The following is a 72,089-nucleotide window of genomic DNA, read 5'->3' on the forward strand; positions in this document are numbered from 1 at the left end:
AAGGTAATGGAAAGTGGATTAATCCGTTCCAGACAGGTCCGCAGAGTACTTAAATTGAAAGTACTCAACCTGAAGCGTACTTAACCCAAGGTATGACTGTATTTCTGAAATTTCCTGGCAACACTCAGACAAAAACTCCTGAAAGGAAGCTATAAGTCTGATGTTTAATGCACCGTTCACGAGCATGGTGCATTGGAGGGGTTTGGGGTAAAACTCCCACCAGGAGCTGGCCATACATACAGCATTTTAGCTAAATCAAAGTCACCCTGTGGCCTTCTAAACACCCTAGCTAAGATAGCAGTCATGGCAGCTCAAGGATCTAGGCCCCTTCAGGAGCCGCGCAATGGCATAGTATTTCCATCAGTCAGAAATCGAATGGTTTTACTCCAAAACACTTACACATTCCAAGGCATTACAGCACCAGCCTATAGTTCCTCTCTCTCTTTTGCTCACCCTCATTTTTTCTCATCCGCTTTAGCCAGCAGGACTGTACTTTTGTCCCACATTAATTATTGCATTTGTAGCCCACTTTTTCTCTCTCCAAGGACCTCAGGTTTGGACATATGGCCTTCTTCATTTAATCCTCCCCAAAACCAAGGTCACCCAATGAGCTTTGAGACAGAGTAGGGATTCGTACCATGGCCTCCCAGGGCCTAGACTTGACACCCTAACCCCTACACCACACTGCCTATCACCAGGCAGAGGAAGAGGATTAATGAAAAGATTGGTGGATGAAGAGGCTGTGCCAAGGAATGTGGGCTTCCTCTTCAGTGCCTAAGCCAGGAATGGTAAACTCCTCACCCTCCAGATGCTTCTGGATTGCAACATCACCCTTAATCCTTGGGCATCCCATCAGCTGGGGCTGATGGGAGTTGGAACCCAACAACATCTGGAGGGCAATTGGGCAGTTCAGGAGTACTTTGTGTATTGACTGGATATCCTTTAGCTTCAAGTAAGATGGTAGTTATCTAACAGAGTTTGGGGTCCTGGAAACAGGTTTCTTTTCACAAACTTGTGCATCAAAGCCTAGATTTGTCCAGCTTACTCCTGAGTGCATGCAGGTGGGTACGCAGAGGTGGGAAATCATATGCTGCTATTTCTAACATGACAGAATGTGGATAGATTCTGGTCCCCTTAACACCAAGCAGTAGCAGGGGTGCTTACTTGTGCCCCCTGCAGCCTTGGAACCTGACTTCCGGTGGCACCAATCTCTTCTTCCCAGAGGAAGACGGCTCGAAGCCAGGGAAGTGGTGGTGGGATGACGACAAGTGGTCAAAGGGAGAAGGACTAGACTGGGAGGAGGAGATGTCAGAAGCAGTAGTAGTGAACAGGAAGATGCTATGGCAGAGCACTGTTCAGACTCCAAGGCAGAAGTGGGGGCTGGGGAGGAGGGGGGCAAAGAGGCAGAGGCGCTGGCTGCAGAAGAAGCCAGGGGTCTCCCCTTCCTTCTGTGACTGGCTCCCCTCCCCCCGGTCTCCTAGAACATGCTGAGAAATAAGGAGGACAGAGAAGAGGGAGGTTGTGCACAGATGCAGTCTGAGTCTGCGTGGGAAAGACCCTGGAGATGAGGAATCCTAGTGGACACTGGGAAAGTTTCATCTTTATGTCACTGGGAAGGACACTAGGAGACCTTCAGTCCTCGCAACTGTTTCATTGGGGCAAGATCTCATTTAAAGAGTTGCTGAGGCCACTAGGCCAGTGCGGTAGATTGTTTCCTTGAATAAAGAGTTAACTGATTCGAGTGATTCATTGTGTTGTGCCAGCCTATTGCCTGACTCTAGCCCTGACACTCTGGTGTGACCCCCAGATCTCAGGGAAACCTACATGAAGGAGCCTTAAGATGCTTTTCACTTCAACTCTGCTAAGTAGTTGCACCGTTCTGGCATGAAACCACCTAGTATCATCAACGATAAAAGTTATATTCTGGCCAACAAAGGCACATTTCTGTTTACCAAAGGCAGAAAGCTATAAGATTAACTAATGCGATTATATGGATTAATTCTTTAAATGCAGATTACAAATGTGGATTTTTAATCAATGATGCTCACTAGGGAAGCATGTTTGCTGAAGGCACCGCTGTAAATATTCTAGTCACATCTCCAGAGGGTGGCCATGCATTTAAGAACCCAGTCTCGCCACTAAATCATCCTTCTGTTTATTTCACTTCTCACTTACCCTCAACTTTTTTGGGGGGGGAGGGGGTTCACCGATATTGACACAGCACTTCATAGCCTGTTTATTGCGGCGCTTTTCGGTTGATGATCAGTGAACAGAGAGAGAAAACCAGCAGACTGAAACTATTTTCAAAGCAAGATAGGCATTTAAAAAATATATATCTGTTCGGTAGGCAGTTCCTGTATGTTATGCTCATGGACCTAGGGCAGATCTCTACATGCCTGGGTCCTGCTCACATAGAACCATAGAGTTGGAGGTGACTGTACAGGCCATATTCTCCACTCCCAGCCAATGCAGAAATGCTATCATGACAGCATCCCAAATAGGCAGCCATGCTGCTACAGCTTAAAAACCTTTCATGACAGAGAACCACTGCCTTCCAAGCAGGGGTGTATGTTGAAGGTCCCAGATTCAAACCCATGCATCTCCAGGTAGACCTGGTAACAACTCCATGAAGGTGGAGAAAGTACATTCAGATCTCCCAGCATAGTATTACAAAATCGGTTCATGCAGAAACACTGCTGCTTATATCAGTCCTGTTTTAATTTAGTTTAAAAAAACAAAAAAAAACACAACCCAACAACTTATCTTTCCAAAGAGCATTCAAGGCCGTTTCAGTATAAACCGACTAATAAAATAATACAATCAATTCTACCTTGTTCTTATATCTTAAAGCTGCACACAGCCAAACCTTTCCTTTAGATACCGCTTAACAAAAGTAGCATTTTAATTTAGTTGTAGTGGAGCCGGAAAAGTATATCTTGCTGACGTGAAACGTCAAACTGCAAAAAGGAAGCGATTATTTGTCACATTTTTGTTTAAATGTTCCAAAACTGGTACGGCTTGCTCAAACCGTGTGTTGGAAAAGTGTGCCTTCCTGGTGTATGTTAATGGAAAGTACTGCAAACAAATGAGAGACTTTGTTTAATTAGCACTGAAATTGAGTGTGCATGGCTGGCGACTGTTAAAAGTCCATCTGGCCAAAGACAAATGAGGACCAGAATGTACAGAAGTCTCCCAAACCTGGCTTGGCAGAACACGCCAACCGCAGCCTTGGAAAAGGGCAGGGTTTCAAAGAAGAAAATGATGTCTCTTTAGAAGTCCCAAGTAAATAAGGTATTACTCCGCAGGTCACTGTGGATACAGGCAGACAGACATAATAAGGGGTGAAGGCAAGACGGGACATGAAAAGCTCTTTTTGCACTTCCTACAGCTGCCGCTTCACTGTGGCAGGGAGCGAGTGAAGGGAAAGTGAAGTCCCTGGGGTGAGTTTTCATAACCATTTCTGACAGGCAGGAATAATTACACAGTGATTTTCTCCTCTGAGGTTTAAACTTTCTTGTGCAGGCAGTCCCATGTAGACAGGTTTAAAATCCCACTCTGCTTTGAACTACTTCCACAAACTATTCGGATATATAATGCAGCAGAGCAAAGATGGGCACAGGGTTGAGGTGTATGTGCCGGTGGCTTCAGGAGAGAATGCCACTGGCCACGTCCTCTTCCCCGCCAAGCCCTTCCTTTGCTCTTCACCTGTCAGCAAGGCTATCAAGTGCCTTATTATAAAGCTAGTTTGCCTTCACAGGGCCCTCAAGTGCTTTTGTGATCCATGACACAGGAAACGTATACTCTCTGAACCCACAACTAAGACTGCATGTACACTGTACATTTAAAACACCTTTAGAATCATAGAGTTGGAAGAGACCACCTTTAAAGCAACTGATCCCCCTTCCCCCCGATTCCTGGTAGTTTTCCCCTCACAGAACAACTATTCCTGGCAACCTTAAACTACAGTTCCCAGGAGTCTTCAGGGAAAGTCATGTGGTTTAAATGTATGGTATCTATGCAGCCAGAGGGTTGTGTGTCCATATTATAGCCAGCAGGGGATAAAAGTACATATATCCAGAGCTTTTTTTCATCCAGAGCTCACTAGAGCTCAGCTCAGGCACCTCTCAGGTAGGCGCCATTGCCATTCTAAGAGAACCAGGGAGAAGCTCATGGTGAGCTCTGGCACCTCTTTTTTAAATAGAAATGTAGCACTGCTTATATCTTGAGAAGTTGAGTACCATCATAAAAAAGCACTGACTATAGCAGAGAAAGGATCTTAATCATCATGTCTGTTGCCTATGCTTTGTAAGAACTACGGTGAGCAAAAAAATCTGATCAATTTCAGATCTCCGCATGTATCCATTCACATGAACTTATGTCTTAGATAAGAATCCACAGAATTATCATCAGGGGGATGTTTACTGGAGACAATTGTGTGCCACAGACATCAATACAACAGACACAATTACTCTATAAATACATACATTGCCTTGCTTATTTGGGGGAATTAGCAAGCACCAGACAGCAAGTGAAATTACTTCTCCAGATTGCAGCCTGTGCACAAATAGAAACTAGCAAGATGCTGCATTGTTACAAGTTGCAAAGGCAACCCTAACCCAAATGTACTTATCCATAAGCATAACCAGTTTACAAATAATACATAATACAAATATAGAAATGGGCAGCTTCTGCCTGGGATAGAGCTCTACTTTGAATTTCTCTCCACACTGAAGAGAAATACCATTTAGAAGCCCCATCGTAGTAGGGCTAGATTAAATCAGTCTCAGCCCATTACTTTAAATAATCAATACCCATAAGTACCAGGCGTCTGTCTCTCACTCCATCATGAAAGCTGGAAAGCTAAAGGAGGAGACATGTAATTATAGACATTTTCAAGGTTCATTTTTAGGAAAATTAAACACCTAACATTATGACACTTGACAGGCTGCTTCTTTCAATAGCTCTGGCACATCCTACACAAATACAAGACGGAGCCAGAGATCAGAGGCAGAGAAAAGGCAATTTCGCTTAATCTTCTAACTGCTACCTTCACTTTTTCAACAAACCTAACAATGCCGTGTGCATCCTATTGAAGACAGGGAGTAAAACTCCCATTAATTTTTATGGATCAGGATTGTATCAAGAGAACTTGACTGTCTACCTGGGAAAGGTTTACTTTATGGTTTTGTTTCTCCAGGCAACGTCTTTGTCATGGCTTGTGCAGGGGAGTTAACCTATGAGGATCATCTGCTAGAAAACACACTCTTGTGCAGTAGGCAGCAACAAAGAGGGGGGGGGGAATCCTACTGCTCTGTTACAGTGGTTTTAGGACACTGGTTTTTAAAATCTCTATGACAGGGGCTGGCCGACTTCAGACTTTTGGGATCCACCAAGTGGAGCCATGTGTGATAAGACACACACTTAGGCTTCACCATTACTACTAGTCTATGTAAAAGGTGGATAACCTGTAGCCCTCAAAATGCTTCTTGTGTTCCAGTTCCCATCAGCCCTGGCAGTTGTAGTCAGCAATATATGTAAGGCCAGTTTTCCCACCCCTGGACAGTATCCAAAGCTGTTCCGTTCAGAATGCACAGGGGGAAATACTGTGAAAAGGAAATGTGTGGCTAGGCACATACACAAATCACTATATTTTACACCACTAGAGCACAATGTAATAACCCCTTTTAGGGATGCAGTGTTTGCAATTTGCATACAGCCATACTCTTCCTCCTCCTACAAACCTAGTATCCTCCAAGAAGCTTAGCCTTTTGTTTACAGTGCAGTATATATGGCAAAATTCTAGAAAGGATTATCTAGAATATCCCCAAGCAGACAAGAATTGGTATTCTTTCACCAATACCAAAACTGCTGCCTTCAGTTTTTTGACACTTATACCAGACTTTTGACTTGTACTTCCTTAACCTTTGTACAGATCAGTTATGTTCAGTTTCCAATTATGCAGTGATTTGGCATGATGGCACGCAATGGAACAGATGATACGGTTGCCTGCCAAGGTCATGCCATCTCATGAACCACTTGCACACTCAAAAGTAAGCCATGCTTTTTTCAACAGTATTTCTTCTCTTGCTTAGCGGTGCAGCCAAAGAGCTCTTTTTATGCTATTTTGAATACAAATGCTTGAGAAATACGATTTCTATGAATTTTGATGCCAATGGACCTGATCCACACCATATGAACTCAAGTCATAGAATCATAGAGTTGGAAGAGACCACAAGGGCCATCCAGTCCAACCCCCTGCCAAGCAGGAAACACCACCAAAGCATTCCTGACAGATGGCTGTCAAGCCTCTGCTTAAAGACATCCAAAGAAGGAGACTCCACCACACTCCTTGGCAGCAAATTCCAGTCGAACAGCTCTTATGTAACTAACATTCAGATTTTGCCTTTCTCCAAATTTTGTAATATGCTTATTGTAGCTTAATGTCCAAATTAATAAAACATTAATAATAATAATAATAATAATAATAATAATATTTACACCCTGCGCATCTGGCTGAGTTTCCCCAGCCACTCTGGGCAGCTCCCAATCTAGAGTTAAAAATAATACAGCATTAAATATATTAAAAGCTTCCCTAAACTATCAAGAAGAAGGGGGGGCAGTTCTTTGCAGGAGGATTTTTAATTATGAAACAAACAACTGGGAATAATACGATTTGGGCTAATAACTTTTGGCATGTTTAGTTGAACACCTAAATTTGTCTAGGCATGCATGCAAAGCTACAAATATGGAACATTTACTTTTTCTCCAATTAGCCATGGCACCTAAACTAGAACTCCCATATTCAGATGCAGCGCAGCTTTTGGCTCACAGATCGACTTGAGGGTAAACAGTAGGAGACTTCTCTCTCCACCACACGTTGCTTGAGAGTTTCCGAGGCACATCTTACTGGAGCTGCTGGAGAAAGAACGCTGAACTAGAAGGATCTTCCATGGCATTTCTTACATTCATAGCTGGCAAAGCACTTAAGCCAATGAAGATCAGGAGGCATGCATTCCCCCCCCCCCCGATCATTTTGGGATTCCCTTCCATTTTTCATGATTCCAGGTGTTCAGCACATCTCCAATTCAAACAAGAGCATGACAGAATGGAAGCATTTTCCTCCAGCAAGGAATAAAATACCATCGATAATAGGTAATATATATCATAAAGTGAATTGGGGAGAAGAGGATGCTAATGAGACAGTCAGACCCTCCAGGGTTCTCCTTTGAATTCACTCCTTGATGTGATCAAATTGAACCTCTCTGTAAAATTATTCCTTTTCAAACCATTTTATAAAATCCTGTACTTGTATGGAATTCTCCCAATGGATCTATATCTGAGTAGTCTTGAACTGATGGAATGTGCATTCATCATCTCTGGAAAGGAATCGTCATGGCACTGTTTTCCATCTTGCATTTCTTTTAATTTTTTCATTTTAAAAAACTGATTTAATAAATATTCATCCTCTTTCAGAAGAGCCTAGGTCAGTGCAAATACCACCTTCATTGCCCCAGAGTAATAAATCTAAAGCAAAGATATAAATGTTTCACACAGACTACAACACAAATAAAAGGATGCAAATTGAATGCAATGTACAGAGCTGCCTTAATCTGATGCATGGTTCTTCCCTGGAACCTCTATTTTAAAGTGCTAGAACTATCAACTCATATTTTTTATTTTATTTTTTAAAAAATGGAATTCCCCCAAATCCACACTGCCAACATGGGTTGCCATGGATTTTCCCAGACATTTCAGCGATTTCTACCCGTACACTATTTCCGATGGCCAAATTCTGGCTATGTCTGGGAAATTTCGGACGTATGGGAACCCTACATAAGCATCTCATTGGCCACCAAAAGAACAGGATCCTGGACAAGATGGGCCACTGGTCAGTCTAGCAGGCCTATTCTTATGTTCTTAAGAAAACGGTTCACTTTTACACAATCAATTTCATTTTCAAGTTCTTGATGCTGAAATGCTTGGGTTTCCAACATAAAATAATAGGATATGATAAAAACGTGGAATTTGGTGTCACACTATGATTGTTCTACTTGTGCAAATGTGCAGCTTTCCAGATGGAATGATCACTCTCTATCCCTGTGCACTGCTTGGTGTGCGTGTGTGAGAGAGAGAGAGTGTGTGTGTGTGTGCTCTTCCCAACCCTCCAAGACAATTTTGTGGGGCACTGGGAGGGAAGAGGGAGGATGCCCTGTTGCGCAAGCAGAAGTGCTTGTGGGGCTCCCTAAGTGAATCCTGCCCTATGTATGGTTTTTAAAAAAATCATTTTAATACAATTTTAGTGGAGGTTATGATTTTATGAAGATTTGTTTTTGTTTGTGACTTTCATTTGTTTTTACTTTACTCCCTTCACATTTGGCCTATAAAGCCTTGCTTGTAAAAGTTACCGATGTTCACTCACTTCTGAGAAATGGAAGATAGAGGGGGGGAAAGACAGTGCAGATGGGCAACAGATTGCTAGAGAGCCCAGGGCATGAAAATGTTGGTAGCCCTGGGAGACAATGCAAGCACATATTTCGTACCCTGAAGTGGCACACCATGTATAAATACATTTTGTATGTTGATAGACATCAACATGAGTGTTGATGAGTGTGAAATGAGTATGTTTTTTGTTTTTTTTAATGGAAGCAGTTTCCACTTTGAGTCCTCAGTGTTGAGAGACCAAATGAATTGGTCCTGAAACAAGTGGTGATGGAGCTCAAATGTGGCAATAACTTATGCCAGCTTCCCAGTTTTACACCCCATTCAGTTGGATGGAGGTTCTGAAAATGGATGGCTTTACTTGCTTTATTGACTAATATTACACAAGCATATATAGCCAAATGAAAACCTCTACTATAATTACTGGGGTTGTGGAGGGAGAGAGACCTGGCTCTTACTTTCCATAAAATTGCACCCTCTTCTACTTCTGTCTGCTGCTTTTCTCTCAGAGCTGATTCAAGAAACTGTGAAAGAAAAGGTTGAGTGCCTTGTACTTTTGCTCCCCTGTTTCTACAGTAACATCTGAAGTGGTGCTTACAAATTTCGCTTCAGATTTACAAGAGCAAGCAAGCAAGCAAGCACATGACTCTCTTTGTGCTTCTGCTTCTCACATCATTCTAACATTTGAACCATTCCAAGGACCAAACTAGATGTCTACTTCAAAAGGACTGCTGCAAAAAATTGGAAGCTGTGTGTTTAAGCTCCCATTTTTTTTATCAGTGGCTGCATTAGTGACCCTCTGAAGCATAGAGAAGAACATATCTATGTCAGAGTCAGCATAGATTAGGAGATTTTGATGTGAGGTCACATTCTACTTACTGTAACAGCATACCTTCCAACTTTTTGGGAGGGTAAATCAAGACACACACACCCTGCACCATGCACTCCACCCTGCCTTAGCTTCTGTGGCTTGGGCCACGGCAACCTGAGACCTACCTGCATGGCTAATCTCAATACCAACACTGCCCCCCCTCTGCTGCCACCCTGGCCACCACCGTGGCCTTTGCCTCCACACCACTGTGGTCACGGCCTTTGCTGCTACCACTGTGGCTGTTACCATACTTCCGGAAGCTGTCCCCTCCCTCAGGCCTGAGGTTCCGCATCCCTGATTTAAAGAATAGCAACGGATCTGGCAAATTTGGGAAATGGTTTTTAAAACCATCATTTTGAACTTTTCTGCAGTACTTGGTCATGGGACCCACAAAGTTGTCCTCAGCATGTTGCCATCAACTTCGGGAAGGAGCAACAAAGCAATGGGCACTAGGCTCATGTGGCATAGTAAAGATGGCGATTCAAATCTGTCAAACCACATGACATGAGGAGCAATTCATAAGAAGTTGCATCCACATGGGTGTGTCCACAATTTAGTTCCTCGGGTAACTGGTGGTGGGGAATTTTTGCTAAATGTAAATAAAGTCTCCTTCTGTAAAGTTCCTATAACTGCTTAAATATTCTTTTGTGTTCAAAAAATTCTGCCTGGGCAGCAGAATTTTACAAGGTGGGAAAAAAATAATTCTGTTATGAAAGTAAGCACATTCTGGTTGTTTTTAATTAAATGCCTGCAGCTGAATTCTCTCCATACAGTAATATAAAAAATGTGATATTTTCAGATTTACATTAGTGAAAATGAAAGCACTTGAGTTTTCAGTCCTACTCAGAACTGCTCCTGCTTCTTCCCTGAGCAGGAATACCCTGCTTGCCAAGACACTGATTTTGTGGGTGGAGATAGAGTCAGCTTGTAGAATGTGCTTGCTGTGTCACAGAATCCATTTCCTGCTAACTACAATATTGCAACACACCCACAAATAGAAACTAGCACTTCCTTAAGGCAGAGACTTTTACATGTAAGTACTGTATTGATATTTTCAAACACTGTCCTTAACGTTCTTGAAAGTAAAAGCTGAAAGAAACTGTTTTGCTACTCAAAACCAACAGAACATTATCTTAAAACTTTTTTCCCTGTTGCAATTGTTCTAAAGTTCCTCAAGTAGGGTTTGTTTTGAAATCAGATTTTTTTTTAATCTGCAGTGTTTATGGGGTTTTGCTGTTTGGCTATTAGACAGTCTAAATTCTGGAATGGGGAAAATGTAAACAGTTCCACTTTATAACTACTGATGCAAAACTGCTTTAAACCAGGCCTCTGATTTATGTGGCAAAAAACAACAAAAATGCTGCAATCTTGTGGATACTTACTTTGAAGTAAATCTTACTGAACTCAGAGAGGCTTTCTTCTGAGCAAATTTGTATAGGAGAAGGCTATGCAAAACTTTACAGCATATGCATTTAGAAACATAACCTAAATTAAATCACCATGCTTGTCATAATGAATGCTGGTGAAGAACTCATATACATGATTTCACATGGGAACCCATTTTGCATGTTTCATTGTAGTCAGAGCCCAATTAATCAAACCTATAAATAAAATTACAGCTGCTGCTATATGTGCAGGCTGAATCCGGAAATAAATTACTCAAGTTACTCCACAGTAAATATACATAGGACTGTAACCTAAGGAAGGATACAGACCAAACTTTAATATGTGAAATTTTGAAAGACTGAAGGTTTTTCTTTTATAAAAAAAATTCTGTGGAAATTAAAGCACATACAGTAGTTGTAAAACATTTGGAATGCCAGGTAGATATTCCCAACTTCCTCTACAAGAGAGAAGAGGCTGGTTAGTGTAAGATTGTGTAAACATGGGTAGAATTGCTCTTTGATAACGCAGGGCAATGTGTCATGTACAGTAAGTCCACACTGAACTTGTGTACATTCAGCTTTATGTGCTTGGCAAAAAAAAAAACCCTCTCAGTTCGTGTTTGGCTTGTTAGGCTGCAATCTGTACAGTACAGGCCTGCCCCAACACAGAGAATACTATATGAATTAGCGGTACCGAGAAATTTTTCATTGTAGTTTTTCTGTTATGGTAACAGTACTTTTTTCTAGCGGGTAATGGGAACTAGTGCTATTGTGTCCTTGTATTTCTTGGTTTGCCTCATCATGTGTTTGGGCCGAATACAGGGAGAAAAAATTAGCTATGCAGGCCAACTGTATATATATATACATTTCTACACTGTAAATGTCAGTGCTTTTCTTCAGCCGGAACTCACCAGAACTCTGTTCCAGCACCACTCAGGTGGGCACCATTGCCATTATAAGGGAACAAGGGAGGCGTTCATGGAGAGTTCTGGCACCTCTTTCCAGGGCTAGAATAGCAGCACTGGAAAATGTCATTTTGAACACATAAAATACACAACAAGTGGATCGTTTGGTGGTAAGCTAATACTTTCCTGAACCCCAACCATCCCTTAGTTCATTTGCATGAAGCTTGGAAGCCAAGGGGAAATATGGTCAGGAAAGCAGGTTGTAGCATGGAACAGCCCAGGGGGAAATAATGACTAGAAAATGAAGAGAAATGAGAGATATAGGAGACATGAACTTGATGAGATGAAGGCAACCAAAAGGGGGCTTAGAAAAGTTTCTTAAATAAAAGGGAGTGCATGTGAGAGAAGAGAGAGAAACTGGAGCACTGGAGGATGCCAGGGAGTCTAAGCAAGAGCAACTAGAGTGCAATTTGTTGTATTGATTTCAACTAATCAACCAGTGTTTGGTTACAGGTCTTTTATCATTTGCTGAAAACATACCAAATGCGGAGTGTTTTATGGCTGTGTGAGCATGATTAAAACTCTGAGTGAATGCTTACCTAGGCATAATTTTAATAGGTTCCAGATCTTTAGGGAGAAGACTCTAATTCATTTTTAAAATAAAACATATTTTCTAGCTAGGCAGTAAACAAAACAAAAAACAACCACCACCATTTCTTAGATGTCACCTTGGAGATTCAGCAAACCAACCCACGGAAATGATTCCTGATAAAAATCACTTATTGCTCAGACTTAAAGCAGTGGCTGCGTTTACAAAGGAGCTGTACTCCACAGCTCTGTACAGGCTGGGGGGAAAAATAGCTATTTGCTGCGGTCAAGGTCTCTGTTCAAAGTCCGATAAAAATGCCGATATGCTGCTTTAGTAAGTGCTTTCGTCTACTTACTTGCGTAATACTTGGCAGCTATACATTTCTAAGCAGTCCTTGACGTGGGAGAACTGCCGACTCTGCTCTGTATCCTTGCTTTTGGTTTTCTTTGTGCCTCACCCTACTCAAATTGCAGCTAAATAACTGCTTTTGCTGTATATATCTTTTCTTTTCTTTTTTAAAAGTAGGTTGGTATTTTGCCATGGCTATGAGAAGCTTGCTTTCTGACCATAGCCACTATGTTGAATCCTTTCGTCTGTTCCTTGAGAATTCGACGGAGCATCAATGCATGTTGGAATTCATTCAGAAGAAGCTGCCAGGAATATTATCAAGGTAAAAGCATCAGACATCTTATCAGGAGGACAAACTTTTGATATGCTCTGGCATACATGATGTTTGTTTGTGTGTGCAGCAGAGCCAGGTTTGCAAGAACTGCTCGAGAGTATCAGACTGCTGTTTCTGTCCTTCCCGTCCTTCCTTCCTTCCTTCCTTCCTTCCCTCCCTCCCCCTTCTCTAGATCTTTAATAATGTTTTACTTCAGACATCCCAGTAGAAAGCTTTTCTTTGTGATAGGGTTTGCCTAGCAGAAGACAGAGATCTCATTGTTTGCTCTCATGTAAATATAGTTCAACTTCCATGTATTCACATACAATAATGAACAGCAATCACAATTTATCAGGATGTGCTTTCCTTTGCAAGAAACAACAACAACCCTAATAAAAAAAATTAACCTCATTGATGATTCATGTGTGGAAGATAAACAAACACATGTGGCGTATTGGCTTAGGTGACCTGAATGCCCTAATCACAACAGTTTGTCTAAACATAGTATCCTATGGGAATGAATGTCAACCATTACAGTATATGGAAGCCCCATAAAGCTGCACTTTGGAACAAACCACTGAGACCCAAATCTGCTCCTGTCTTCATAACTCCACCTTTTTTCATTTATATAGGCCTATCCTGGGTTCTGCTAAACTAGACCAAGACAATTTCTGGGTTCTGCCAAATTGAACTGATTGAAAATTTCTGAAAATGAATGCCATTGAACTTTTTGAATACCTACTGATCTCTTACTGTTTTAAAAAGATGCACTCTTTACCTCCTCAGTATAGGCAGCGGAAAATCTACAATCAATATTCTAAGTGTTGGTGGCGGGGCAGGTAGGTAAAGTATGAAGACATGCATTTAATTATTTGAACTACAGGTTTATATTACATATATAACATATTATAATTCATTTAATTTACAGCTTAGTTTCCCAGGTAAAGGTAAAGGGTAAAGGGACCCCTGACCATTAGGTCCAGTCGTGACCGACTCTGGGGTTGCAGCGCTCATCTCGCGTTATTGGCCGAGGGAGCCGGCGTACAGCTTCCAGGTCATGTGGCCAGCATGACAAAGCCGCTTCTGGCGAACCAGAACATCACACGGAAATGCTGTTTACCTTGGTATGAGAAGCACCCAACAGTAAAATGCATAAAAGCAGCATCTTTTAGACAGTCTCGCTACAAGTGGCAATAACTAATAGTGAGAATGTGTTGTGCCAGTCCATAAAGAAAGTACGCCTTGTTTTCACCCTTTATCTTATTAATGTTGCCAACTCACACCCTCCAATCACAAAAGGCATTTGCTGTGCTATAAAACAGTAAATGTGCCATAAACAATCCATTTCCTTGAAAAGTTTAATTGGAATCTTAATGGTGAACATAGTGATAGCCTTCTTAAGGTAATTGTATCGGAGAGCTTAAATAATTCCTATAGCTTAATTTGAAAGTTGTTGATAGCACAGGCTGCCACATATTCAGCTCTTGAATCCCCCAAAGCACTTGTTTGCATATAAACAACTAACTGAACTCAATTAAGGTCGTAGATTAAGCTACAAATCAAAGGGGTTGGGGGAAGGGGTGGTTTATAATAACCTGGCAGGGATGGTGAGTTGATTACTTGTGTATGGGGAACGATACAATAGAAATGTGATTTTTTTAAAAATCTGGAAGAACAGGTTTTTGTATCAGTACAGAGTTTTGTTTTTTTAAAGGAAAGAATAGTATTAGTTGTACAGAAGGCATGCATTGAAATATGACATCAAAACATATTCATTGTTTAATTACCAACTTAGGTAAAGGTAAAGGGACCCCTGACCATTAGGTCCAGTCATGACCGACTCTGGGGTTGCGGCACTCATCTCGCATTATTGGCAGAGGGAGCTGGCGTACAGCTTCCAGGTCATGTGGCCAGCATGACAAAGCAGCTTCTGGAGAACCAGAGCAGCACACAGAAACACCGTTTACCTTCCCGCTGTAGCGGTACCTATTTATCTACTTGCACTTTGACGTGCTTTCATACTGCTAGGTTGGCAGGAGCTGGGTCTGAGCAACGGGAGCTCACCCCGTCGCGGGGATTCGAACCACCAACCTTCTGATCAGCAAGCCCTAGGCTCTGTTGTTTAACCCACAGTGCCACCCGTGTCCCTAATTACCAACTTAGCAACAGCCAAATCTAGAAATGCACAGTTTGAACAAGTTTAAACAACCTGCTCTGATATTTCAGGACAAGAATATCATTGTTATAGCAAAACTTAAGCTTTATGCCATATCTGAAATTCACTTTCCATTCTTCAAAAGCATGTATTCACCTTTGTGCTGTGTAAACTCAAATTGATCTTAATTGGTTTACCCTTTCCTGGTCAATTCAGCTCTTCATATATAGGTTTAGTAACTGAAAATACTTACAAATTGATTTCTTTGTCTGCATTCTGGTTACCCATCAGATCTTCTCTTTTGCCAACCTTGCCCCCAGATGCCCCATTTTCTATGCTAAACTCACCCCCATTGACTTTTCTCCCTCCCCCCCCACTGGTCTTGTTTGCACGTCGCATTAAACTATAGTTAAAATAAATCATGGTTTAATGTGAATGTGCAGTGCCCTGGTGCACACACTGCTGAAATTGTTCCTGCTGCTGCCAGAACAAACCCGAGTTGCCACTCATGGTTTGTTTGGAGAGCAGCAAACCACAAGCTCTGGTTGATATATAACCCTAGGCCAGACAATGACTTCTTTCCTGGCAGAAGCATGAAAGGAGCAAAGCACTTGTAATTTCAGCAGCTTGTACCAGCATTCTGTGGGTTCACATTAAGCCATTGTTTATTCTAACTCCTTGATGGCCTTCAAATCAGCATCAAACTTTTAGTCCCTAATATTTGAACCTTTCAAGCTCTTTGCCTTCAGCAAGGCATTTTGTATTTGAGCAGACACCTAAATGTAGGTGTGCATTACATCTGGTGCATATTTGTGCAGGTTGCACGGATTCCTTTCATGAGTGGTGCTCCAGGCCCATTATATAGGTTTTGTTTAGCAGCTATTGGGTCCAACACATGGGTGTGGATGGACAGCCCTATGGCAATGGGTTTGAGTTATTAATGGACCTGGCCACAGCTACAAATGAACCAAGGAAGGGACCAGGGAAAATAGCAGTTTCGGGGGCAATTTCAATGGGGAAAACAGCATGTGGGATTCACATAAGCCTCCCCTGCACAAACATTGTCATTCTGATCAGAATTGCCCTACCTATTTGGGCTATTAGCATTTAAGAAAACTATAGGAGGTCCCTTTTTATAAACCTTCCACATCATGTCTCGTTTGGCACTAAAATAAGGATTTGCTTTTCTCTGGTAACAATTGGTGATTGTTCTTGATTGTGTGCTTGAAGGCAAATTCTGTGGTTTGTGTTGAGAAGGCAGCCTTGAATAGCATAGTATAGGCATCCCCAAACTTCAGCCCTCCAGATGTTTTGGACTACAATTCCCATCTTCCCCGACCACTGGTCCTGTTAGCTAGGGATCATGGGAGTTGTAGGCCAAAACATCTGGAGAGCTGCAGTTTGGGGGTGCCTGGCATAGTATATCGTGAAGGAGCATGAGATGATGGCCGCAGGTATGTTAACATGTCTTCAATTCTAGCTAGGTTTGTATAAATTCTCTGGGGATTTCAGTGGACGGAAATAAATGTTGGGGTGCAACTGGACTGCCATGCTATTCTAGTCAATTAACTTTATTTTTTGCCAACTGATTATTTGACTAAGATGATTTATCTAAATTATCTGTAGCATAGGCTGGATACACCTGCCACAATGTAGCAAGGAAATCCAGGTGAGGAAGCAGATTTTCAGATCTTGTGAAGTGTATTTGGATACAGGCATTCGATATGCTCCTATTAACCGAGAGAGTAAATTTGAATCTATGATTCAAATCTTAGAATTGTAGTTTGAAGGGACCACAAGGGTCATCTAATCGAACCATTTGAAATGCAGGAATCTCTTGCCCAATGTGGGGCTGGAACCCTTAACCGTGAGATTAAGAGTCTCATGCTTTACTGACTGAGCTATCTCCACACATACTATAGGCTGTGGATGAGAAATGCAGCTTTGCAGAAGGAAATGTGCACAGAAGAAGAACCCTACTAGATCAGAGTCAGACCAAAACCATATCTAATCCAGCATTCTTTTATGTTAGCTAGATATCTATGGGAAGCCCACAATCAAGACATTACTGTACATGGATCAGGAAACCGCTGACGCCCCCCCCCCCCCCATGTTTCACATGCTGAATAAACTTATGCCTGCATTGTAGCATGCTTTTGTTAATGGGCTGTCATTGGTCAGCTGTCATGGCCGGAACAGTTGTATCACATAGGCAAGGTACTAGTTGATGGTATGGTGACAACCTTCCCTTTCCCTCACTGTCAGTGCTTATTATTGGGGCAATAATCAAAACAAGAGTAGGCAGACTTCATGGTTGATGGATCTACTTTACTTTGTATTGCAACTTCAAGATCGACCAGCTAGAGCCAGATGCAAAATGAAGGCACAGGAACTTCTGTATGCTTAGAATTAAGGACCAGTGTGCTTCTGAACACATGCTCAGCTCATGAGTTTGTTTACAGGATCAGAAATGTTCTCATTGTTAATACACACACACCCCACTCCTGGTTTCCCCTCTATCCCCGAATATTTATTTCAATAATCTATTTTTTGGGGGGGGGGGCCTTTTTGTTGCTGTTATTGCTAAACCATTGGGAGTCAGATACATTGGTCAATATGCCACAAATCACCCTGAGATCAGCCTTGTGCCAACCCATCTACATTGCTAAACCAAGTAATATATGTCAAGTCCTGTTATAAATACTGGAAGCTCTCCCTCTCATTCTCTCTTTCCCCCCACCCTTTTTCTTTCTTGTATCCTAGGAGAAGTTGACCTTCAGATTCTTGCAGAAGTACAGGCTAAATATCCTGGAGTCGCCATTTGTAACGATGTGGTAGAACCAAGTGCTGAACAAATAAGTGCCTACAAAGGTATAGTTTAAAATGCAGTGCTTTCTTGGTTCCATTTCTTAAAAAGCAGAGTACAAAATAATTTGCCAGATAATTTGTCCTATCTGTTGTATCATTCTCATCCTGGGAAGAAACACTTCCGGAGAGCATTCATTCATCACAGTTCTATTGCAAGGTAATGGGATAGCTATCGTTTGATAGCATGGCAGTGATCCAGAGGAGAGGAACAATAGCTTAATCCCTTCTGAAGCAGAAGTGGAAACAGTACAAGCGAAGACACTTGCTGCTGAAACTAAAAGAGAAATAGACTGCTACTGCCTGAAAAGTTAGGTTTGAACTCACTCTGAAGGGCTACTTCATATTAATTTCCTAGATGGATATAAACACACACAATATGTAACGTACTTTGCCAGTTCTGATGAAAGCACACATGCCTGTTTTGACACATGTGTTCATAATGGGAAGCTGTAATTTGTTGTATACTTGGCAAAGGCGGCGTATTTCCATTCCATGTGAAGTGGGCCTGAGAGATACTAGCTCTCTTCAGATCTTCAGCCTGACCACATAAGCACCAAAGGAGAGTTGTGGGATGGGAGCATTCATGCCATCCCTGACCCCCAGCGTCCCTGTGTGTGCTAGCCCCACTTCCACTCCCGACCTTTGCAGGAGTGGGGCAGGGCCAGCACTCAAGGGAAAGCTGGAGACAGGGCTGCGGATGTCAGTGGCATAGCGTGGGTTGCCAAGTGCCCGGGGCTGTGCAGAGGGGATAGAAATGGATGGAGTACATTCAACTGCCCAAGAGTGTCCACGTCACCCAGGAGATCGCAGCCACAGAAATAAGAAAAGAAGACTTGTTCCATGGTCTGGATAGGTCACCTTCCTAGAGAAGCCTTTTTCAATGCATTCCAGCGGCGGAAGCACACAGCTGTATTGAGGCAGCACCGGGTGTTGAAATTTTGTGCCCCCTAACATTTTTGCAGCTGGGACAATTGCCCCTGCAGCCCTCCACTCCCTACTACACCACTGGCAGAAGAAGCTACATGTTTTTGCCCTCCCATGGTCAGGCTGAACACGTGAAAAGGGCTATTGTCTTGTGGACTTTCTAAACTTCTTTGGCCATTAGCCCAATTTTGATTTTTGGCATAGGGAAGCCACATTGACAGGCATTAGCTTTCGTTCCCTACTCTTCATTTCCTGATGTCTCCTCACAGGCTGTCTAGTGATTAAATAGAAGCAGACTGAGTCAGATTATTTTCTGTGCTGATATGGATTACTGCTCAATGATCTCCGAGTTTAAAATAGCAAATTAGATTTGAACTGTGGTCGTATAGGCTAGACAGAGACTGATAAATGGAAGAGAGGACTGAGCAACAGCCGCAGCATTCAGAAGTGGTAGCCCATGTCCAAGAAGGAATGCAAAGGAAGAGAGATAAGTGCAGGTGGAACATTTCTCATCTATTTCACAGGGATGTATCCTAATCGGAGCCCTGAAAAATGTAACACTTTGATTTGATGTGCTAAGTTAAAGCTGTACCAAAGCACAATGTGTTTGCATGCTATGTGTATACAAAGCCCTTAGAGCACCTCCAGACTGTCAATTTTTTCAGGTGGGATTCAATTATATTCTGGCAAATTTAGGATGTATAATTGCAGTTTATTGGGAGGTCTTGTGCAGCAAACTCCGCTTCCCCCACAAATTGGACTTTTTGCCAAAAGGAAAGTGACATGGAATTGCATTGGAAAGTTGAGGGAATAACACTTGCTTTGATACCAAATAATCTCTCAAAACAAATCCAAATGAATGCTCATTAAATAACCAATGGCACCTAATCTCCCTGAACACAAGGGCCTTTCCACACTCTCTGTTTATAGTACTATAGTTTCTGTTTGATCAGATGTAAAAACTGAATTTGGAGCAGATTGTTTGCACATTTGGTCACATTAGAGAGTGAGGGTGGGGCTTTCATTTGTACACTAATGGTTGTTTCTGTGAGAAAGGTTCTTTGGCTCTAGTCACAACCCTTGTTTATCCTTGTGCTCCTCCACCCATTAAATGTCAGAGCTGAAAATGGGGATAGCAATTTTGTAGCTCTCTCTCTCTCTCTCTCTCTCTCTCTCTCTCTGTGTGTGTGTGTGTGTGTTTAGTGTCTAGTACAGCATTCCTGAATTCTATTCTTGTGGGAGTACAGGAATTTAGAAGACAACTATGGGTCCACCTGAGCTACAATGAACCTGGTTATTGTGATGAAATTTTGTCTGCAGCTAATTATTGCTTTCACAGGCAGTACTTTGAGCACCATCATTCCAATCTGCTGTATCTCTCCTCTGGATAGCTCACAAATTCACAGTTTGCACTGGCCAGAGGGAAGCAGCATGAAACAGACATCTCCCAAACCACTCTCAGCAGCCCCCATCCCCTCCACATAGAAACCAGGGCAATGCTTGCACACATGCTAGTCACACAAATGGAAATATTGAGGATCCATTCCAGTTCTTTCACAGAAGTCAGATTTCTTGTCGTAGATTTTCTTTTTTTAAGTACAGTATTCTGGCATGCTAACTGAATAATAATGACATCATGTGACAGTATGCCAAAAAAAGTCCAGAAAACAAAGCCACTATACCACTATAAATGGAAATGGCCCTTAGAGCTATTGGGGGACTTTCTGCCAAGAAACAGTGGAATCATAGCTTGAAACAGGGTTCAAGCAGCTGTGAAAAAGGTTCCTGGTTTTCTTTATTTCTGATAACTTTTGGGGCATCAAGAAAGGAGCGTGACATACGTCATGCTTTCAACCAGGGATGCTAGAGAAATAGCAAGCATTTTCTGCAAATCAGGAAAGCATAGCAACCACCTCTGTCATTCAATGTCACAGCTGTGCTTAATTTAGAACAGATTTCATGAGGAGTTAAAATGAGGCACAATGGGGTTAAGATTCCTATGGGTTCTGGGCGATCAAAAGCCAATTGCATAATATATGAAAATACCTTATACACAATCTAGCCAATGTTATCAGTGGATATCAAAAGTAGCTGGCATTGGGCTTATCTGCTTCAATTTCTCCCATGGAACCAAGTAACATCTTATGCTGTTTCACTTTGTCTGGATAGCTTTACTCTACAATTCAGCCGCTGCCTTAAGATATTTCTTCTACATTGCCCTGTAAATCTAAAATGTGACCCTGGAACCTGAGTTCTAGATATGGAAATAGCAAGTATATATAAGAACATATTTTCCTGCTGATTGGATTCATCAAACTACTTGAGAGGATGGAACTGGGGACAGATTCTGAAACAGTCGCATGATTTATGCTGCTCCAGAGTGTTCCTTCCACTTTGCTTTGCTCTGTGGAAGTGAGTGAATGGAAGGTGGCACTTGGCAGCTCAAGACTGGTCCCGCCAGTGACACCAGCGTGTTGTGTTTTTTAAAATATATGGCTTTCAGCTGCTTTAAAATTTGAAATGGAAATTTATTCTGTATTTGCAATTGAGATAAACTGTGGAGCTATCATATTTTAGAACGAGTAGCAAAGACAGCAAACCTTGAGAACATAAAGTTTTCTTGGCACAAGGAGACTTCGCTGGAATATGAAAGTCGAATGAAGGGAAGCAAAGAGGTGAAGAAATGGAACTTCATCCACATGATCCAGGTAAAGGGAGGCCTCAATTGTGGGACAGTTGTGGTGGTTGGGACAGCTGTTTTCCTCATGCTACCTTTCATGCTACCACTTGAATGTCAAAACCAGTCCTTTGTGTTCTATAACAGTTTGTTCTGTTCACAAGCAATAATATATTTGTACCAAACAATCAAGCCCAAAGAAATCAAAACGCATGCAAAACTTGCTGTAGAATAATAACTACAAAACTGTGCTTTGCATTAGCTAGTGCATCTGGATAAAAAGTGAGTAGAGCTTAATATTGCTGCACCCCTTTACCCACAGCAGTGCCCCTCAGCTATGCGGTTCTCTAGCACAACCCTCAGATCCACCCCCAGCTTCCCTGCTTTACCTCTCTCTCTCTGAGGTCTACTGCCCTGGGCTTGATTTCTGCTAGGTATTTTAAACCCTTTTTATGTTCGCTGCCGCCACCAAATACAAGAATAATTGCCATCTCTAGCATAGCCAGTCAAGAGGCAAGTGTGCATGATACAACAATATTATCAATAACAGAAGTAATAAAATATTGCAGAATTATTCAGTGCACAGAAGCATGCGGTTTCAGTTCTTAGATGCTGCATTAATCCATAGAAACACTTCTACCTACTCCATGCTTCTAAATCAAGCATCCCCAAACTGCGGCCCTCCAGATGTTTTGGACTACAATTCCCATCATCCCTGACCACTGGTTCTGTTAACTAGGGACCATGGGAATTGTAGGCCAAAACATCTGGAGGGCCGCAGTTTGGGGATGTCTGTTCTAAATGTACCTAAGCAAAACCCTCCCTACCTAACGATCCCAAATGCTGTCCTTACTTGATAAATCCGTCACAATCTACCCAACACTATCCATCCAGTTCCGAGGACCTTCCAAGGGCCCACATTGCGAGAAGTGAAGTTACAAGGAACCAGGCAGAGGGTCTTCTTGGTAGTGGAACCTGCCCTGTGCAACACCATTTGTCAAACACAAACAACTACACAACTTTCTGGAGACATCTGAAGGCAGCCGTCTATTGGGAAATTTCTAATATTTGATGTTTTGCTGTGCTTTTATTATGCTGGAAGCCACCCGGGCAGCTGGGGCAACCCAGTCAAATGGCTGGGGTATAAGTAACAAATTATTGTTGTTGTTGTTGTTATTATTATTATTATTATTATTATTATTATTATTATTATTATTACCATTAATTCTCCAACCTTCTCCCACCAGTATTTGAAGTCCCACCTGATCACTACTCACTTCCAATATTACAAGCACACTCCCTCCCCGTCCCAATCCAACGCTGACCTGAATCCATGTACTGTCCTGAACCCCCGGCCTACCTGGCAGCAAGTCAGTATGTCAAGGCCAAAGTCCAAGTCCGGGGACCGAGCCACACAAGCAAATTCGAAAGCTCAGGAAATGCAGTCCAGCGTCCATCCAAGTAGCAAAGCTTGAAGTGCTGCAGTCAGAAAACAGTTCAGAGTCAAACCCAAAGCACAGTGCAAGAACATGCAAGTCAAGATCCATCAACATGGGGAATTGAGCAGAAACAATGCCTCAGCTCTGCTGCCCTTTTCTACCTTGCCTGCTGATTGCCGCATCTGGGCTTAACGAGGCATGTGACCCTCACCTGTTCCAAGCCTACTCCTGCTGAGGAATCACACACCTCCCAGAGCTAATGACCTCCACCTGGCCAGCTAGGGAGCTGGGCTATGGGCCTTTGCCTGCTTCAGCCTCTTGCAGCTCCCTATACCTTAGAGCAGTGATGGCCAAACTCGGCCCTCCAGCTGTTTTGGGACTACAATTCCCATCATTCCTGACCACTGGTCCTGTTAGCTAGGGATGATGGGAGTTGTAGTCCCAAAACAGCTGGGGGGGAGTTTAGCCATTGCTGCCTTAGAGCCTGCTGCGTTCGTGGAGACAGGGGCTTCTCTGGCTCTGGTGATAGGTCCTGCTGCTCTGGTTCCTGTACACTGACCCGCATCCTCACCCCATGCTCTGTCACCCTGTGAATACTTCCTACGCCAGGCATCCCCAAACTTTGGCCCTCCAGATGTTTTGGCCTACAACTCCCATGAACCCTAGCTAACAGGACCAGTGGTTGGGGAAGATGGGAATTGTAGTCCAAAACATCTGGAGGGCCAAAGTTTGGGGATGCCTGTCCTACACCAACCTCTCCTTGCCCCTCCCTCCCTTGTCCCAGTCCTGGCTACACCCCTCGCCAGGATCCTCTCCCTCCTCTCCATTGTCCTGCCGGTTCATGATGCTACTTGCCCACACATTTAGCACAATACCATAGTAACTTTACTGTTACTTTACTTTACTACAGTAGTAACTTTACTGTAGTTGCTCTACAGCATATCATTTAGATCAGGGGTAGGCAAAAATGGGAGCATTCATGGAAAACCTTCAGTGAGCTCATTCTACATTAAAGTGATTCTTACATTTTCTAGATGCTGTATTATGTAAAAGACATCCCAGCTACTATCAGGTTTTTCCACAGCCTCTTGGAACCTGGGGCCAAGCTCCTTATTATTCTTGTTTCAGGTAAGTACTGATCTCAGTAGTTCAGGCATTGGTAATCTCAAGATTGTATTTCTGCAATGCGCTCTATGCAGAGCTTACTTTGTGCTTCCAGAAAGTGCAATTAGTGCAGAATGCTGCAGTGCAGTTGCTGACAGGAGTGACGCCCACTCAACCTATAACACCTCTGCTCAGAGATACACACTGGTTGCCATTTTCTTACCAGGACAAGTTCAAAGTGTAACTACAGGTATATAAAGCCCTAAAGCAGGCATCCCCAAACTTCGGCCCTCCAAATGTTTTGGACTACAATTCCCATCATCCCTGACCACTGGTCCTCTTAGCTAGGGATCATGGGAGTTAAAGGCCAAAACATCTGGAGGACTGCAGTTTGGGGATGCCTGCGGCCTAAAGGCTTGGAACCAGTTTACTTATGGAATCACCTTATCCCATACTCGAACGCTTTGATCTGTGAAACTGGCACTGTTCTACATACCACATAATACTCATTCTGCAGTTGTAAGAAATCAACCTTTTAGTGCTGCAGTGCCTACACTTTGGAACTCACTGCCTATTGAATATCAGGCAGGTGCCTTCACTGCAGTCTTTTTGGCAACTGCTTAAAACATTTTCGTTTAGGCATGGCTATCCAGACATTTAGATGCTTACATTCCCACCCATCCCACTTTTACTGTTAATTATCTTTAAATGCTTTAAGTGTTTTTTTTGTTGAATTTTAATATTACTTGTAAGCTGCTTGGGTGTATTATTACAATCAAGTGGTGTATAAATTTTGAAAAATAAATAAATACTGCCAAGTACATTTCTTACACAGTTCAAGGTACATGTAATTTAGACATGTATGTGATTTCCTATTAATGTTCCTGTTTTCATAATGGAACACCAAGGCCCAGCTGCTTATAAAAATCTATTTCTCAGAGATTAAAAATACAAAAAATAAATAATCATACAAGTTATATAAAAATTTCTCATATTAAAATGCACCATACATTCTGATTTAAACAATCTTACCTATTTATGCTCTTCTGTCCCAGTCTTCAACACAGTTTTGACCACATAAATAGACTATTATACATGTGTATCAATTGTACACACCCAAATTCTACTTCTTCTTTTTTTAAAAAAAGGATTTTAAAATACTTGTGTTAATCTCCTCTTTCAGTCTCCTTCTGTGCATGTTTTCTTGGGTATAAGTCCCACTGAGCTTAATGGAGCTTACTTGGAGTTTAATGGTGCATAGAATTAGCATGTCTATTCTGTAGCATCATGAACAGCTTCATAGATTAATGATATGCATGAGTTCGAGAAATCCATGCAATATTTCTTCTGGTATTGGTACCACATAATTAGGAGCTAAAGTGCAAGTTAATCTCCTTTGTGGGGAGATACCTGTTCTCATGATGTGGGGGAGGTGTGGAACTTTTTCTATCTTCTAAACAAGGCGTATCTCTTACAAACACATTTATTTATTAGAGTTATAATATGCAGTGCTTTTTTCTTTAAAAAATGTTTATGGGTACTCTCATTTTTCTACTCATATTGAAATTCTGCCCCTCAATGAGGCCAAACTTAGATTCACAAAATGTTTAGGGCTATGCGTACCCCCAGAAAAAAAGCACTGATCATATGTTACAATATAAAACTGAGGTAAGATAACCCTTTTTTCAAGAATGGAACTCAGGGCCATCTCTAGGCCCGGGTCCGGTGGTGCGGGGCGCCAGACCACTAGGGGCGCCGCTGTGCCCGCGGAGAGGCGTGGCGGAGGCAGCCCCAGACGCGGCTCTCAGCTGTTCAGCGGCTTCAGGCCGCTCTCCGGAGGCGCACGGGCCAGGGGCCGCCTCCGCCGCGCACAGGGGCGTCGCAACAGGGGGCGGGCAGCACCCCCTGGCCCAGGGCCGGCCCTATGAGCAGGCTGGGTGGTGCAGGGTGCTGGCCCTCCAGGCGGCAGCCACGCTAGGAAACGGGGCGGGGGGCGCCGGAGGGATCTGTCGCACCACGGCGCCAGGGCACCAGGTTTGCTGAAGATGGTCCTGACAGAACTCAAAGCAGCATGCAAAGCAGGATTCCTAGATTCCAGGCACAGAAACTACACATGTTGTACTTTTGCAAAATTGTTGCATTGTGTATGAGTCAGTTACAATCTAGAAGAGTGATCGGGAATTATCAATTTATTCAGCTAGGAATGGAGAAGGAAGCGCTTACATTTTATCCCTGAATTGCACCGAGCCATTGAGCTAATTAAGACTGTAGCTTAAGCACTACTGGGGAAGTAAGGCCCATTCAATGCAGTGGATGTTTATTCTGAGTAAACTTGCACTGGTTTGTGTGTTGCCCTCATTAGAAGGTTCCTGATTCTTTGGATGTCATGGAAGATAATGGAGTTGTCTATCACAGAGATATGAGTTAATTATATAAACATTAGAAGAATTCACAGAGTTATAAAATAGCTTGATAAAGTTCATAGCAGACAACAACAGTCCAAAATGTTCCATTAATTGCAGAATGTCCCCGTTTCCCCTCCCCTAACTGCACACAAATGTCACAACAAATGTTGCAAACAGAATAGGCACTAAATCTGAAATCTCAACTCATGCAAGAAACCCAATTGTCCTTAATGAATCCATTAATCTGCCACAGATTTTTCAGAATAGCACATGTCGTAACACCTGACTGCATGTGGCATTAAGTAAATCTCTACAATGGAGCTCTGTTGTGCTATTTGGCTGGCTCATTGCCCATGTTTACTGCCCATTTTGTTTAATATTGCGATACAGTGTAAGAAAAGAAAAGAGAATCCCATCTTAGGCTGGTTATATTTGACACCTGAATAAGAAAGTTGTGATCAAGTCAATCGCAAAATAGAATAGCAGAGGAAGTGGCATTTATATGTTCATGCGGATATATAGTACCGGGGCAGCAGAGCAAATTGAACAAATTACACACAGCAGGATTCAGTGCCTAATGGGCATCTTATGAGTACAACCAGCCAAAGTTAACCGTTTTCAAGTTCCACTGATTTCAATGGGCGAGTTAAACATGTATAAAAAACTCTTCCATTAAATTCAATGGACCTAGCAGGTGATTGAATAGCCTAGTTTGTGCCTGAAGTGTCCTATTCAGTTACAACAGTGGCATATTTTTACTAGACATAACAGATAAGATTTTGTCACGAGTTCTTCAAATACATGCCTAATTTTATTTTATTTTTTTCTACAATTCTCTCATTTTGAAAATGTGTATCTGCTTAATAGTACAATTTTGGGGGGGGAATGTTTATTTATTTATTTATTTTATAATTTTTTTATTAAGGGTTTTCTTGGTTTACAAAGCATTTTTACAAATCAGTTTCATTTGTTGAGACATTGGTGAGGAGAGGGGAAGGAAAGTAGTTGGGAGAGGGTGGGTGGGGTGACAATGTTTCTATTTTGCTTGATAAGTGTGTGGGGTTTTTGTCAGCGTCGCTTGTGTAGGTTCTCTGTTGTTCACTTGTTTTCCTTTGATGGTGAGAGATGTTGGGGTTGGCCTAGGATATGGTTGTTCCTTTGTGGTTGGCTGTGGTGGTCTTTGTTTTGTGTGTGAGTGGGGTGGGTGAGTGTTTTGGGTCAGGTTAACCATATTGATTCATATGCTGTTGGTGGATTTTTGTCATTGTCTTGTTGGGCTGTGTATGTGATAAAGGGGAACCATACCGGGGTGAAGCCGTCTTCTTCTATTTGTCCCCATGAATCCCTGTGACGGGGTGAGCTCCCGTTGCTTGGTCCCAGCTCCTGCCAACCTAGCAGTTCGAAAGCACGTCAAAATGCAAGTAGATAAATAGGAACCGCTACAGCGGGAAGGTAAACGGCGTTTCCATGTGCTGCTCTGGTTTGCCAGAAGCGGCTTTGTCATGCTGGCCACATGACTTGGAAGCTATATGCCGGCTCCCTCGGCCAATAATGCGAGATGAGCGCGCAACCCCAGAGTCGGTCACGACTGGACCTAATGGTCAGGGGTCCCTTTACCTTTACCTTACCAGTTTCAACATTTGTGAAGAATTCTATCCTCCTCTTTTAAAATTTTGTACTATTGGAAATTAACCAATAGTACAAAATTTTAAAAGAGGAGGATAAAATTCTTCACAAATGTTTGGTGCAGCTATCCCACACTTTGCTCTTAAAGCTGGGCCTCTAAACTGGGGGCTGCTTCTCCTCCATGCTTCTCCTCCATAAAGCTCACTGTGTGACTAAAATAATAAATTGGGTAGGGTTTATATAAATGGCTGCCTTTCTATCATAAGAATACAAAAAGAAACCAGGAACACAGCAGCACACAATTGTGTGAATTACAGGGAAATGTAACTAATAGCCACACATACATCTCATTACATTGACCATGGTTAAACTGTTCCCAGGCTGCATTTTTTCCTGATTGCACATCGAAGATGGCATGTCTGCATGTTGTCTCCCCCAAATCCTCACACGTAGAATATGAGCATGCTTGGGAGAAGTCCAACCCAGCAAACCAATTCCCACAACCATTTCAAAATTAGGAGATGTTGCAGTTCTGTATTTCGAAGGAAATTGGCTCTATGTACCCAGATACAAAAGTAAACTTAAAATCAACTTTAAGAGAAATTTGAAAAGTTTAATCTACATTCTGGAAGAGGCTGAGGTACTGTATTTTGCCACATAATGGTCACCACTGCATAATAGTCGCACCCCCTTTCTTCAGTCCCTAAAATCGGCCCCAAAGCATTCAGGGGATTTATGAGCACCAAGGGAAGACATCAAGGGCAACTTTGCTGCCATGTTGGTACAGGATACTGAAGCAAGGGAGGGGGTAACAGGGAGGGCTTGCGACAACTGTAGACCTCCAGTGAAACAATAAGCCCTACTGAGGCTTGCCGTAGATGCTGAGTCAATGTCCACTGGTGCCAGAGAACATCCAAGTCTCAGTTTGGGCTGTAAACCCACCAGCTCCCCTTGCCTAGGGTAAGTTTGGCAAAGGAGATATAGAAGGGCAGCAGGGTGGGTTTGTGGCCCAGATACTAGTAATAAACATGAGAGGAGATATGGATAGACATGAGTGGTAAGACAGGTGCAGTGGGGAAGGGGGAAGGCTATCAAGGAAACCATGGGGTTAAGTGGAAGAGAGGCAAGAGAATAAAAGCACTAGACCAGGTGAAATAGGAAAAACAGCAACAGAAGAAACCACCTTTGAAATAATACTCCCACTTAAATAATACATAAAAGCAATTTCTGCAGTTCACCAACATGACACCTGTGAAAGACTTGCTGCTCTTTGGCAACTCCTTTGCTTTTCAGCGGAGCTTGTCCATGTAGGAGTTCTTAGCAGATTCTTCTCGGTGTAAACTTTCCCCTACAGAAATAATAGGAGATATTCATGAGAAACTGGGAGTAGAGGCTAAAAAGAGCAAAATGGTAAGGACATGGTTTGAAGGCTTCAGATCCTCCTACATTCTGCTTGTCAACAAGACCGAGGCAGCTCTGAAGAGTTATGTAGTGTTGTCTTTAAGATAATAGTCTCCCCACACATTCAGTTCTCAACAAAGTATTGAAAAACAAAAGTAGTGCCATATGTTGCATCTACAGGGAGTGATTATTTTAATGTGCCAGTCAGGTAGTGTATAATTGCTCCGTTCAGAAATGGTGTTGAGTCACAGAACACTGACACCAGCACATTTCCTGCAATTAGTGCTCTGCATTCATTTTCCGCCAGGTGGAGAAGGGAGGTGGGGGGAAATATACACAAATTTGTTGTGCGGCATCGATTCTAAACCGCCAGAGTGTTTATGTTTCAGAAAAAAACTGTTTAAAGATATACTGCTTTCCAAAAAGGCAGGCAAATGGCTTTATTAGCGATGGGGATTTGCAGTCATACCTCTCAGCAAGCCCTCATTAGTCTTGAATTTATTGCTTTCCTACCCAATGGGGCTGGTGGCTTTGGCCTTTTATAAATGATTCACATCAGAAATGCTGAATCATGCCACCAAGGGTACCAAATAAATGGATTAGCCTGAATTCACTTCCCACTGTTCCTTGCATGTGGATATATATATATATATTCATCCACAGGATCTTATCTGTGTCCCTTATGCTAGTTTTTAGTAGATTTCTATAAGAATAGCTCCCTTGTCACAGTAGGATGCAGTCTGACTGGCCTAAGGTTGCCAAATGTTCTTTTTTATTTTGAGATAGACCCTATTCCAGAACTTCACAGATGAGCAGAACATAATGGATGTCCCTTATCAGAGAATCTTGTCATTTCATACTTCTTGGAATAGACACCAAAGCTCTTTGATGTCTTGGGCTGCTTGCTTCTCTTTGGCCTGCTTTAAATCAGTGTAATTGTTTGTCAGTGGTCTGGCATTTCCTTGCAGCTTAGCCTCAACGCTAGGCAGTGGCCTCTTTTAAATGTGCATACATTGAGCAAGTTCTCTGAGTCTTGACAAAATTCCATGAAAATGAATGGGGTTTTAATTGGTCAGCATGACTCAGATAATAATCCTGCACGGAATTGCACAGGTGAGATTTATTTCCTATGTTCTATTCCTTTACATTAGATGGGCTTAATCCATGAGTAATTTGAGAGCTGTGACAGAAAAATGTTTGTTGGTTTGTTTATAACATTTCTACCCCACTCTTCAAGCCCACAGAAAGTATTTCTAAATGATAATAAAACAATTCATCAAAAAGCAGGGAGCTTTTAGGCTCTTGCTGTTTTGCAGATGAGATTCAAGCAGGTTGCACAATTAAAGTAGATTTGGCACTCTTGTGCAATAAACTCACTCAACACACCTCTTGCTCCTCTGGTCCGAGGTGAGGGCATGGAATCATGGAATCCACTTTGCAACTCCAGTGACACAGTATGGCTCCTGATAGTCCTCCTTCTTTGTGCCATGTTCCTCCAGGAGTTTGTCTCCAGCAATGGGTGATTTCCCTCTTCCATAAGGGCATCCCACCTGCATTGCTGTTCCGGGATAGTCCTCTCTTCTCTATTGAGAAGTTCCTCTTCTTGCCCAGTAGCTCAAAGTGTAGACAAGTGGGCCTCAAGTTGCTGTACCTTTTCTCCCAGCTTGCTCTTGCTACAGGTGTAGTTCTGCATGTTCACAGGCAGGAAGTGAAACATGGCACGGGTGTTGCAATCACTGCAGTAGTTCCCTCGCCGTCCATGTCTCTTGGCCCTAGGCACACCATGAGACAGCACTCTGGGCCTCCCCTTCAAATTCCCCTGCTAGATGCCCTCAAGAACACCCCTGTTTACAAGTCCTATTCGTGAGCTCCTGGTCACGAGCTCCCAGAGGCTGCAAACAGCTAAATAAAACTACTGCTGGCTGCTAACTCCTTTCCTGTGACATGATGCCATATAAATTCCCCACAAACAAACCAGTACAATTGCTCAATAAACATCTGGTGTATAACCTCTCCACAAACTTTGTTCAACTATATCATGAACAGATCACCTGGGAGCTAGCCTAGTATCATATCATGATTAAATTAGCAACCAGAACAGAGCAGATAATCTGCATTGCTGAAACTGATGAGTGAGTCCTACCCATGTATCAGCCGCTTTAGCTTTGCCTCTAATTAGACATTAGAGTCAAATGTCTAATAATTTCTCGATAGTTCATCTCTGTTGGCATTATGCGGCCGGCTGTGTGTTTGTGTAGTGGTTTCACACAGCACTGTTAGGTATATTACAGTGACTTTGGAATCCACTAACCCAGGCATCCCCAAACTTGGCCCCTCCAGATGTTTTGGGACTACAACTCCCATGATCCCTAGCTAACAGGACCCAGTGATCAGGGATGGTGGGAATTGTAGTCCCAAAACATCTAGAGGGCTGAGTTTGCCTATGCCTGCTCTAACCAGTAGTTCAAGCAAACTATATTCTCATTAAGATCAAGAATTTGGGAAAAGTTATCTTGTAATGTATAACCATGGTTTCTACTTGAAAACAATCCAACCATCACCACTGGTGGTTCCAGGTGGGGTTAGGATGGCATGTGAGTGCCTTTCTGCTGGCAGAGAGAAGTGCAGCTGGGGGATGGGAGCTTCGCCATGGGGGAGGTCCCAACTGTGCCCTGTTAAGTAAAAGCTACTACCAGTAGTTATGTTTAGTCAGAAACAAACCCTGTAGTATTTAATGAGGATTTCTGTGAAGTAAGTTTTCATAGGATTGCAAGCTTGGCATCCAGTGTGTCCTCTCCTGAATTTGTTCATGCACTCACTTATTCATACTGGACCCATACTGGCATTTGTAAAAAAATTCCTCTCCTCATATGGACAACCATACATATCTCGATGAGATATCGAGGAAGAGTCAAAAATCTAAGGGTTTGTTTACATAATCAGTTAAACTTGAATAACGTCTCCTTACTTCAACTTCTGATTTGATTGCAGATTCAGAGGATGAATCAAAAGCTGAAAAGAGTTAAACGAAAGTCAATAACCTGCTAGAATCAAAGACTTGCTTTCTGACTAGAGATGAGATAATGAGAGGACATTCTAAAAATGCTTCCTTCTTTCCACCCCCATCCCACCCTATGAATGTTCTGTCCCTTCAGTGATGTGTAGGGCAGCTATGGGAGTTTCATGGCTTACTCTTGCTCTGTTGTGCAAGTACAGCAAAAGTGGCTCAGGTCTATGACCACTATTAAGCATCTTTCCCTCTCTCTGGATGGTTAGGAAAATTATCAGCCTTGGTCTAATCTACCATGATGGGCCAAAGGAAGGGCTTAGCACAGACTTCCATGCAGCTCCCTCTATAATCAGTGATTGGCTATTATTATTATTATTTAATAAATATATATGCCGCCCTTCATCCAAAGATCACAGAGTGGTTCAGAACATAAAAATACAAAACAAGAACCCATAATACCTAATGAAAACAAGAATAAAAACAAACCAATATCCCCCCTCCCACAAACACACATAAAAGGCCGTAGAACAGAGCTTTCCAAACTGCAAGTTCCAAGGAGCTCAGAAGCTCCCTCCACATTAACCCAGAGCAGGACTTTTAGTGTGGCTGCCCCTGCTCTGTGGAATACCATTCGTGACAAGAAACAACAGGTGACCACTATTTGGACTTTCCAGAAACAATAGAAGACATTTTTGTTCTGACAGGCTTTCCCAAGCTGCATAAATAGGCCGTTGGCACAAGTGTCTGCTTGTTAAGAGTTTTAGTATTGTTTTAAATGTATTCGTTTCCCCCCCTGTTTTTAACTGTTTATAATTATTGTATGTGTAAATTTCCTTGAGAGAAAGTGCTTTAGAAGGTGATTAATAAATCACCAACAATAGTAATAATGAAAATATAACTGCAATATGATTTATTTGGCAGGAACCAGTGGCTGGGCCAGGCTCTGGGAGAAATATGGTTCTCGCCTGCCTCTGAATGATCTCTGCTTGTATGTTTCATCTGCTCACATTGAAGAGATACTTGACGGGGCTGGTCTAAAGTACAAGTCCTATGAGCTTCCATCCGATATGGACATAACTGATTGCTTCACTGATGGAAACAGAAATGGGGAGTTGCTGCTTGATTTTTTGACCGAAACCTGTAATTTTAGTAAAACTGCCCCCACTGACTTAAGAAATGAAATTATCAGAGACCTTAAAAAGCTTGAATACAGTGAAAAGAGGGGTGACAAGTATTTTTTTAATAACAATCTGAGTGCAATAGTGATTGAACCCTAAATGTGTCCAGCTGTGAAGCAGCCACTCAGTTGAATATTTATTATTTGTTAAATACTTTATTAGTTTGGTAAGTATGCGATGCTTGAGTCAAATACACATATATCCACAGGATCTAACTTTTTTGCCACTGTTACAGCTGCTTAACAAAATTGTTAGGTGTTTACAATGCTACATATTAAGACTTTGCTAACAGATCAAAACATAGCTTGCAGAGTTGTACATCATTATCCTTGCGCAGTGGTTCTGTTGTTGGCTATCGTGTGCTGAGATCATTAATCAAAACTTGAAAAATTGCAGGCCTGTGTGCCTCCTGATTGATGGAAAAGGTGTTGTAATGACCTTGAAAAGATGAATCCTTTATGAAGAAAATGTACAGAAAAAGAAAAAAAAACATTTTAAAATAGAACTTTATAGCTGCCTTTACAGTTATTGCAACACATATTTCAAACCTTTAAATTTTAGAGCCCACAGTCGGTTCTGCTCTTAGCTCTTTAATGTTTTCTCTCTCTTTGGTTTAACACTGTTTATGTAGTGTAATATGGAGTGATAGGCTGGGGAGAAGAGGAGAAGAACCTTAAGATGCAGGTTTAGAGATGGGAAGAACAGGCCAAATGTCTGGGCATTTGTGCCTGTTTAATGGTTCTGGTGGAAGTGGAAAAAAATCTAAGCGAAAGGGGACCTCCAGTCAAGGTATACAGCTCCGGTATACAGCTCTGTTACTAATATCAGGAATACCCTGTGTTTGGTGAATCAGTGCCCCTGTGCATATATCTGCTACTGCATACATTATAGGATACATGGGCATACCTGCACACACATGCACCTACTGTCCCATCATTTAGAGCAGGCATCCCCAAACTTCGGCCCTCCAGATGTTTTGGACTACAATCCCCATCATCCCCGACCACTGGTCCTGTTAGCTAGGGATCATGGGAGTTGTAGGCCAAAACATCTGGAGGGCCACAGAGTGGGGATGCCTGATTTAGAGCTTGCTAGCAGTGTGGACTGGTCTTTTTTGGGGGTGAACATGTTTGAGCTTCACAGGCATTTCAGAGCAGGCACCAAGCACCTATGAATTCCCATTGGCACTGAGCCATGGAAGAACAACAATGGTGGATGCCTATCCTAGCCTTCTTCCCTTATCATTCAGATACGTCATCATTGAAATGCAGGGGGATTATGAGAGTGGAGAAGCTTGAAGAAAGAAGAAGAGCTGAAGCAGGGCTGGGGGGAAGATTACGTCCTCAGTGGTGAGCACCTGCCTTGCATGTAGAAGGTCCCTGCCATGTCAACTTCACAAAAGGATCATGAAGCAAGGGGATGGCAAAGCCCCTCTCTCTGATGCTGCGCTAGATTGTCAAATACGTGCAGCTAGTTTAGGGCGGCTTCCTATGTTCCTTGGTATGGGGTGGAGCAACTCTCCAATGAGGAATTGTTGCAGTGTTTTTAGCTTGGAAAAAAAATGTGAGTAAGAGGTGACATGGTAGAAGTTTATAAAATCATGCATGGTATGGAGAAAGTGGATAGAGAAAAGTGTTTCTGACCCTCTCATAACACAAACTCATGGGGATCTAGTTGAATGTTGCCCCGATGTAAAGCTCCCAAAGAAATGTGGAGCTACTTTTGCCACAGAATCACCCCAGTCTGTCCCCAAGCATTTAGGACAAGGGATATGGTTACAAAGTTGGAGCATTCATGTTCTGGACAGGCTTAAATCCTGGCATTTCCCCTGCAAGTTATTTCAGAAGACTCAGCCATGTGGTTACTTCTCTCCATGTAACCCTGTGCTCAAGTGGGGAGTATAAAAACAGAGAAAGGCAGAAGCTTCCTGTTTTGCTGTCTCACAGCCTCATCTTGTGCCTGATCAAGATTTGCATGCATTATTTTGCCGGCAACTTTAAAATCCTTCTAAAAGGGATTTTTAGACAGGATGATGCCTTCTCTGTAGTCACCTGATTGACTAATGTAGGGTAGTTAAAAGCTATGGCTCATCTATTCCATTCCTCAAAATGAAACATACGTTGCTCAGATCACTGTAGCAAAAGGATGTGATTTAAGATGATCCCTTAGCAGTGACATTCACAGTTTTCACACAGGCAAAATGACATTAGCGCTTCATGTCAGCTTCCCAAATGTCGGAAGGAGCAGATTAATGTATGAGCCAACATACTGTATACGTCTTTCTGAACAATCTGTGGCTTTTTAAGGTGTGCTCTGCATTTATGCCTTAGATACGTTGCTTTGTGTATTGATTATTACAATATGAACACAATTCCACAAGTCTGTGCTCAAACAAAATGAATAAAATACCTGTTTTTAAACGTTCTTTACTGTTCATTCTTCTGTGTTACACACTGATGGATGAGGCCATCTCTAACTCTAGCACAGATTTATCAGTAAGGATTTTTGAAAAGAGAAGAGAAGGTAATGAACTGTTTGGGATTCTGCAAGGTCTGTCCATAGGCGCAGAATGGAGACTCAACGCTTGTGTGATTCATCCCTAAAAATCCACACAGAAGGTATTTACATTTGTAGTTGACACACTTATTTTGCTATATTTTTATGGTAACCAACAAAGATGAACGTATCGTTCAAAAGGAACAATATTTTCAAAGGGATTTTAGTACCTCTACAGAATCGGGTTCACAACTGAAAGGCCATATTGTTGTACAGGACTCAATTTAAAGCTGAAAGGGAGATTTCCTTATCCGTAGTTGATGTTAATGCACATCATGGTGTGCATTGCAAAACTCATTTGAGCTTGTTGGGTGCATCTAATGCAGACAGGTATATACATCTCCCTTTGGCACTGATAGTAATGCACAATCAGTATGAATAAATCAAGTTTAGGGTTAACATTGGAACTGCAGGGTAATTCTTCGCTGGGTGGGTTTCAGGGCTGTGTGGGCTAATCCTGTCCCCACCACCTGCATATTGGCCAGTATTTGAAGGAGCTCCTGGCACCTATTGATGTAAGCATGTCTAATTCCTCAACACACAGGAGACTTTCAATGTATTTGGAGCTTGTGAAGAATTCCCAATGGAGACACTGGGTATGAGGTTTGGATGCATGGCCCTGCACACACTCCTCATTTTATTTCCCCATGTGTTCTCTGAAAACCTGAAAGGGGTTAATCTCATCAGCATTTTTCCTCTGACTGCATCCTGGCCATTCAGGGAACTATCCAGAGCTATTATTTATAGTACAGTCATACGCCTCGGTTTGAGTATTTTCAGTTTAAGTACTCCGCGCACCCGTCTGGAACGGATTAATCCACTTTCCATTACTTTCAATGGGAAAGTTCGCTTCAGGTTAAGTACAGACTTCCGGAACCAATTGTGTTTGTAAACCGAGGTACCACTGTATTTATTCTCCAGGGAGCTCAAGATATTCTACCTGGTTCTGCCCCATATCATTTAGTCCCTGCAATAACCCTGGGAGGCAGGTTAGGCTGAGAGGCAGTAGCTGGCCCAAGGTCACCCAGTGAGCTTCATGGCTAAGTGGGGATTTGAACCCTGGTCTCCCAGGTCCTTGTCCGACACTCCAACCACTACACCACAATATTACAAGTCTATAATCAGATCTAAGCCACCAATCAGGCATCCCTTGAAAGCAAATTCTCAGTGACAGACCCACTCAAAATAATCAAGGCAAGGCAAAGTCCTATCATCCATATCCCTCTTGGACTCCAGTTAACAAAGATGTCATGATATCTGAAATGTATCTGTATCCGAGATCCATGAACTGCAAACTTCTGGCCAGCTTCTGTTAGGTAGCAAGCTATTTAACTGGTCCCAGAGTCCTCAGTTGTGTCCAATAGCTTTCTCTCAGTTGGTCAAGCTAAACATTGATGTGTCATGTCTATTATTATTATTATTATTATTATTATTATTATTATTATTATTATAATAATATTTTGACTGTATAATGACAACCAGTAAATTGAACAAATTAATTGACCTCTCATACTATCATCGCTCCCTCCACATTTCTTTCTTTTTAACAGCAGCACCCCTTTTATACTGGCAGGTGGGGACGGGATTTTCCTTTTCTTTTTCCAGGGTGGGGGGGTGGGGGGTGGATGGGGGATAATAAGTTGTAGGGCAGAATCTTTATTTTTAATAAAAGTATAAATGTTCAAATGAAAAGGATTAATATCTAATTTTACATCTTCATTTGCATGATGTGCCAAAATTACCTTAAATATTTGTTATGGATGAAACAGCTTTCCACCAATTTAGTCTCCTGCCCCCCTCCCAGTCTGGAGAATGTTAACATAAATTGTAGCATAAATCTTTGCCTTGTAGAGTAGCAGAAGGCGCATATAAAAACCCATATCTTTACTGCACATATTTCCCATTAACCATAATCTATTAGTAATTGAAGTTCATTACCAATTCTTGTAGGCTTTATTGCTATCATGCTGCATGACATACTGAACCTGGCTTGCATAACAAGAAGTCCTTGCTGGGAAATATCCTATTAACAATGACAGTGCATTTGTCATTGTGATAATAAACCCAAGAGCTGCCTGCAGATTATAAATTATTGTGGTGCCATTTGCAACGCTGTAGTTTAAAGTTTTGTCAGCCCTTCCATTTTAAGCCCTCTGTTTTTCAGTGAGTTATAACTCAGCCGTAAAAATCTGCAGCCTGCGAAAAATTTGGCTTACAAGGTCCTTGGCCCAAGAGGCTAAAAATAAGAATAAAAATTGAAAGGCTGGGTTCACTCCCAGTCAAATTATATACAAATAGAAGCCTAGTAATCAAATGGGAAGCTGTTTCTTTTGTATTTGCTTACCCTCCTAATTTATTCTCTTTTAAAACAGAGTATTTGATTAATAGCTAAGTGCCACTATTGCAATGTAATGGCTAAGGGCCAGTGCAAATGTAGTACTCCTTATCCTTTAGCAAGAGTTAGGAGGTTGGTAACTGGCCATGAAATGGTGCAATTTACATAGGAAGGCCTGTAGCTCAGTGGGCTTTGTGAACAGGTTCAATCCTCAACATCTCTGGGGTGGGCTGGGAGAGCCCACTTTCTAAAACCTTGGAGATTCTCTGCTAGCCAGTGCAGGCAATACTGAGCTAGAGGGACCTGTTTTTCAAGTTCTCCAACACACACACACACACACACACACACACCGGGGGGGGGGGGGCTTTGTACTGCCCTTAACAATGGTTAACACTAAAGTGTTTCCATGCTAACCAGGGTTTACAGATTCATTTCAAATTCAGAGCGAGATCAGAACTCTGGATAGCATTAATTGCGGTTAGGACTGGTGTAAACATAACCCGTAACTCAAATAACTATGGTTGTAACCGGGGGGGGGGGCAGCAAAGAGCAGGAAGAACGCAATGCTGCACTCCTTTTAGGCACGTCTCTGCCTTTCCTCTTGACAACCAATAGGTTTGGGCCAGAGATTGGGAACGTTATAGCAGCAGGAACCTGAAATAATCCAATTCAGATCTTGTCTTCGTTACGAATTCTACCACTTCTCAGCCTCTGCACCACCACTGCCTCTCTGCAATACGAGATAGCAATGCTGGCCTACTTTGCAGGTTTCTTAGGAGGACTGCCGAGGCTGTGGGATGCTGGAACACTATAAAGTCTATACCAGGCACCCCCAATCTGCGGCCCTCCAGATGTTTTGGCCTACAACTCCCATGATCCCTAGCTAACAGGACCAGTGGTCAGGGATGATGGGAATTGTAGTCCAAAACATCTGGAGGGCCGAAGTTTGGGGATGCCTGGTCTATACAGTGCATCAGAAAGTCGCTAGTTTGAATATCACCTTTGCCATCAGCTTAGTGTGTAGTCTTATGCAAGCTTATTTATTTATTATTAGGTTTATATTCCAGTTTACTGCCAAGGAGCTCAAGGTGGCATATATGATTCTCCCGGCATTCTTCATATTATCCTCACAGCAACCCTGTGACGTAGGTTGTGACTGGCCCAAGGTCATCCAGTAAACTTCATGGTTGAATGGGGGTTTGAACCCTGGTCTCCAGGTTGTAGACTGACACCAACCAGTATAATTTTTTTTCTCTCTCTCCCTGCCACGTACATTATGAGGATAATAATAATACATTATCCAATACAAGAATACAAGTGTAAAACAACTGTGTAAGGTGATCCAGGATAGTTTCATAAATACAAGATTCTTAAGGCAATTCTGAACTCATGAAGCTGGTTCTGATGTGACATTTAACAAGAATCAAAGAGTTTTGAATCTGTTGTGAGGGGCAGGAGATATTTTTGTATATATTTGCTTCGGTTTTTTTTCTCAGTGTGGAACAGCTATTAATGTGGAACGGCAGAAAGTTGTTTCTAAAACTATGTTGGTAATTTTGTTTATTCTTGACAATTTTGATTTTTTTTAAAAAATATTATTTTAATTTTCTTGCGCATTTCTAGGAAGCCATTTAAATAACGATATTAATACTTTCTCAGCCATCCATTTTCAATCCTGATTGAAAAGTAGAAGTGTGTGTGTGTGTGTTGTAATAAATTTCCTCACTGGCTATGATGGAATTATTTTTTGAGCTTATGTCTATAAAGTGCACTGACTCTCAAAATACAGCAGATGTTTTCACTAGTTGCGCAATATATTTTTTCCAGCATGTAATATAAGAATCTTGAATATATGTAGCATTTCTCATCTTCAATTGTCCCTGAACGCTTTGCAGTCTTTTAATATGAAAGCTGCTTCACTTTCTACTGAGGTGCTGAAATCTCAGGGGGGGGGGGCATCTAACACCTGCTTAATGGCCCCCAGCACCATTACCTAACAATTTATGGCAGGAAGTAGAACAGAAAACAGTAGCTGAAAATGAAAAAAATTAGCAAAAGCAACTGTAACTATTTAGAGACTCAAGGTTTGCTGCTCGGAACATATACTCTAGAAACAAAATGCTTATCTATCTCTCTGCAGGAGTTCCTGTTGGCTGAGGTATCTTGTGGTACCATGGACAGCATCTTCAGGATCGTTTTCTGTCTTTCACTTTGACAAAAAGCCTTATACTGTACAGTGGAACCTCGGTTTACGAACACCTCGGTTTACGAATTTTCGGTTTACAAACGCCGCGGACCCATCTGGAACGGATTAATTCACTTTCCATTACTTTCAATGGGAAAGTTCGCTTCAGTTTATGAATAGCTTGACAGCACCTCTGCATGGGCTCACTGGGGCTGTTGGGAGTTGTGATCCATAACATCTGGAGGGCACAAGGTTGGGGATGGGTGACATAGATAGTACTTCCTGTTTTGCGTGGGTTTCTCTGGATAGTTGCCTTTTCAGGCTGTCAGGCTAAACTGACACTTATTTCGCTCTCTCCTGTATTGTCTAACCACCTGTAGACAAATTTATCATGGGCCTGCATTCTCTAGGTGCCACTGGTCTCCCTGAAAACTTTACAGTGAGATGACGAGACTCGACACAAACAATGAAGGACTCATGTAGAAACCAGATGAGGCAAACCAAGTCATGTGCACAACCCAGAAAGGAATATCCCATATTGCCTCTATTGGACTTCTATTTTGGACACTGCTCCCATAAATACCTCAGCCCTAAGACAAATTTGCCTAGCCATTGTCAGACAATTCAGGAGAGAGTGAAATACTGTTGTAACAAAACAAAGGGACACAGATGCTATGGCTCACTGTTATTGATGTGTGAGGTCATTTTGGATTTCCAGGCCAACTAGCATAAAAGCTCACATCAAACCAACTACAATCTATTGAGATCCTATCTGCACATACCAAGCCTTCCAATATTGGCTAATTACTCTACTCTGCACTGTTGAGCCAGTTACAGTACTCCAGAAAAAAATAATCTATAAATACATTGATGCACTCTAAAAAGAAAATGCATTAACCGATTCAATTGCTGGTTATTAAAAGAGAGCAACCCCTCTCAGCATATAAACCTCAGATGTAACTATAATCTCAGTTAGGTTACCTTCATTCTGTAGGAGTATTTCCTGAGAACAAATCAATGTGCTTGAAGGTTTATTGTGGGGGTTTCTTTTCCTTTAAAAGAAAATCAATCCTCCTGCACTTATTGCAGAGGTTGTGAAATGATATAATGTGATCACATCTCCATGATGTTTGGGGTTTTCTTAATAATGAAAAACAACAGATTTCTGTTTCTTCCTGACCCATGTTTGGGGCATAAGAATTCATCGGTTACTTTGATGGCTCAGCTAAGGTCTATGACAGGAGTGGTGAGTCTGTGACTGTATAAATGTTGTTGGACTCCAACTCCCATCAACCCCAGCCAGCATAGCCAATTGTCAAGGATGATGGGAGTTGTTGAGCAACAGTTGGAAGGCCAGAAGTTCTCCACGCTTGGTGTATTGGCTTCTAACTAGATACTTCTGAAAGCTCACAAGCAAGGGATAATTGTTTTGACCTTGTTTCTTTTCTTTTGTCTGCTGCATTTGGACCTCAAAGATATACTGCCTCTAAACCAGGCATCCCCAAACTTCGGCCCTCCAGATGTTTTGGACTACAATTCCCATCTTCCCCGACCACTGGCCCTGTTAGCTAGGGATCATGGGAGTTGTAGGCCAAAACATCAGGAGGGCCGCAGTTTGGGGATGCCTGCTCTAAACATTGAGCTTGGGTTCAGGTCAGCTGTCATGACTAACCACTGGAGGAAATGATATAGCATTCTGCTGGTGGTTCTTCACTGCAAGATCCATATGGATTTCTACTACAAACATTATATTTTGAATAAGCAGTCCTTCTATGAGAGTTATTTCAGAAGGAGATTTAGGAAACCTTACTTCTTCGTGAGATCTAGAGCATCACAATATATAAATTTATATTTAAATTTAGTTTAGATGTGCTCCAAGGAACAGTCCCTTGTTCAATTTTTGCGATAGGTGTTTGCTCTGAAGTATGATGATGCATATAAACTGATCATCCCCAGACTTTTAATTGCTCCTCCTTTTCGAGTGGATTTTAGACAAATTTCTCTTCAACAGCCTTTTTTGACATTCACATCCCTTATTGGCTTTTGCCCATTAGAGGCCTTTGTCTAATGTCAAGAGGGAGAAAAACTTTTGCAGGGTAAGCTTATCATTTTGTCAGTGTTCTCTGAGTCTACCCTTTGTTTTCTCTTTCCTTTCATCTTGCTCAAAATAGATGAGTCACAAGGAAATTATAATTAGTTTTGATGACAGGGCTTAATTAATATATGGTTGGCAATAGGTATGTAAAGAAAGCAATCAGGAAGACTGATTAGCCCCATTGAATATTTTCTTTTTGACAACCAGGATCCAAACTACATTTAATTCTAGGTAAATCAAGCTTACTAGTGGCCCACAAAAGTTAGGTATGTTGACTTTACCAAGTGCTTTAAAAATCTCTTTACAAAAAAGAAAGAAGAAAGGAATAAACGAAAATAAGAAATCTGGCATGTCAAATATTGTACAAGTGTCAGGGAGATGCTGTTTGTACTGATGACAAGCAACTCTAGATCTGCAATGGGGAACCTTTTCAAGTTTGAGGGCTACATGATTTTCTAGGCAACCTTCCAGGGGCCACTGATCACACAGAGCCAGTAGCAAAAGTGGATGGACAAGAAAGGTTTGCACAGTAGGCATAGGGTTGCCAGACTCAATAGAGGACAGGACTTCTGTGCCTTTAATTGCCCTGCTCTCTTTTGAGTCTGGAAACCTTAAAGAGAAACCAGCAGACCCTTTGCTTGGAAATTAAACAAAGGGTCTGCTGGTTTCTCTTTAAGGTTTCCAGACTCAAAAGAGAGCAGGGCAATTAAAGGCACAGAAGTCCTGTCCACTATTGAGTCTGGCAACCCTAAGTAGGCTTCCTTCTATAAACAAATCCCTCTCTGTTTTCCAGCCAGCCAAGTAAAAACCATTGTAGGAGTTCAAGGGTCAGTGAGGGGTGTGGCTTGGTGAGAAGGGGTGTGGCCCAGGGTGGGTGTGGAATGGGAATACTCCAGAGGCCAAGACAGAGAGGTCTGGAAGGTAGAGATGGCCAGGAAAGAAATATTTCTGATGGTGGCATCTCATCAATAGAATGCCGTCCCTAGAAAGGCTTGCCCAGTACTAAACATAGTGACTTACCTGTAGCTGGTGCAATAAACAACCATCTATTTACCCTAACCCTATTACTCTCCTGATATTGCTATTTTGTTTTACCTGCTGATTTTTCCATCTGATGATGTAATGTTGTTTGTTTGTTTCTTCTTTGAAACCTTTCGTGCTGCCTTGGAATTAAATCAGTTAATCAGTACAATACTGTCCTGGACAGATTAAAGATACTGTAATACCTATAGTGATAAAGTGTAGAAATGTATGCTTATTCTTTTGCAAAATGGCAAATGGTAAGGACAACCGGTCAAATAACTTTTAGGCTGCCATTGTATCCTTTTAATTAAGACTGGAATGGAACATACATTACTTGGTAAACACCTTCTGTGTCTAGTTTTTGCTAATAGAGGTTTCTCTTATGGCCCAGCTGCTATCAGCCATATGGCCGGTTTTTAAAGTGTTGCCCTGCTGCACATATGTACCGGTAAATCTGCAGGAAGGTTCAAAGTCAGTGGCACAATCTCTGCAGAGGGATGCAGGATGGGAAGGAGTTAACACTGTTACTCTGACCATTTGCTGTTGGATGCACTCTCCTTTTTGGCCCCAGTGAACTCATTTCGGCTGCCTTATTTGCTATATGCAGAGTGGCCAAAACAAGTCCATACAAGCTAAACAGCTGAGAACAGATGAAAATAGAGCTAATAATACAGTCATTAGGAAGGGAGCCAATGTGGAAATGGCAGATGTCAATTTATGAAAGCAAAAGTTTAAAATGGGGAGGGGAAGCCAAGGGAAGGAGGTAAGTGAAAGGTACAGACTATACCTTGGAAGTTTCTTTGCAGCTTGCATCATTTTCAGTGACTGGGCCAATCAAATGGAGATCCTATAAAGCAATAGAGGAAGAATTTAGAGGTGCTCAGAGATTGCATTCAGGTTTATAATCTGCCTTCCTGTGTATGCTAATAGTTGAGCTGTACACTTGTACAGTTATACCCATGTAACATTTGACAAGTAGGAAGACTGCTTACACACGATAGTTTAGATTTACAAATGAACACATGTACACTCTTTCATGCAAACACTTGCATGTGTGTAGAGACAGTTTAAACCTCTGCCCGGTGTAATCAGTGAATAGCCGTCTTAGGGGGGCTGCTAAATGGCTGTTCCTTTGTTAGACAGGTTGCTGTTTAATAGTCCCAGGTGGTCAGTAGTTATCTCATACATGGCAGCTACTTGCTAGGAAACATTTTTGTGATAGGTGAGGAATTTCTGTGTTTTAATGGTATATCCATCAGAGCTTGGAAGAAATGAACCATTCTCCCCAGCTGTGTGTGCGCGCACACATGTACAGAGATGTGTGCATATGTAGAAGGTGGCAGTTAATTTGGCGGGGGGTGGGGGGTGGAGAGAGACAGCTTTAGATTCTTCTCATGCTAAAGAAAATGGCTTTCCCCTTCAATGAAGGGGATTGTGATGCTTTGGGGGCTTCACAAACTAAAGCCCTGGACTGGTTTCAAAAAGTAACCTTGTCCGGCTGCACTGGTAGTACTAAAACCTAGCAGCACCATTGACAGGCATATATTTTACACATCCAATGACAAATATGACAGTCGTCTACTTAATAATTTGCTGTGTTGTTGTGTCCCGTACGCCTGAGGCACTCAGCCTGTAAAGATGAACTATTTACTGTTAACTTATTGATTGTTCTTATACTTTGCCCTTTCTCTTGCCAGAGCCCAGGACAGCTAACAACATTTTGAAAACACAATACAATCATCACACACACACACACACACACACACTCCTTTAAAACAATGCAGGGGATAACAAAATCTCTGTGTCACCCAGTGAATTTCATGACTGAGTAGGGTTTTGAACTCAAGCCTCCCAGGTCCTAGTCCAACACTTTAACCAATACACCATACTGACCCACTGACGCTTTTAAAGACTGGTGCAATATAATAGCATCTTGCTGTTTTCAGGTCAGCTATGAGCAAGTGCTACCCTTGGCAGAGTGAGGCAGCTGTCTCAGGCCGCTGGTTTTGATCATCATGAAAGGGCAGCAAATGCTTATTTATTTAACTTACTGTTCTTATTGCCAGGGAGAGGCTGCCTCAGGTCCAAAAGTAACTTGGGTACTGGCCTTGGGTACTCGGCACCATGGGTAGGTAGGTGTCATTTGACTCTCTGCCTCAGGCAGCAAAATGTCTTAGGCTAGCCCCGCATCCACTGATGGGTTGCAATATATTCCTGCAACCACTTAGCTTCACTTGCTCCTTTGAAGTCAGGTGTGGGCAACCTTTGGTCCTCTAGATGTTGTTGAACTACAATTCCCATCAGCCCAAGCAAGCATGGCCAATGGGATGGTGATAATTGTAGTTCAGCAACATGTGGCTGAATATCAGTGATAACATTCCTGGGCTTTAGAGACAGACTCCGGGACAGATTTTTTTTACTTATTGCTATCTCAAAGGTAGGAGTACTGAAAACAAGGATGCCTCAAAAATTAATGTCATGTTGTTGTTGTTGTTTTAAAATCACAAGTGATGTGACAAACATGGCTTGATGGTTGGTGAATGGTCCAGATTTTTGTAGAAGGGGTGCCTGAAGCCACCCCTTGGCCTCAGGTGGCATTTTAGCTTGTTATCTAATGGTTAGTGAGTACCTCTGGTAATATATTGAGCTTATGGTCACCCATATGGAATAGTTCCATGTGGAGTAGATAATGCAGATTTTGGACATGTGAGTGTAGGCTGCGTACACATGGATCCTTTGAAATACACAGGGCTCATTTTTCCACCGTGGGCCTTTGTCCACAGCAGTTTGCAATTGTACACAGCTTTGTGCAAGAATGTTATCTGAAGCAAAAGCTACTATTTGTGTGGCCAGCACGCACAAGTGGGCATATTTTCATACTAGTGTGTATTGCTGTCCTCTATTCCCCTCCTCTCAATTAGCGATTCCACAGACTTGGCTTTAAAAGAAGTCTTTTGAAAGGGGTGGGCTGGAAACTGGTGTGTTGGTATACTGATATATAGAGGATATTCAGAGGGCGCTACGTTACTGTACTGCTTCCTTTTTTGCCTGTTTCATTCACAGACAAATTAAACTTGGAGAGCGGGTGTTGTACAGCCCTGCAATGTCCGTAGGCCTGACCCAATATAGGAGGCGACCTGAGAAGGCGCTCTGTTTATGCAGCAAGCACTTGATAGGTGCATTCTCAGCACAAAACAGATTCTAGCCTTTCCAGCAAAATATGCATTAGACTGGCAAATAGTGTGAGACAGGGACAACATGGGTATGATGTCTTGTGTACAACACCCCAAAAAGGTGCCTGCATCCAGTGCACAAGCCCATAGGCAGAGGTGAAGTTAAGACACCAAAGAGAAGCCAATTTCTCTGCAAAAATGAAAAGCGAAAAAGAGGGTGACTCTATTTTAATAAGAAGTTTTATGTCAAATACTAAATAATCCTGAGTCTTTCCATAATAAAAAACATTATGCTGAAATAAATAAAAATAAAATAGAAAACACTGTGTTGAGAATGAGGCTAAGCTATGCTTTAGATATATTGACTAGACAGCTTTATCTCAGCTTCTGTTTCTTTCAGATTTCTCAGGTGGATTCTATAAACTCCTCGGGGTGCTTAAGGCTTTTTAAAAAATTAAAATCTAATTTCTTGATCACATGTTCTGAATTATTATGATTTCCTTCAATATTTCCCCTGCCCCTGGGGAAATAGACTCTAAGCTTGTTTCTGGCATCTGCCTTCTTTAATTCCTTGTGTACACTTTGCCAGACAATTTATGCAATATTTTAGAAATGTCCAGTGCTTAAATGATTTTTGCTTGCCTTATTCTGTCTTAGTTGGGAGAAAGCCTCGGGCATTTTTTATTTTTATTTGTTAAAGGGGCAGTTTCATCTCAATGCCATTTCTGATACTGGTTTAATCATAGATGGACAAGTACAGCTTATATACAAATTCCAATTAAACTGCAAAAACATGACGAACTATTCTAGAATTATTATTTTTAATAGGACACTGTCACAGACAATAGGTTAAATTATAATTAAATTTACAAAATGTTTAAGTAGATATATTATCTTTGTTTCCCCTTACATCTTGCCTTCCTTCTTTTCTAACCGTCAAGAGAATACACTGTAGTAACAAATGTGTAGCCTTTGTTCCAAGTTTGCTCCAAATCCTAAATCACTTTTATGCCACTGTGTCCATTTCAAACGAGCAATTTCCTACAAGTGTAGCACAAAAACGCAGCTCTCTGTAGTCTGATACCACTTCCCCTTCCCCTGTGGAGAGAAAAGCCTTACCTTGGGAAAGGAGAAGGTGGCAAAGGACTCCGTGGCACAAAGGAGAAACAGACTCTCCAAGTGTCCCCATTTTCCAGGGATGCCCCTGATTTGGAGAAGCCGTCCCGATTTCTGATTTGATCCCAGAATGTCCCACTTTTCCTTAAGATGTCCCTATTTTCATCGGAGAAATGTTGGAGTGTACAGAGCTATCCGACCCCCTAGCTATCTGAAGGCAAGCCTGTATAGGGCAGTTTTAAAAAGAAAAGAAAAAAAGTTTAATGTTTTATTGAGGTCAGAGTGGCTGGGGCAACCCGGTAAGATGTGTGGGATAAAAATAGTAAAATTATCATTCTGGAACGGGACGTCCCTATTTTCAGTGGAGAAATGTTGAAGGGTATGGAGAAATACATAGGGAAAAGTATTGATCGCCAGTAAATCTTCATTACTAACTGGGGCTGCAACCCTGCAGTCACTTATCTGGGGCTAAGTCCACCTGAACTTAATGGGATTTACGTCCAAGTAGGCATGTATCAGATTGCTCAGTAAGTTAAACAACCTTTTTCCTGGCTCCTTGTGCACCTTACTAGCAGCCCGATAAGCAAATATATATTGCCTCTGAATCTTTTCCCATTACTTTATCCCACTGCCAGGAAAAGCATTGCCTGCATCATTCTTCCATGACACATTGGTGCTTTGTTTGTAAATTGTGGGCATTCTTCCTGCTGGGGAACTAGTAAAGCATTCAAGGTGGCTTAAAAAATGCAAACATTCAAAACAACGTTTTAACAAAATCCTGAAAGCAATAAAGAACATAAAACAAGGTCAGACCTTAAAAAACAAGTAGCAGTGGCACAAATTGGTGTGCAAAGCATAGGAGAAGAAGATGGGGAGCGACCTTAAACCAACTCAGAACATTGCTCCATCCAGCCTGTGAGGTTGGGGAAAACCAGTGGCCTTGCAAATATGGCCATGCTTGTTGTGGCTGATGGGAGTTGTAGTTCAGCAACATCTGGAAGTTCCCCACCCCTGATTTAGCTCAAGACTGTCCACACTGACTCTTCTTCTTTGGCGATCACTCGTAGCCGAGTAGGGTTGTCTTCCATAAACACGGTTTTAACAATGAGTCTGTAAGTGACTGTGGAGACCCATTCTGGATCCACACGTCCTTCCACAGTGGGGACATTGGTTTCCAGGTGGGAGAAGATCACGGTGTGGATTTGCCAAGCGTGCCTTCCTCTTAGCACGTTTCTCCCTTGCGTCCTGAGATCGAGTTTCTTCAAAGCCCATGACACCTTTGGAGCGCTTGCAGGCCAGTGTTTCCCAGTTGTCAGTGTTTATACTACATTTTTTTAAGATTTGCCTTGAGACAGTCTTTAAACCTCTTTTGTTGACCACCAGCATTACACTTTCCATTTTTAAGTTCGGAAATAGAGTAGTTGCTTTGGAAGATGACCATCAGGTTTAAGGCAATGGTTCTTCTCAGCCCAGCCAGGATATATTGAGAGTGGAACCTGAGACCTTTCACCTGCAAGATAGATGCTCTACCAATGAGCTACGGCCCTTATTATTTGGCATCACTATTATTTTGCTCTTGGTTGCATTTTCAAGTTTGTCCCTCTGCATATTACTGCAGTTTTGGCTGGGGTGATGACTGTAGCTTTCTTTTTTCAGAAGGCAGGGCGTGGGAACAGACAAAGCAGCAACGGCAAGGGGACATGCGGAAGAATGCTGAGAATGGGCTAAAAAATAAATAAATGTGTTGCCACCTTAGCTATGCAGCCTCCATCCCTCCCCTTATCAGAATCAAGACACCAAAACCCTCTGCCTGCTCTTCCCTCATTTGTGACAAAATAAATGGAAGGAAGGCTGAGTAGGAAGTTCATCCAGCTAAGCTGTCGATTGACTTCATCCGACATAATGCTTTTTAATCACTCTTTGAACAATAGATTTAGTTCTAATCCACCTTTTGCTCAATTTGCTGCTCCTCATTTATTTCAGATCTTGTATTTGTGTAATTCCCTCTGCATATTCCCCCCCAAATGGGTTTGCATAAGAAGCAAATTGCTAATATCTTCAGACAAATGAATTTCAAAGACTATAGCCTTTCCCCCTCCCCCTCTTCCCCCCCTCTTCCAGACCCACCCTCCTCTCTCACAAGGTTTCTTCTTGGGGCTGGGCAGGCAAAATGCATCTAATTCTCTCCTCCTCCTCCTCCTCCTCCTCCTCTTCTTCTTCTTCTTCTTCTTCTTCTTCTTCTTCTTCTTCTTCTTCTTCTTTCCAGTGTGTAATCTTGCATTCTCTTGCTGTGCTCTTATTGCCTTCATTGCACTGAAGTGCTGTTATTGTGCATTTTTGCTAACAAAAAAGCATATGATAATTAAACCTAGTTTGAATGAGAATGGTGTCTGCCAGCCCTTTCAATTATATTTTAAATATGCACAATAAATGTGCGTTTTGCCATAAAATGCACTCCAAGCTCATCCCAAAAGCCACAGCCTGTACAGACAGAGTGTTTGCATCCCCATTTTCATCCCCTCTTTGAGTGTTGCATCCCCATTTTCTGGATTGCAAAGCATTTTGAGAATATCATTTGGATTCGTGGACTGGGGGACAGGCTAGGCAGTCCTAACAGCCTCAGTGAGGTCAGTATACAAATGAGGCCTTACACCTTTGTGTTCATTACTTGCACAGAAACTGTATCTGCTATATCCATTATTATGAGGACTATTTTATAAGAAAAAATACTAACAAAAATGTTATATAAAATATATATAAAAATGTTCCTACAAATATGGGAATCTCAGTTTCTTAACCAATATGGTGAAGCCAGTGTGGAGTTGTGGTTAGGGAGTAACCTGAGCGTGTCTGTAGGAAAGGAGGCGGTCAATGGGGAATGCAGCAGCCACCATGAGGTCCACTGCATTGATTCAGTACTGGACTAACAAAAGTTAAAAGGGGCGCATGTGGCGCTGTGGTCTAAACCACTGATCCTCTTGGGCTTGCTGATCGGAAAGTCGGCGGATCAAATCCCCGCAACGGAGTGAGCTCCCGTTGTTCTGTCCCAGCGCCTGCCAACCTTGCAGTTCGAAAGCACACCAGTGCAAGTAGATAAATAGGTACCACTGTGATGGGAAGGTAAACGGCGTTTCTGTGCACTCTGGCTTCTGTCACAGCGTCTCATTGCGCCAGAAGCAGTTCAGTCATGCTGGCCACATGATCAGGAAAGCTGTTTGTGGACAAACTCCGGCTCCCCCGGCCTGAAAGCAAGATGAGCGCTGCAACCCCATAGTTGCCTTTGACTGGACTTAACCATCCAGGGGTCCTTTACCTTTACCTTACTTTTACCTAACAAAATGTTAAAATTCCTTGTTGTTTACACTCTGGAGCTGACCAAAGTCCAGGATTTAATTCATTTTGCCTTAATCATTCAAGTATAATTTGCCACATATTTTCCTCTCTACTCTTCTTCACCTCATTAATGAATTCCTGCTATGAAGACCCAGAAGAATCTGCTTTGAAGTGCCTCGTGTCTCCTTGCTTGCTCCTATAAGAACAGGCTTTGCAGAGAATCTGATCTTCATGGTCTACACCTTCAGTACCGTTCATACAAACTGAGACTGCAGTATTGTACTCTGCCAGGAGTTAGCCCCATTGAGCTCAGCAGGATGCATTTCAGTGTACAGTCATATAGGATTGTACCACACACACACAGGTTCATGTCTTTAATGTACTGTAAATGAAAACTTACCTGGGGAATGCTATATCAAATACAGAAATACAGTCTCCTAATTTAAGCAATTTCAAGAAACTGAAGTGAGTACTGTAGAATCTACTTCTGCACCCAGTCTGATCAATGTTCTCAAATTTGACACAAAATTTATACAGATGCCTTGCTTCCACATTCAAACTGGCTAAAGAAATGCCCTTAAACCATGTGAAGGAGGTCAGTAGGTTCAAATAATATTTACATTAATTTAGGGAAAGCTGGAACCTGGTCTTCTCGAAATAACTGACAAAGAGCTCCAGGCATTTTCAATGTTCAAAAATCCAACTTACAACTGGCTTACATCTGGCAATGATCCTGTGCACTAAATCCATTTGGCTTGCCAGATGGCCCAAGACTTGAAGCTTTTTAATCTCACACACAAAGCACTTTGGGATGAGGAGAGAAAAATAAATACAGCCTTGTGACAAAAAGCTTGCTTTATTGGTTTTGGAGCTATGGGTGCTAGGAAAAAAATGTGGGCAAAAATAATGTTGTTTTCGCCACTTATTTTCCAAGCACGGCATATTCTGCCATTGTCCCCTCTCAAGCTTATTTATCACTCTTGAAAGGTAAGATTACTTATCAGAGAAAGTGAAATGCCAGAGAACTGCATTATTTGCAGACCTTCCCACATTCTGAAGTTGCAAAAGCTTTTCTGTATTCCTGGGATTTTTACTATACTTTCTTCAGGGCCAACTCAAGGCATTTTGCTGCCTGAGACAAAGAGCGAGATGGCATCCCCTGCCATTCCATGTACAGTCAGAAGCTAACTGGATCATCTGCTGAGTCTTTACTTCAATAGTAGCAGCAAGATAGCACCCTTCAGTGAACCTGAGTGCAGTAGGCTAAATTTTGGAGTGAAGACCTGGCCATGTGGTACCCAAAGCTCTGTCCTCCAACACCTTGTCATTGCTCCTTGCTCCTCAGCAACTGCCATCTAAGGCAGCTGCCTCATTCTGTAGGACTGGCTGAGCTAGAGTCATCATGTGATCATTGTTTCCTGCTCAAGAATCCTGCATGTAATTTAAAGAAAAATATTTGATTGATTGGCTTGGGTGGCGCATAATTTCATTGCCTCCAACACTCCTCTGATGAAAATAGGGATGTCCTACCACACACTCTGACATTTCTCTAATGAAAATAGGGACATCCTAAGGAAAAGTAGGACATTCTAGAATCAAATCAGAAACCGGGGTGGGTTCTGTAAATCTGAAAGTGTCCCTGGAAAATAGGGACACTTTAAAGGGTCTGACTCTACCTTCAGCACCCCATCTGAGGCCTACTTCACATTTCTTTTTGGAAAGTGCCAGAAAAAAACCAAACAAAATATGCTGTTGTTTTCCATGACAACTCTTGCAAAATGTGAAAACGTTCGGTATGTACCTCCTTGAGCTTTGTTTCTTTAGACAAGGCATTCTTACCACATTCCAATGTACTTCATATCAGTGGGGTTTCTGGAACCGTAATTAGTTTTGTTTAAATCTTCTGAATATGCTTCCAACTTGCTAACAAATCTTTTTAACAGTGATCCATGCAACTTAAGAAAGCAGACCAAAGGAGGACTTACTTGTGTTCTGTGAACCGCCCTGAGACCTCCGGGTATAGGGTGGTATATAAATTCAACAAACAAACAATAAAAGTGTAACACTAGACATTTAAAGCATATTCGATGTACATGTAAGGCACATGACGTCCCTCAAAGAATCCCCAGAGCTGTAGTTTGTTAAGGGTGCTATAAATGATGGTTCTCTGTGGGAGAAAGTGGATCAGTGGATCCGCCAGTAATCCAAGCTTGTGCCTCTGAATGCAGCCAAAAATGGCACTGGGCACTGGTGCCACCCAGCCCTGTATTATTATTATTATTATATTTTAAAAATGCTATTCTCCACAGCCTGTAAATCTTTTTTGGGAAGTGTTGTTCTGTAGCCATTTATCCTCCACCTCATAACTTGTGCCTTTGCCCTCCGCCACCATGTTTAACACTTTACATTTATCCTCTTTGACTTTCAGTCGGTAGCTGTCTGCCTAGCTCTTGAGATTGCCCTGAATCATAGCCAGCCCTCGAAAGTGTTTGCAATACCTGCCAATGTAGCAAATGGGATAGAAAATTAATGGTACTGGATGTTAAGTATACATCATGTGCTCATCCTGGAGAAGTTTTTAAACTCAACATGGATTGGAATTAAACAATGGCAGTGTAGCCTTTTGAATCACGTCTTCCTGCCTATACATCTCTTTGAAGCAATCTTGTTCTCCCCTGCAGTGGCATATAAAGTAGCAAGAAGTCTTACCCACCAAATTATTAGCATTCTCTTTTGTTTGACTCACTATTTCTTGGGAACCTTGAAAAGCATGACTGTGTCATGGAACAGTTAAAGCTTCAGAAGCCCTGTCCTCTTTCTCATCTGGCCACCTTCCCTGCCCAGGGCAACTGTGGGTGCTTACCCAGAATTGAGAATCGGGGTGCTGCTTCCCTTATGCTAGAACTAGACAGATTATGTGGATTAAAGGCAAAAGAGGGGGGCATATCTGCCATGAATGGTTCTCTGTAACGGAGCACGAGACTTTTTAGCAGGCTAAGGAATTCTTAAAGGGGACAACCAGTGCCTTTTTTCTAGAAAAAGAGGTGCCAGTACTCACCATGAAGTTGTTACGGTAAGTGCCACAATTTTTAACACAAAAAGAGGTGTCGGTACTGCATACCCTGGAGTACCCCCTGAAAAAAAGCACTGAGTGGGGACAACCCCATTATAGTTTAGGCTATTTCACGATAAAAATGTATATATCAAAAGGTGTGGTGAGCCCCTATCTTTGCCCATTTTTGGAGCACTAAAAAGACCACCAAAGTTTCGCCACACCAAAGCTGCCTGAAGAAAACTGGCAAACTGTCCAGAAGTCTGTCACTTTCTCTAGAAGCACTTCCCAGTTGCAACTCTCCACCTTTCCATGTTTTCTATTATTGTAAGCAGAGTTGTGATGAATTTACTGTACACTGTCTCCACAAGTAGATCCACAAACAAGACTGTCCCTTCCCTCTCTTCTGGATCCCTTGCAGACAGAGCTACAACATCCCCTCCATCTAAGACTAAGGCTTGCCCAATGCATAAACTGTGAAGAAGATATACCTTCCGCCCCACAGCTCTGCTAACTTTTTTCCAGGCATGGTTTAGTCCCACAAAGTGGGGGATATCTCACCATTGCCTTCTCTACAACAGTTCCAACCAGCCGATGGCTATACTTGGATACATATCACACAGCTTTCTCAAGTCCTTGAATATGGTCCAGGTGAGGTCTAGTCACTTTAGCTGGCCCAGATCATTTCTCCCAAGCTATCATTCCCCCCCTATCAGGGCATTCAAGCCTACAGCATACGCATGGACTTGTTTCATTCCTCTCCAACCAAGGCATGGGATAAGGAAGTGAGAAGCCCAGCTTGCCCAGGTTGCAAATCCTGCCAGATGAAATCGCATGCATATGTGCCCACTGCACTATGTGGGATCTATAGATCCAGATCTTCCTGACAGCCATGCCATTGCCATTGCCATATATGTCAGTCAACCGAAAGGGCATTTTTGGCTTGGAGTGTGTGTGTGTGTGGGGGGGGACAGTGCCAGATTTACATATAAGCTAAACAAGCTATAGCTTAGGGCCCCACTCTCTTGGGGGGGGGCCAAAAAATTAAAGGAAAAAACTGTTTGCGTTATTAAGTTTGTTGTGAATAAAAAACTCATTTTACGTTAGTGCTTAATAATAATTTCACTATTAATATACTTCTTCTTAATTGTATTTCAGTTCAACAATTACTTTGATGAAATACATATTTTGTTATATGCAAATGGCTTTAGACACCTATTAGGTCCATAAATTATCATATAGCGTTTGTTACACGAAAAACAGCGACAATTTGTTGTTGACAAAGGACAGCTGGACATATAAAGGGCTCCATTACCTTCAGTAGCTTAAAGGTAATGGGACCCCTGACTATTAGGTCCAGTCGTGACCGACTCTGGGGTTGCGACGCTCATCTCGCGTTATTGGCCGAGGGACCCGGCGTACAGCTTCCAGGTCATGTGGCCAGCATGACAAAGCCGCTTCTGGCAAACCAGAGCAGCACACGGAAACGCCGTTTACCTTCCCGCTGTAGCGGTTCCTATTTATCTACTTGCATTTTGACATGCTTTCAAACTGCTAGGTTGGCAGGAGCTGGGACCGAGCAACGGGAGCTCATCCTGTCGCGGGGATTCGAACCGCCGACCTTCTGATCGGCAAACCCTAGGCTCTGTGGTTTAACCCACAGCGCCACCAGCATCATCCACGTTCAGTAGCTTAGGGCCTCATCAAACCTAAATCCGGACCTGTGTGTGGAGCTGGTGGTGCATTCTCCTAAACTGCAAATAAATAAAAAGAGTAAGCACATGCACAGTAGTCCGCCACTGGCTTTTCTCTCTGTGTGCTTGGGTGCATGTGACAACGTGGCATACATCCAGTTTTTGGAAGGAGTGAAAGTTTGCCTCAAGTGGCGAAATGACTTGGGTCAGCCCTGTAACCACATCTGTTTACCTATAAGCATTGCCACTTGCATTCCTGCAATTAATTGCTCACTAAAGTCAAAGGTAAATAGTTCCATGGGGTTAGAGTGCATCCTGCATCTCTATCCATCAAGTACTGTTATGGCAAAAATGTACAAGTCACGTTCAGTACCTTATCCCAAGCCCAGTTGAAATGAATGAAGGTTGTGGTGAATAAAATATTGTGCCAAATGCTATTTAATTGTATTAGCATTCTATTTTCTCCTTTGGTGGAACTATGCCAGATCAATTTGGACACATTTGTCTGAGATCCAGCAAACAAGATTATCCATTAATCTGTCTCACAACGTCTGAAATATAGGTATGGACTTAATTTGTGTGCCAGTTTTACAACAGTGGGAAGGCTTTTATGAGAATGCTAAAAATGCTGAAATATATGTTTGCTGTTCAACTCTTTTGAAGAGAGAGGGGGAAAGGGGGGAAGAGAATCATTGTCCTCTTTTTATGATGTCACAGTAAAGTGTCTTTCAAACCTGCTGTCTAGGCTAATGGTCAAGCAGATGGTTTGAAAGACAATGAGTGGCTCAATCTGCACCTGGCAAGTTAAACTGTAAAGCAAGCCCTTTCTGCAAGCAGAAAGAACCAAATTCAATAACTGGCATCTTCAGGTAGGGCTGGGAATGTTGTTTGTCTGAAACCCTGGAGAGCTCCTGTCAGTTAATGTAGACCAGGGTTTCGAAGCCTCATTTGGAACCTCAGGACCAGGGTCCAAATATAACCCTAAAGTCTGCAACCTAAGTGGTTTTGACTGGTTGGAATATACCCTTGAAATCTAATAATGCCTCACATCTGTCTGGATGGAGATGGAGAGTAGTGTGTGATTGTCTGTACGAAAGTAAAATTTACATCTGTTGCTCTGCCCATTTTTGCAACCATGGGCTCTGAGGGGAATGTGCCCCTCTGGCTGAAAACAATCCCCTGCCAGTGATGGAGCTAGATCAACCAAGGATCTTGCTCACTATAAGGCCACACCCTATGGTCCAGTGTACCAGGGGTACCAACAAAGCTTCGCTAATCCACACAGGCTGTGGACTAAAAAATTGTCATCAATAGGATTGTGAAAATGATGAGAGGATAGCATAGAAAACTACAGTGTCAGATTCTCCATAGTAACTGAATCAATTGAAGATTGAGGGCAACCTTGTTGCCATAATAAGATCAGGCATCATTCAGACGAAACAAAGCACTTTGTTCCATTGATTTCAAGGTCCACACTCATCAAGTTCTATTGATACAATGAATAAGATCCAACTGCATGCTTAATTCTCCCACTGAAATCAGTGGGGCCAAATACTGAAGTTGGTTATGTTGTGTTCAACATTCTTTGAGAACAACAAATGGCTTTAGAGGTATATATATGTATACATTACATACATCTGTGGAGTTATATTTTATACTGGTCAGGGGGGAAAATATTCCCACTTTCTAAAGTAGATCAGGGTAATATGCAATTTATTGACTGGGTGGCACATTGGTAAGTTTCAGAATAATCAGTTACATACACAAACATACACACACAAAAACAGCAAATGCCACCAAAATGAAAGCATAACAGCAAACAAAAGAACTCAGATGCTAAAAATCATTTCTGGTTATATTATTTCTGGCAACTATCCCTTTTAAAGTAAAAAAATAATAAAAAATGCTCATTTCAGAGTCTTGGATAGCTCAAAATAAACTGGAGCCAAATGAGGTTCTGGTTGATCAGAGAGTCAGTCACTTGTATGAAGAGCTGTGGATTTCAACGTCCTCAACCTTTTGAGCAATGAAGAGAACACCATCTGGCTAGGCAGAGCCATTAGGACGTGTAGATTTTGTAAAGATACCCGGAGCTGTCCTCAGTGTGATCTGGAACATTATCAGTTTATACTTTGGCTATCTGTAGCCTTTTCCTGTTCTACCCTCTTTCCACTTTTTCCTGTACTTATTTCTGTGTGTCTAGTGCCACTACTCACTGTCCAATGGTGAGTATATTGGGAAGTGGGAAACAGGGGGACAAGACAAGAAATCTCAACATTGGAGGTTTATCAGCAGTGTCTTAGTTACAAATTTTATATTACAGTGATATTACAGTGAGACAGTCAATAACGGTTTAATGTATAACACACATACACATGCTGTTGTTGTTTAGTTGTTTAGTCGTGTCCAACTCTTCGTGACCCCATGGACCAGAGCACGCCAGGCACTCCTGACTTCCACTGCCTCCCGCAGTTTGGTCAGACTCATGTTCGTAGCTTCGAGAACACTGTCCAACCATCTCGTCCTCTGTCGTCCCCTTCTCCTAGTGCCCTCAATCTTTCCCAACATCAGGGTCTTTTCCAGGGAGTCTTCTCTTCTCATGAGGTGGCCAAAGTATTGGAGCCTCAGCTTCAGGATCTGTCCTTCCAGGGAGCACACAGGGCTGATTTCCTTCAGAATGGATAGGTTTGATCTTCTTGCAGTCCACGGGACTCTCAAGAGTCTCCTCCAGCACCATAATTCAAAAGCATCAATTCTTCGGCAATCAGCCTTCTTTATGGTCCAGCTCTCACTTCCATACATCACTACTGGGAAAACCATAGCTTTAACTATACAGACCTTTGCCGGCAAAGTACACACAGCAGGCTATAATTGAGGACTTGCAAAAGCTACATGATATGTATCTAAATATGGCCATTGTCTCCTCAGAGCTGTTGGACAGAAGGCAATGGCAATTATGGCCCAGGTCAGGTCTATTCCCTTTCACCGGCCCAGACTGCAAGAGTGGTGGAACTTATCTTGACATCAGTTTTCATAATGGTATATGAAGCTATGAATTATTCCACAAATGCACACACCCCACCACCAAAGTTTATTCCCTCTGTTCATCCTGAGAAGTAATTTTGTGTTCTTAAATTTTACACAGATGGAGCAGACAACTTTAGATTTTTTTGGGAGAAATTGTTTTCTAATATGCTTTTCTCTGTCACTTCCTTTTCCATCCCTGTTTACCACAGTGACGGTATAAGCTGCTTTTGCCGATTAAGCTTTCTGAATCCCATAGGCAGTTTAAATCCTATCAGAAGGATCATTTTGGGAGATGTGCTTTTCATGTTCTTTAGCCCTGTTTCCCCAGCATGTTTCATTGTTCATTTTAACAGGTCTTGCGAGCGTCCTCAGGCGCTTCCTAACTTATCCAATCTTCTTCATGCTTACTTGGAAGAACGACCCACTGAACTTTTGGTTTCTTACTTCTGGGAAAACAGGCAGAGGATCAGATCACGCAATTCATGTCTAACAAATGCAATTCAGGCTTACAGTAAAGTCTTGCTTTGCCTCCATTCCAAATGTGATTCCAGGAAATTACACCAATAGACGTATTATAATTGTGATTCAAAAAGACAAGTTAAACAAGACAGATATTTCATCTGTGCCCTATTTATTATTCCTGTTTTCATTTTTCTTCTCCCCTGAAACCTCTAGACCCCAAATCTAATCTCTCTCTGTAGCTTAAATCATTGCATTTTTCTTAACCCTATGTGTTCTTTGCTCCTGTTCCATGAACTGATATATCTCACGGTCAAAAGCAACAGATAATCTGCTATAAGCTTTCTTTTAAAAAGTATGGGGGATGGGAAAGGCAACACATACCTTTCACCCATGCTTAAAGGCCAGACATGATGTTGATGGGTGTTACCAGGCGGAGGGCCTTCTTGGTAGTGGCGCCCGCCCTGTAGAATGCCCTCCCAACAGATGTCAAGGAAATAAACAACTACCTGACTGTTTAGGGAAGTTTTTAATGTTGGATATTTTATCACTTTTTTATTGTTGTTGGTATTCTGCTGGGAGCCGCCCAAGTTGGCTCGGGGAACCCAGCCAGATGGGCAGGGTATAAATAAATTAACATCATCATCAACAACACCATCACCACTACCACCACCACCATTACTACTTTTCACATCTCTGTCCCATTCACATATAGGGCACTTCCAGGCTGTCAGAATTTTGGGTGCAATTCAATGATATCCTGGCAAATTCAGGCCACACAGTTATACTTGATCTTGAACAACAAACCCATGCTATTAGGAACTTTCATTGCAGCTTGCCAGATGGAAGGACCCCAGCGCTCCTCTGCCCATGTGCTGTTCAGAGGTTTTCCCAATCTTCCCAAGCGAATTTCAGAAGATGTGTGGAAGTGGGAGAGGGAAAGTCCTGATGTGCAAGCAGAAGTCCCTGCACAGGGTCTCTGCCGACAGCGCATGGTGCATGATAGGTGAATCCCACCCACAGTTTTTGCAATAAGGCAAGTGAAGTGGAGATGCCCTGGCAAGTGTGGGATTACACTTGATGCAACGTCATCAAACCTCTCTGCAAGCAAATTAGAATGTATGCTCAATAAGCAGGTCATCTGCCAGTGCCCATAAAGAAGGGGCTGGAGGAACTTTACTTTTCTAAAGTAACATCTGCTCCCGTTAATTGTCTCCCTTCCAGGTTAACTTCATATTGAAGTCAGAAAAGGAGAAGGTGGTTGGAGAAATTGCCTACAGCAGAGATAGGCAACAGAGTGCCCCCTAGGACTGCAGCATCATCGGCAATGCTAACTGAGGCTGATGGAATCCATCAGCATCTGCAGGTGACCACAGTGGTTACCCCTAGAGATTACAGGATGGTAAGTTGTGGGCAGGGAGAAAGTTCATCAAGCCTCTTTGTAGCTTGGAGACCTGTGTTGGGTTGTCTTTTGCTACATGTTTATTTCCATAAGAAAACAGAAATGGAAGTTTGGGGTAGTGATTGGATTGCTGTGCTAAGACTGGGGAGACTCAGGTTTCAAATCCATACTTGGCCATGAAGGCTACTAGGTGACATGGGCCAATCACTATCTCTCAGTCTATACAGAGTTGTTTTCATGGAGGAAAAAAATTTTTTTTTGGCATGTGGGGCATGTATCCCACTCTGAGCTCTTTGAAGGAAAAGTGGGCTTTTGATAAAGAATATAATGTTCATAATAATGCAAAACAGCCATTCTTGGTTCTTTTATGTAAAGCAATCTTTCTCTTACCGATTTCATAGTCAGCATCTGACATTCCTTTGTTTGTATACATCCCAGTGGATGGTTTGGCATGGGTTTTGACTTGGATTCAACACATGTAAGACTGACATATTTGATGAAATCTGACAGGAGCACACATGAGGATAGGGCAGGACGATTCCAAGATCAAAGGCAGGATGAACAGATGGATCTAGAACAAAGATAACAAAATTGTTAATGGTTCCCCTCAGTAAGATGCTTGGCAGACTCTTTGAAATTTCCTATTTCATTGTTCTGGTTTTCAGCAAAATACTCATAATCCATCAGATATTGACATTTAGAATTAACAAGGATTCTACATAATTGATTTAGTTGTTTTTAACCATGGTCAGACATGACACATATTTTATTTCATTATCTCCTTACAGACAATATTTCAATATCACTTGATGTTTTGCAGCCATAATTGCATGAAATCCCTTCCAAATAAAGGTAACTGAAGCCAGTCAATATCTGCCTGATCCAGAAGCTATTGAGGTCAATATGAATCTTTCCCATGGGATATTGGAAACTGACAGTTTACATTTGAAAATGCTGTATGGAGGCAATAGCACTGAAAGAAAGAAGATGAGATCTGATGAAGCAGGTTGAAGATAGCTGCTTATACAAACTTTTTGCATCACTCTTTGATAGGCATCATTTTTATCATTTCTCTTATGGACTGTAGTATGCTATCCTGGTATTTAAGCTGACTCAGCTAGCAAACATTTCTCAGCAAGTGCCACCCAATGAATGCAATTAATTTAAATGATAAATCACCGTCTTTCATTTCTTGCATCCCTTAAGTCCATGTTATAAGAAACCCTGAACAGATATGTTCTTTTAAAAGGCATTCTAGTCTTCATTTCAAAGGTGGAGAGATCAGCCAGGGGTTTCTCTTATGCCCTGGGAATGGACCTGACCAAGAAATCCCAGGATCTACTCCTGCATTAGAAATTTAATTCTCATTACCTTTAACTTAAGCATGTATTTCAATTCAGAAATAGATTTTAAATATATTTTTCTTTAAGCCTTTTTGAGAGAACAAGGATATAGTAGTTTTTGTGAAGGTTAATGCTTATTTCCTTCCCAAATGTAATATGTTCCCCAACAGATTGGCTGTGACCTAGAGTGCTGTGGGATGCTTTCTCACTTTTGGCTATGGCAGTGTGCTTTCAGGACAGTGTGCTTTCAGTCATCCACAAGTAGCAATGGAAACCTAATGTGCAGGCCTTGGGGTCTGGATCACTGCTTTTGCATGATCAGTGGCAGTGGCTATATAAGATGAATGCACACACCCAGGGAACTTGAATGATGGGACCCACTGGGTTGTGTATTCATATATTCAGTTCCCTGGTACATATAACTGGCAGACAAGGCGTTAATATCCAGTACTTGGCATTCTCAGCAAAGATTTAGAACACCGCTCTGGAAAGTATATTTCCATTGATGTGCAGATAAAGCCTGTGTATTAGAGACATGTTATCAAGGTTAATTAGAAAAATTATCTCATTGAAACAACCCCCCAAAAAATCAGGTATGTCAACTCTCTCTTCCCGAAACACACTAATCTTCCCTGGCTCTGTTTCAAATGTGACTGTGATCCATCAAAGTCACTTCCTTAGCCTTCCCCAGAGAACATCAGAAGTTTAGCCAAGCTTGGTAATCTTTCTGTTGTGGCCTGCTGTGTTAAAGGAAAACAGGGATTTAAGGAAGTCCCAACAGCAGTGTGAACAAAACATGTTCACACATTATTATTATTATTATTATTATTATTATTATTATTATTATTATCACATGCTAATTTGTAGCCCTATGCTACTTAGTGAATAACAAGTGATTGCTACTTAATTGTGTTCTATAGCCTTATTCATGCAATCCTCACGTGTAGGGCATAGCTATGTTGACTGTAGAGCAGGGCTCTACCAATCTCTGACATCACAACTCTATCCTGCAACAGACATATGTGGTGCACAGTTGCCTGCAGAAAACCCTGGCCACAGTCTGCTGGAAACTTCCAGATTGGATTACTGCAATATTCTCTATGTGGGGCTGCTGTTGAGGTTGACCTGGAAGCTGCAGCTAGTGCAAAATGTGACCGCTTGACTGCTCACTGGGGCAGAACATTGCCATGATGTTGTGCTGCTGTTGAAAGAATTGCCCTGTTTGCCGCTACCAGGCTAAATTCAATGTGTTGGTATTGGTATACACAGTCCTAGAGAGACTTGGGTCAGGGTACCTCACAATTCATCTCACCCATTATCTCCCCAACCAATCACTGCAATCTGCAGGAGAGGGCATCCTGCAGATACCCTCTTGTCTGGCAATCCATCCCAAATTATGTCAGACTTGGGCTTTTAGTGTGGTTGCACCTACGCTTTGGAACTCCTTCCCATTACCTAACAGGCAGGTGCGTTCTCTGTTATCTTTTCAGTGTCCGCACTTTTGGAAGCAGTCAAAAATGTTACTGAAGCAGATTTGTTATAAGTTTCCCCATTCCCATTCTGCATCCCTGACAAACCATGCAGTGGGTGAATGGCAATTATGTGGTTCAGACATGGCCTCACTGTGCAATTCATCCATTTGTGAGCCACACCACGTCACTCATAGTGATTGGACCCATTTATCTTATTATATTGGCTCTGACTCTCTTGCAACAATCTCTAGCGTGCACAACTGCTTCCTGCCTCCACTGGGTTGGCGGCTCTGTGATGTGAATACTGCATGGATTGTTTTACTGCAAATCTATGGCAAGCAGGACATTGTTGTAATGTTCTGAACCTTATTTGTCATTTGGGATAGCAGTGCTTATGCACAGCAGTGTCCACACTGGAAGGCATTGTGCGGCTCTGTTCAAAGTTTGACTGGGGCCAAATGTCCTCAAGGAAGGTGTAAGTAAAGCCTGAACACTCATGTTTTCTTGCTCATCCCAACTTTCCCTAACCTGTAATCGTTAGAAATTAGCATTCATCTTGCTGACAGCATAATCCTATGTGTGTTCACTTGAAAGTAAATTCTAGTGCCTCCAATAAGCCTTGGTCTACGTTTGGGACTGAAAATTGAGTGTCTTTATTCAAGATCACTAAACATGGATAAATTAATCTATTACAGTGCACAATCCTCTACATGTCTACTCAGAAGGAAGTCCCATTGAATTCAGTGGGGTTTACTTCCAGGTAAGTGAGTATAGGATTGCAGCTTTAATGTCCCCTAACTACTTTGTAGAATCTGTAATCCAAATAGGGAAGAGATGGATATATTCACTTTTTACAATGTTTGGTTATAGGTGGGGGGTTTCCAATAAGACACATTAGTGATTGTAAATTCAAAGGTTTGGAGAATGTTGTTATTTTGCATTAATACATAAGTTCAAGACTGTAATGAAAATTCACACTACCCTGCCTTTACGCACATGACCTTATCTTGTAGGCTTTGCTGTGTGAGACAAACATCTACATTGCCTGCTTTGGGGATATACACCTTAGTCTCTAGCTAACCCTCTCATCACTCACAAGTGTTGTCCTTTTGACTTCCATGTAGAAAGAGGATTTGCCCTCCCTATTTCCTTCAAGTGAAATAAAGCGGGGATTATGTCTGTAGCCTTTGTTTTCTTTAGATTTGGCCTGTTCGATGAATCCTGTCCTCTGTGTGATCTCTGGTTACTGAAGCATAGTGCCTCATGGATGCGAGTGAAGTGAACTCTGAAGTGCCATCTTGAGATCCAAAAGCAACAAAACTGTCATCTGCCAAAATCTATTTTTGTATTTTGCTACAGGGAATCGTCATAAATAAAGAGGGAGGGGGGGGAATTACTTGTGTGGCCACTCTTTTTCTTTTACCCCTCCCCGCCTTGATCATTGCTTCTCAGATGTCACCTGTCCCATTGCAGTGATGCTATGGAAGCAGGAGTGAAAACAAATTACATTACTCTCCGATGCATGGAATGAAAATGCCATTTTAGCCCAGAGTTTTCGTTAAAATTGCCAGTTTGCAACAAGAAGGGGGGGGGAATCAGCAATGTCACTGCTGCTGAGGGTAACATAAAGAAAATAAATTGTATTGTAGGATATCTTTCATACCGTTATGCTGCGTTTGGAAGCAAAATGTGTCCTTTGTATTCACGCTGATTTCTCTGCAAGGAAGGATACACATCTATCATTCCTGCAGTATCTATCCTCACCAGAACCTTCCCTGTTTTTATCCTTGCAAGCAATATAGTTTTGGGATGTAGGGAATACTATTATCTCCATCACACCAGTGGAGAAGTAAGATTTAGCAAGAGATCAGCTAATTTCCCTGAGGCTACAGGCAGCAGATATTTTTGCCCTTTTTATGATTTGGACATACCAGTGCCAAAACACCTTTGAGTAAGTCACGCTGGCCATTTGTTTAACTCTTCTGTTTCCACATATGCCCAGGAATTGACTGTTAGTGTCACCTCACTCAAAAGATCTACATTAAGCAGCACAGGGGGCAAGTTGAAAATAAGTACCTCTGCCTGGTGGGACTTTAGGGTGGAGGGGAGGGGGGAGAGGCTAGATATGAAGGACTGCCCTTCTCTTTTCCTCACTTTGGGGTCTTCTGGTGGCAGGGGGAGGCTCTGGGGGGGGGAGGGGTGAGGCAGAAAAGTGAAGAATACATAAATAGGGTTAAGAGATAATAAAATGTATACAAATATGATAGAATAAATGGCTAAAGAGGATTGGAAATGGACGTCAGATAGGTGGGATACAGGGAAGTCCACATGAGAATGATAAAAATTGAATTTATATTAGATTGGTATTTTTGTTTGTTTGTTTTGTGTTTTTTTGTATTGTTGTGTTGGGTATTGTTGTGTTTGTTTTTGCAATCAATTCTGTAAAATCAATAAAAAAAGACAAAGAAAAAACATAAGTACCTCTGCCTTTCCAGTGAATAAGGTGGAGCAGGTTGCTTCAGGCAACAGAATGGAGGCAGACAGGAGGAGGTGAGAAATGATGGCTGGATTATACTGGGAGTAAAAAAACACACGTGGTGGCCTTGGCTTGGGAGAGGGGGCATTTGGGGCTCCATGTTAAATAGCACTGCCTTGGGCTGACACTAACAACAGGGAGACAGCAACATGCCCTCCAGGAACCATGAGAGCACAATATATATTTCCTTCAAGCTTCACCACAGCAGGCAATGGCTAGTCGTGCTGAAAACCCCCTCAAGGCACCCTCTAGGAGTGGCCATGTAACAATGGTTTATGACAAGGTTGGCACTGTGTGAGTTACGGACTAGCTGAGTTGCAGAAGGTGCTCTCAGTGATAATGGGCTGCTGCACATCTTCCTTCTCTCATGTCCATGGCATACACCTAACTCTTTCTCTTTGACCCCATTGGAGACAAGGGAATTAATTTTCCTCATGTGCAATAAACATGGCTTCTTGAAGTGTGTGTTCGAAACCTAATTTGCAGTAAGAGCTCTCCCCTCCAGTCAGAATGTGTTTGTTTTGTAATGCAATGATTTTCGTTGTCCCAGAAGAGCAGTTAACAAGATGTCAATTAATCATGCAAATGAGGAGAAGCAGATATTGAGTTGATTATGCTACCTGGAGCTAAACTATGTGACTGCCAGCTGTTAGTTCTTTGCATAAGGCGTGCTTCCCTTCGCAACCTGTGACCAGATGAATGTGCCCCATAGCAAATGGCACACATGTTTGAATTCCTTTAGGCACCGACAGGCTTTGTGAGGCTCTCCCCTTCCCTCTTTAATTCCCCAATCTTAAAGAACTGAAAGGGAAGTGGAAGAAGGCTTGCAAAAGGTTTTGTGAATCTCCACTCCCTTTCCCCTCTAAGTCCACAGTCTTGAAGACTTAACAGGGAAGCAAGAGGAAACTCACAATGCCTCTTCCATGTTTCCCCACACTTCTCTTATAAATCTCCAAGATAGGGGACTTAAAGCGGGAAGGGCAGATTTGCTTCAAGACAGTCCTGCATTCCCATTGGAGCAAAGTTTGAGCAGGAGCTTCGTTAAAGCTGTTGCAAAAGCCCCTTTAAAGTAGCTGGCGTAGGAGAACTGCTTCAAAGGGTGTGTTTGCACAGGGCTTTCATCCTTGCTCAGCTGGATCAGGGTCACACATCCAATGCAGAATTAAACATTGTCCTCTTGCCCATCAGCTGATGTCATGAGGTCAGCTGATAGGTGGGTGGGAGAGAGTTGTGGAAAACAGCCCCGCAGGCTGCATTGCACCCTCTGGCAGGCCAAGACTTTGCCCCTGATTTTGGGGAAGGGGTGACACAATGAGAGGAGACATTTAATTCTTTATTCCCTGCCATTTTCATAGGGATTGGGACACACCACTTCTCCAAAACTGGAGCCCGCTATGGCAGATTGGCATTGTCTGTACTGGAGCAGAACTGAGAGCAACACATGTTTACTGAGATATAAAAATTGTGGGCTTATGGTGGGCTTCTAGGCCCCAAAGGGCTCACGATTTCAGCCTTGAAAGTCTCCCCTCCCCTTGTCTTGAACCAGTGTAGGCTCTAGCATTCAAAATCCAGCTCGTTTTTTACAAAGACCTTTTTATATTAACCAGATCTTCTAGTTTTGTATTTTCTTGAACATGTTTATTGATTCCCCCTCTCATGACAGACCGTATTCGATGTAAGTGTTTGGGGATTTTCACACTTCTGCTGTTATAATTTAAGCTTGAAATTGCTTTAATTGCTGTAGCCTGGACTTCTCATTTTCAGTTCCCAGGTGATTATTTTAATTTATTCCCTTTCATTCCCAGTGACAACTCAGTGTTTTTTTGTACATGTTGGACAAGTTTCACAGAGATATTTTGAAAGCTCCCTCTTACTCATTGACTCACAGCTTCTGTTACCTCAAACCAAACTAGCAGAACCACACAGAATGTCACAGATGGACCAGAACATTGTTGTTGCTTTATAGATACAGATTATTTATGGAACTCAGGAAACCTGCATTAATGTGAAACATGTAAACTCTGAGGTGGAAAGTGTTGTATTTTGTGGTTTTTTGAAAAAAGATTTTATATTGGCATGGTTAACATTCTGACCTACAGCTCGACTATGGCTCCCAAGATCCCTGTCATTTAAATCAACAGGCTTTGATTGATATGGCCAATGCTGAACAGGACTGTGCAACTTAACTTTGGCAAACAGAATTTTAAGTTTTCCTGGATTATTAGTTTCAAAACCATAGACACAGTATTTTCTGAGAATACTAGGCAGCTGCTTTTCACCATTAATGCTCTGTAATAAGTTGAAAATGAAGTTCTTACTAGAAATGCTGTAACACACAGTGCTATTATGTGCTCTTTATTTAGAAAATGAATGGGCCCTCACTGAATAACTTAAGTACCTTTATATTGGTAATTAAAATAAGATCTAATTTCACACTCAATTGACAGTGCATAAGATCTTCCCTGATATCCAAAGCAGCAAAGAGTTTTATGAAGCTGCATATGTATTTATGATTGTTTAAGATTTTGGTTATAATGAAACTCCTTGAAGGATCAGAATAGTGCATTTCCATTTGCATAAAGACAATAAAAACCCTTGCAGAAGCCATTTCGCCTTCTATAAAAAGTGAGAACATAGCACCTTAGTGGCACAGACATCTGTTACTTTAGCAGATGCCACCATGTAAACTCAGTCAAGCAATACTATCCACCAATCAGAGACTACCCAAATGGCCTCTGAAACTACATCCAATAGGTGACTGGGAGTCCTGAAAAGAGCTTGAGAGATGATAGACTTCCCTTCAAAGTTTCATTATCCAGTTTTAACAGTTGCCTTTTCCAACTTGGCAAACTCTTAGAATCAACATGAAAGGCTAGTGTTGCATCTTATTACCATTCCCCTTTTCTCTCCTCCCTCCCTAATTCAAATTATATCTTGCCAGAAACAGAAAAGCCATTCCTTTGCCTTCACTGCCACCCTGCCAGTTCATGCCCAGAAGGAAACTGTACTCCCCTTTAGGACTGTAGCTTTAATGGATGGTGCATAGTAATAACTGCCTCATATCCCCAGCAGCACTTGGTAAAAGTAACATTCATATCTTCTTGTCTTACATTCCTATTCCACCTTCCTTCCATTATGAAGCCCAAGCATGTGTGTGGTTCCCAAGTCTCCCATCCAAACAATGACCAAATCCAGACCTGCTTAGCTTTAGCAAAATGTTGGCTCCACATGCCTTTATGGTAGAATTGTGATGCTGGAAAAGTGAAATGAAGCCATGGATGGAAAGATGGAGAGATATCTTAACCTGGCCTCCATAGGGAAAGGGCTCTCACTTGGAGTGAAATCAGAGGAAAGAACTATCAAATCCCTGGTGCTTTTCTTGGAAGAAGAATGGAAGAAGTGTAAATGGAAGGGATTTTTATTTTTATTTTAGATAATGGAAAGCCACAAGAATCACAACAGGAAATGTGAACTGAACTGGGTGTGAATTAATGGCTACGTAACAAGAAAAGAACTATGGAATAATATCTCAATATATGATCACAGCTGAGAGATTGGGAAAATATTGCTTAATAGAAAGTAGAATCGTTGGATATCATCCAACAGTGAATGTTTTGAATAATGTCTTTATGTAACTGACTGATGGAAAATCAGAAGTCCCTTTTCTTCTCTTCCTTGCTTTTCTCCTGTTATCCCCTTCTTTTATCATTTTTTTCTTATTCCTCTTTGATGTCCTCTGCTTTGGGCCATTATTGGAGTCTAAGGATTACACATACATGAAGGTGGTGGTTGGTTGGTTGGTGGAAGGACCCTGAATGAAAGGCAAAGAAGGGAAGACCTCCCAGAGTAAGGCTGTTCTTTCTCTGTTTCTGTTTTTATTTAGATTAGTTTCTTCTATCTTATTGTATTATGGAAATGCCTTGATAAAATCTTATAGGAAAAATTATCTAAATTTATGTTTCAGCTTTCTGTAAACTATTGTAGAGTATTCGTGATGTTGTATGATCTAAAATTAATATGAAAAAGCACCTTTGCAAGTACCAACCTCATAGCAACTGAAACAATGCTTCTGCCATCACATGAGCTGAACTGGCCATAGATCCATTACCAAGTAGGAGTGCCAAGTCAAATGCATGATGTCACCACTTCCTCCCAGTGAACCCTAAGCCACAGCTCTGCATACTTCCAAACATGATCACATGGCAGCTATAAGCCTGTATGTAGCTTGTACTTCTTGGAAGGAGACAGATACAGAAGAAGATGATTTACTTAGTAAGTTATATTTTATAGAATTTATAAACCACTCACCATTCAAAAGTATTCATTCAAAACTCAAATAAATAAAAACAAAGAGCAGAATAATTAGTCAAACAATAAAAAAAATTACATGGAATTCATATGTAAAACCAACAGGAACAATATCCACCAATGCTACCTTGAAAAAGCCTGGCTGAATAAAAAAGAACTGAGGAGCCAAAGGGAACAAATTGTTGGCACCATCCTGATTTCCAGAGGGAGTATGTTCCAAAGTGATACATTGGTTTTCATTATAGATATCTTATTGTCTCTATTCTATCCTTCGATTTGCCAAGAGATAGGAAACAGATTAAAGTGTGCTTTCTTAAATGGCACAGCCGGTGATACCATACCAAGATTCTGCGTTCTACTGCGAAGCAGAGTCTACAAAGTCCATAACAGATAAGCCCTTTCTGAAGTTAGCTTACACTTTTAAATCAGCACTTCATGAAAGGCATTAAGAAAAACTATTATAGTACTATAATGGATGGCAACTGAGTTTTATATGCTACACCTTGAAGTAAGCAGTAGGATTTTCAATCACTTGATAACCTTGAAACTGCTAAGGTATCAAATTGCTATCATGAATATTGTGCAGGAAGAGAAATAACTCAGAAAGCTGCCTTTGCGAATAACAATCCAGGGGAGCACATTTTTTTGTGAAGAAAATAGACTGAAGACAGAGTTGTGTGGAAAGGGAAATCTAAATGAATGCACCGAAACAAGCATTGCTACATTTTAATAAGTGGTGACCTGGTGTTATTTCTGTTTCCTAGCTTTTCCGTTGGGGAAATGATAATATTACTAGTAACACATCATCTTAAGGGGCAGGATGGGAGCAGTTGTTGGCATTTTAGCATATGAAGGAACAAATGCTAGAAGAAAAGCTTTTAATTTTTGGTGTGTATGTGTGTGTGTGTGTGTGTGTGTGTGTGTGTGTGTGTGTGTGTGTACGTATAAGACACAGTGAAGCATCCAAACATGTTGGAAGCTGCCCAGAGTGGCTGGGGGAACCCGGCCAGATGGGCGGGGTATAAATAATAAATTATTATTATGCAGACTTCTTGAAAACTGAGATATCCAATATGATGTGAGACTAAAGGTAGATGTCATAAATTGAGAAAGCAAGCTGTGTTCCTTTTGGTCTGCACATAGCAGAATAGTGGTGCTCTAGTATGTTTCTCCATTAATTGTATATATGGCTTTCATATGTATTTCAGCCATTAGGGTAGTCTGCCTTCAAGGGTATTTTTGATTACTGAACTGAAAATGGAGGAATGTAATAAAAATGCGCATGATACCATTGCCAGATGCTATAATGGTAAAAGATGAAGTGCAAAGGACCACAAGCATTA

At 41.9% G+C, this 72,089-nt stretch overlaps 1 protein-coding gene across 3 annotated transcripts; it reads left to right on the forward strand.

Annotated features, from left to right (window-relative positions):
• The first annotated feature begins 10,223 nt into the window (after positions 1-10,223).
• LOC118092546 (histamine N-methyltransferase) lies at positions 10,224-36,061 on the forward strand. Of its 3 annotated transcripts, none has more exons than XM_035130704.2 (7): positions 10,224-10,343; positions 12,712-12,859; positions 13,637-13,689; positions 17,769-17,876; positions 21,375-21,505; positions 23,948-24,041; positions 33,381-36,061. In XM_035130704.2, the coding sequence occupies exons 2-7, from the start codon at positions 12,729-12,731 to the stop codon at positions 33,734-33,736; spliced, it is 873 nt and encodes a 290-aa protein (XP_034986595.2). In that variant the 5' UTR covers positions 10,224-10,343; positions 12,712-12,728; the 3' UTR covers positions 33,737-36,061. The 3 variants fall into 3 exon arrangements, with proteins under 3 accessions (XP_034986595.2, XP_034986604.2, XP_034986586.2); XM_035130713.2 differs by having other exon boundaries at positions 10,283-10,343; positions 12,715-12,859; XM_035130695.2 differs by lacking the exon at positions 10,224-10,343 and adding an exon at positions 10,363-12,522 and having other exon boundaries at positions 12,715-12,859.
• The last annotated feature ends 36,028 nt before the right edge of the window (positions 36,062-72,089 follow it).

This window comes from Zootoca vivipara, chromosome 1 (assembly GCF_963506605.1).
Source record: "Zootoca vivipara chromosome 1, rZooViv1.1, whole genome shotgun sequence".
NCBI lineage: Eukaryota > Metazoa > Chordata > Lepidosauria > Squamata > Lacertidae > Zootoca > Zootoca vivipara.

What these genes read in the sequence shown, in the direction of transcription:
- LOC118092546 (XM_035130695.2), top strand. An exon ending in CTGCCAGGAATATTATCAAG is followed by an intron (nt 12,860 to 13,636) that starts GTAAAAGCATCA and finishes TTACCTCCTCAG; the next exon opens with TATAGGCAGCGGAAAATCTA. An exon ending in ACAAATAAGTGCCTACAAAG is followed by an intron (nt 17,877 to 21,374) that starts GTATAGTTTAAA and finishes ATCATATTTTAG; the next exon opens with AACGAGTAGCAAAGACAGCA.